Genomic DNA, 72,089 nt, shown 5'->3' with positions numbered 1-72,089 from the left:
GACCAAAGTGAAAGTGGCAAAGTTTCTTATGACCTAACCTTGTAAGTCAAGCAGCATCACTTCTTGCATTCCATCAGTTAAACTTATATACAGAGCTCACCAGGTTCAAGACCAGGTGACTAGACAGGGGTATGATTACTGAGAGGAACTGTTAACAGGGAACATAAGATGAAGTCTACCACACACTCACACTCCTCAAACTGCAATGTAGCAATGCCCCATGCTACTGAACCTGTGATCCCTGAGGTGAAGACCTCTTAGTTGTTAAATCCAACGCCTGCTTAGCACTTGCTTTGCTTGCTTTTTCTGCTGAACTGGAATCTACTGACCACTAACTCATTCATGAAATTCTCCTCCCCTGTTTTTTGTATACCACCTCTCCTTGTGTGCCTTGAATTTTTCTGGCTGTTTCTTAGTCTCCTAAAGTGACTCATTTCTTAACGGTTTTCCTTTAACTCCTGGGCCTTGTTATCAATTGTTTTCTTACTCTGTTATCTGGTTATATCATCTACACCCATGGACTCATCTATCACTTAGCCACCAGAGATTCTGCATTATACATCTCCATCCCAGCTCTCTCTCCACTAATCCAGACTTATATGTACTCAGACTGAATGTCCCACAGGTTCCTCAAACTTGGCCATGCACTCACAGGGCAGTTTCCCACCAGTTCAAACTAAAAGAACTAAATAGAAATTTTGGCTGCTACTTACTGCAGGGTTAATTGAGTATAGAATCTGAGTTCTGTCAAGTTAACTACCTGCTAAAACAAAAAAATCAATACTCTTCCGAGGGACACAATGGAATCCAGATTCTGTACAACATGTCCTCCAAGAAATTCAAATGACTGAGCATATTGGAAACAGATAAATGTGACCCATACTGAAGAAAGAAAGATAATCAGTGAAAACCAGCCCCTATAGATCTAGATGTTAGAATTAAGGCAGAGGAGTTTTTAAGCAGATATTACACATATGTCCAAGGACAAACAGATTCAAGGGATTAGATCTGATAGACAGAGTACCTGAAGAACTATGGATGGAGGTTTGTAACACTGTATAGGAGGTGGTGATCAAAACCATCCCCAAGAAAAAGAAATGCAAAAAGGCTAAATGGTTGTCAGAGGAGGCCTTTCAAATAGCTGAAAAAAGAAGTGAAAGGCAAAGGCAAAAAGAAAAGATATACACATCTGAATGCAGAATTCCAGAGAATAGCAAGGAGAGATGAGAAAGCCTTATTAAATGACAATGCAAAGAAGTACAGGAAAACAATAGAATGGAAAAGACTAGAGATCTGTTCAAGAAAATTGGAGATACCATTCATGCAAAGATGGGTACAATAAAGGACAGAAACCATATGGACCTGAATGAGGCAGAAAATATTAAGAAGACGTAGCAAGAATATATAGAAGAACTGTACAAAAACGGTCTTAGTAACCCAGATAACCACGATGGTTTGATCACTCACCTAGAGCCAGACATCCTGGAGTGTGAAGACTTAGGATGCTTTTACTATGAACAAAGCTAGTGGAGTGATGTAATTCCAGCTGAGCTATTTCAAATCCTAAAAGATGATGCTGTGAAAGTGCTGCACTCAATATGCCAGCAAATTTGGAAAACTCATGAGTGGCCACAGGACTGGAAAAGGTCAGTTTTCATTCCAACCCCAAAGAAGGGCAATGCCAAAGAATACTCAAACTACTGCATAACTGCACTCATTTCACATGCTAGCAAGGTAATGCTCAAAATCCTTCAAGCTACACTTCAGCAGTACATGAACTGAGAACTTCCAGAGTACAAGCTGGATTTAGAAAAGGCAGAAGAACCAGAGATCAAATTGCCAACATCCACTGGATCATATAAAAAGCAAGGGAATTCCATAAAAATATCTACTTCTGTATCATTGGCTATGCTAAAGCCTTTGACTTTGTGGATCACAACATACTATGGAAAATTCTTAAAGAGATGGGAATACAGACCACCTTACCTGCCTTCTGAGAAACCTGTATGGAGGACAAGAAGCAACAGTTAGAACTGGACATGGAACAACAGACTGGTTTAAAATTGGGAAATGAGTATGCCACGGCTATATACTGTCACCCTGCTTATTTAACTTCTATGCAGAGGGCATCATGCAAAATGCTGGGCTGGATGAAGCACAAGCTGGAATAAAGATTGTCGGGAGAAACATCAATAACCTCAGATATGCACATGACACCACCCTAATGGCAGAAAGTGAAGAGGAACTAAAGAGCCTCTTGATGAAGGTGGAAGAGGAGAGTAAAAAGCTGGCTTAAATCTCAACATTCAAAAAATGAAGATTATGGCATCTGGTTCCCTCATTTTATGGCAAATGGATGGGAAAAAATCAAAACAGAGACAGACTATTTTCTTCCTGGGCTCCAAAATCACTACAGATGGTGACTACAGCCATGAAATTAAAAGATGCTTGCTCCTTGGAAGAAAAGCTATGAAAAACAGACAGTGTATTAAAAAGTAGATACACGACTTTGCCGACAAGGTCTGCATTGTCAAAGCTATGGTTTTTCCAGTAGTCATGTATGGATGGAGATGGATCATAAAGAAGGCTGAGTGCTGAAGAATTTATCCTTTTGAACTGTGGTTTTAGAGGACTCTTGAGAACCCCTTGAACTGCAAGGAGATCAAACCAGTCAATCCTAAAAGAAAGCAACCCTGGATATTCATTGGAAGGACTGATGCTGAAGCTGAAGCTCCAATACTTTGGCCACCTGATGTGAAGAGCTAACTCATTGGAAAAGACTCTGATGCTGGGAAACATTGAGGGCAGGAGGAGAAGGGAACGACAGAGGATGAGACAGTTGGATGGCATCACTGATTCAATGGACATGAGTTTGCGCAAACTCTGGGAGATAGTGAAGTACAGGGAAGCCTGGCATGCTGCAGTCCATGGTGTCACAAAGAGTAGGTCACAAGTCAGCAACTGAAGAACAAAAGACATAGAGGAAAATTTTCTCATAATGAAGAGGAACATGTTACATTCCATCCAGGTCCAGTTCAGTTCAGTCGTGTCTCTTTGCAACCCCATGGACTACATACAGCATGCCAGGCTTCCCTGTCCATCACCAACCCCCAGAACTTGCTCAAACTTATGTCCAGAGTCAGTGATGCCATCCAACCAGTGGTTGGTGACACCATCCATCCAGGTAGAGATGATCAATATGCAGATATGCGCAACTGATTCAAGGTCTAGAAGAGACATGGCAAACCCAGCCAGAAGCTACAGTACCCACTGATATCACCTTAGTTCAGATTCTCATTGTTCCTCGTGTAGACTATTAAAACAGCCTCATAAATTATCTTCCTGCTTCTGGTTGCTATTTACTATGACCACCACCCCCAAATACACACACACACCTTAAGCATATCTACACTGATTCGAGAGTTAACTTTTAGAACACAGCTTTAATCAGGATTTTACTGATTGCAAGTTGACAGAAATGCAGCTTTAGCTTGAGCACAAGAGGGAATTTATCAGAAGTCTCTAAGGGCAAGATTGTAGATGGGTCTCAAGGACAAGACCAGAGACTTGAACACCAATAGGAATGCACAGTTCCTTCTGCACGCTGACTGCATTCTCTCAGACACGCTTCTTCTTTGTAGTTGTAAAAGGGCCACCAACAGTTTCTGACCACACATCTACAAGCTGTCCCACAAACACAGCATTTCCCCCCGTTTAAGTTAGTGAAGAGAAGGATTCAGATTGTTCTGATTTAGATCACATGCCTGTATATCAACCCATCAGATCAATTGTGACTAGGGAGATGATAGGGTACTTGGATTGGAAGCCCAAACTAAAACGGGCATTGCTGGACAGGAGAGGAGCAGTACTCCCCTAGAACAGAGGGTTTTGCTTCCAAGGGAGGGGAAAGACCTTGGGCAAACAAAAATATTAAAGGCCTAACAGGTTTCCTGTATTCTCTACCTCCACTGCTGGTAACCCCAATCCTCCTTGCAATCACCCATGGCAGAATTCTGGAATGTCTCTTGTAGCAGACTGCCAGTTGTCCCCAGTATCTGTTCTTTCTTTCCCTCCACCTGGCATCTTGCTGCTTACAGCAAGAACATGCTGGCTGGAGCTCTATCCTGTGCCATGGAGTCAAGTGCCACACTGTGGAGATGACTGGCCATTAAGCCTTTTAGATTTTAATTAATTTCTTTCTTTAATGAAAGAGAAATGAATTTCTATCCTGTTTGTTATTTAGTTGCTCAGTCGTGTCCAACTCTTTGCAACCCCATGGACTGTAGCCCACCAGGCTCCTCTGTCCATGAGATTTCCCAGTCAAGAATATTGGAGTATGTGCTGAAGGAAGAATCTTTCCTTCTCCAGGGGATCTTCCTGACCCAGGGATCAAACTCATGTCTCCTGTTTGGCAGGCAGATTCTTTACCACTGAGCCACCACAGAAACCCTCTACTCTGTTTAATCTGTTCTTATTTTGGATGTCTGAGAGCTCATAGCTGAATCTAATCCTAACCCCCTCACTCCTCACATCTAATCAAGGCAAAACAAAATCTAGAAGTTAAGAGTGGCATGCAGTGAAACACGTTAGAGTGGATTAGAACCAACCACCTGGACTTGAATCTAGGCTCCTCCTTTACCAGCTCTCTGACCACCTGCAAATTGTTTTCTCTCTCTACCTCAGCTTCCTCAGGCACAAAATGAGGTCAACAACATTATCTAGCCCATAGATGGGTTGTGAGAATGATGTGAGATAATTCATATAACCACTGAGAGTAGTGCCTGGCTCATAATAAGGGCTCAATGAGTGTTGGCTGCCATTTTCAGTGCCTGCCAATTTTACCTGCTAAAGATCCTATCCTACTCCTCCACAACGTCCTCTGCAGCATCCTGCCTCAGCCTGATTTTTCTGGAACACTCCAATCTGACCAGGTCACTCCTTTTTGAAACCTCTTGACTCTCCATTATCTACAGAATGAAGGCTTAACTCCATAGGTGGGTGACCAAGGCCCCTTTTGGATGAGGGACCACCTGGCCTTTGGATGCCCACCACCTGCCACTGCTTCACGACTGACCACACTCTGGCCACAGCACTGAGCTGTCTTCTGCCACCACCTCTTGACCTACCTCAAGAGTGTCAACCACTCCCACTCCCTCTCTCCTCAACGTTTTCCTCTTTTGGCTTCTGTGGCACCACACACTCTCCTGATTTTCTTCCAATCTCCCTGGCTGGTCCTTTTTCATCCTTCTTATGGGCTTCTCATTCTCCATTCCCTTGGTAAGTGGCAGAGTTCCCTCCGGAGTCCACTCCCTGCGGGTCCCCTAGCCAGTGAGGGCATCCACCATCAGGCTTTCAAGCTCTACCCTCATGCTGTGTTCCCCTGATCTTCTCTCCTGACCTCCGACCTGGGCTCTGATCTCCCACATTCTACTGAAGATCACACAGGCACAACTTAGCATCTCCAAAATGGAACTCATCTTCCACCCCAAACTCGCTTCTCCTCTTTGCTCTGAATCTATTTGTGGCACCACCATCATCAAAGCCAGAAACACTCATTCTCTACATCTAACAAATTACCAAGTACACCCAAACTCACATCCTCAGTAACTCTCCAGTCTGTCTTCTCTTCTCCATACTCACCACCATTGCTTTAGTCTGGCTCTCCAGCAAAGGTCCCTTCTCTGCCTCCAGTCTCTCATGCCTTCAATCCCAATGATGACATGTGCCACCAACCTACAGTGATAGTCTTAACATGCTGCTTCCCTGCTTGAAACTCTTCACTGGTTCCCCCTGCCCACTCTGATGAAATTATTCCTTTCCCCATAGTTGTTAAACACCTACTAGGTACCAAGGACTATGCTTGGTATTAAGAATACCATGTTGACCACAAACTGGTCCCTGCCTTCTGCCACTTATCTGGTATGAGAGAAAAAACCACACACTAATAAAATACTAAGTCTTGCGACAGATACAGTCACAGAGCATCATAGGAGCATAAGACCGAGTTCCTTGAAGCAGAGACTTGGGTGTTTCTTATCTTTGCATCCCCAACAACTGGTACCAGGTCTGATTCAATAGAGAATTGTTTTTGAATACTCAACAGATTATCTCTTAATCCTCAGTTTCCCTCTATGTAAAATGGCTCATAGCTCACATATCAAATGAATTAAATGTATGAACTCTGTTGGAATCCTGATTTGAATTAACCAAATACAGTTTTTAAAATGAGACATCTAGGTAAATTTGAACAGAAGGTATATATTTGATAATATTAGGGTATTATTTCTTGGGGGTTTTAAAAGCGTTATAATGATACTGTGATGTTTAAAAGCCCTTTTTTTAATAGAAATGTAAGAAAGCATTTTAAAATAAAATTATGCAACGAAAAATCATCTGGGATTTGCCTGAAAATAATTCAGTGGTGTTGGGTGGGGGGGTATAGCAGAAATAAGTCTGGCAGAGCCTATGTTAAAAACTGCTGAAGCAAGATAACGGACAAAATAAATGACAAAATTAATCTCTCAAGGTTCTGCTGCCAGTCAACAATGTGACTATATAACATTTCTGATATAGTGCCTGCTGTTTCAAAAAAGGGTAGCTTTGTTTCTCGCCTTACTTTTAGTTTCATCCAGGGCAGAGCAGGAGAAACAAGGCAATGGTGGGGGAGTCAGAAGTCCAAAACGCAAAGAACTGGAAATATACTCAGCATTGTCTCTCTCTTTCCTCTCGCCTGATAAAGACAGAGTAGCTTAAGCAGCAGATGGCTCCCAAGTAGCCTTGGGTTTGGACATGAGTTTGAGCAAGCTCAGGGAGTTGGGGATGGACAGGGAAGCCTGGTGCACTGCAGTCTGTGGGGTCGCAAACAATCGGACACAACTGAGTGACTGAACTGAACTGAGCCTTGGGTAGGAATGGCAGTGCTCCAAAACCAGCAGAACAAGACGGAAGAAGTCATAGCTTGAGTTTCTGTGGAGAGGAGAGAAAAACTGCGTCAGACAGAAACATGAACTCTTGGCTGGAAAGGGCTCCTCTGCTGGTTGAATGGGAGAAGGCAATGGCACCCCACTCCAGTACTCTTGCCTGGAAAATCCCATGGATGGAGGAGCCTGGTGGGCTGCAGTCAGTCCATGGGGTCGCGAAAAGTCGGACACGACTGAGCGACTTCACTTTCACTTTTCACTTTCCTGCATTGGAGAAGGAAATGGCAACCCACTCCAGTATTCTTGCCCGGAGAATCCCAGGGACGGGGGAGCCTGGCGGGCTGCCGCCTACGGGGTCGCACAGAGTCGGACAGGACTGAAGCGACTTAGCAGCAGCAGCAGCAGGTTGAATCCCTGTGTAGTAGTGCCACCTGGTGGCTCCACAGCATCGCTTTACCTAGTTCCGGGATGCAGTTGACTCTCATAGATCTGACTGCACTGAAAATTCTAGAAGGGAACAGCCCTCTCAATCAAATGTTCCCTGAACTGCTCAGAGTCAAGCATAACTTACCCTATCCCTCATGTACTGAAAAGTGCCTTGCATTTAATCTCTGTTACAGCACTTCTCGCTGTATTAGGTTCGTTTACCAGCAGGCATTCATTCACCCAACAAATTTGTTTAAGGCATGGGAGACACAAAAGTGAACAAAACTAATTCAGTATTTAAACAGTTAAATGTGTAAACAGAATTAAAAAACTCACCTTCCAGGCTTCCCTGGTGGTCCAGTGGCTAAGACTTCATGCTCCCAAGGCAGGGTTTGAGCCCTAGTCAGGGAACTAGATTCCACATGCCACAACTAAGAGTTCTCATTCCAAAACTAAAGCTCCCACATGATGCAATCAAAAGATCCTTCATGCCACAACAAAGACTGAAGATCTTGAGTACTGCAACTATTAATAAGACCTAGTACAGCCAAATAAATATTTTTTAAAATCTGCCGGCCTTAGGGATATATGTACAACATGATAAATACAATTAATACTGCTGTATGTTACATATCAAAGTTAAGAGAGTAAATCCTAAATTTTCTCATCACAAGGAAAATTGTTTTTTTATTTAGTTCTGTAACTATATGAGATGATGGATGTTCACTAAACATTGTGATAATCACTTCATGATATACATAAACCATATCATACTGTATACCTTAAAATTTATTGTAATTATATCTCAAAACTGTAAGAAAAAATATATTGCTGCCCTTTGCTGAGCAGTAAAGGCACTGTATTTTGCATTATTAATGCATTATCCCATTTAATCTTCTCACCAAACCTGTGAGGCAGGAAGGTATTCCTATGTCACAGATAAAGATAATAGGGCCAGAGAGATTAAATTGTCCAGGATCACATAGCTAATAAGCACATAAGCAGAAAGCCTGGGACTTGAACTTAAGCAGTCTAACATCAATAACTGAATTCCTAACCACTAGGACATACTGCTTCCCTCATATTTTTTTTTTTTAATCATTGCCTAGTCGCTGGCTTTCCCCCAGGGGTAAGCCTGAGGTATTTTCCTACAGTGGCTCAGTGAGCAGAATTAATTAGATATTTCAGTTGGTTGCATTAAATTTAAACTGCTTTCCTACTCACCACACATTTTTTTCAACTAACCAACATGCACCAATTCTTGCAGGATAAGATGAAACCCATGCCTCCTGCAGGAAGCCTTCCCTGATTTCTCCAGCCCACTACTCATTGATTCATTCAATAAGCATTTGTTTCTCCACCCCCATCCCCTTTAACATCATTCTCTCCCAAATTCCTTCTAAAGGAATGGTTCATGTCCAATAAACTTTCTGGAGAATATAGAGAACAGTAAAGAGGAATTAGTGGCCCATCTGTGGAGAAGTTTGGCTCAAATATACCTCCAGGTTTTCAGGTGCCTATGAGCATAGAATGAAACAACTTAGTTGGAGAAAAGACAACATTAGCTCCTCTGGCTACCCATAGTTTTCACCCACTGGCCTGCTCATGATCACAGCCCAGCCTCAGTCCAGAACAGACTTTGAGAGTTCTCAAGACACAGGAAGAGGCCATCTTCAGCATTGTCATTGTTCATCCAAATCTTGTCTACTGCTAAGAAGTTCTGATGCAAACATCCACATAAGATTGTTATTTTAGATGGAGATAGGGCTTTCCTAGGGACTCAGATGGTAAAGAATATGCCTGCAATGCAAGAGACCCAGGTTCAATCCCTGGGTCAAGAAGATCCCTTGGAGAAAGAAATGCTAACCCACTCCAGAATTCTTGCCTGGGAAATCCCATGGACAGAGGGGCCTGGTGGGCTACAGTCCATGGGTTGGCAAAGAGTCGGACATAACTGAGTGACTAACGCTTCCTTAGATGGAGATCCAATTGTAACCTAAAGAGAATAAAAATCTATGAGTAGGAGCTTTCAGAATGGCATGGTAGGAACCTCTGGAAATCCACTTTTGCAAAACAGCAATGAGAACACTTGCAAAAAGTGTTAAATGTTTTTGGAACTCTGGAAATGATTCAAAAGTTTGCAGACACCAATCTGAGGAGCATTTATTCAAGAAAACTACTGAGTCTTGTTAAGAACACTGATATCTGAGGCCTTTTAACTTGCCCTATTTCAATCCCCCTCTCTCTTGACCAGTGGTAGTCTTGAAAATCAGCAGTCTCACACCCATGGTAAAAGGCCATGAAAGCCAGTAGCCTAACAGTCACTGGTGGGGGCAAGGTGAGTGAAGTGAAGTGAAGTCGCTTAGTCATGTCAGACTCTTTGTGACCCCAAGGACTGTAACCTACCAGGCTCCTCCATCCATGGGATTTTCCAGGCAAGAATACTGCAGTGGTTTGCCATTTCCTTCTCCAGGGGATCTTCCTGACCCAGGGGTCGAACCTAGGTCTCCTGCATTGCAGGGAGATGCTTTACTGTTTCAAAACAGCCTGAAAAACTCCCAACCTCAGAGCACTATCACTATTTGATCTGTCAGCTCCCAATGAAAAAGCCTCCTTCCCATGGCTTGCAGTTATTTAACATGACTCAGCAGGACATGAGATAGTGGGAAAAGCCCCATCTATGGGGGCATTTGCCAAACAGTTTCAGTGAAAATTGTTTAACATCACAGCTGCCTAAACCATGATACCTGTTGAGATAAATGTGCTAAGTCACTTCAGTTGTGTCCGACTCTTTGCAACACTATGGACCATACTCCTCTGTCCAGGGGATTATCCAGGCAAGAACACTGGAGTGGGCTGCCATGCCCTCCTCCAGGGAATCTTCCTGACCCAGGGATTGAACCCATGTCTCTTATGCCTCCTGCATTAGCAGGCGTGTTCTTTTCACTAGCACCACCTGGTGGGAAAATAAGAGACTGATTAAAAAACTTAAGATTTGGGGAATGAGATATCCACAGAGGTCTTTGAAACGCCACAATACATTCCTAAGGATCTAAAAGTCACACATGTCAAGGGCTGTGTACCTGCCCAAGAAAGACATAGAAGGCTCCCATTTCTCACCTCTGGCTAACCTTGAGTCTGTGAAAACACGAAGTGAAAGCTAAGACAGAATTGTGAACTGCTTACCAGAGCACTGGGGGGATTCCTTGGTGGCTCAGATGGTAAAGAATCTGCCTACAAAGGAGGATAGTGAAGTCAATCAGTCGTGCCTGACTCTTTGCGACCCCATGGATAGTAGCCTGCACCAAGCTCCTCCGTCCATGGGATTTTCAAGGCAAGAAGTACTGGAGTGGGTTGCCATTTCCTTCTCCAGGGAATCTTCCCAACCCAGGGATCGAACCCAGGTCTCTCACATTGTAGACAGACACTTTACCGTCTCAGCCACCTGTGTTTAAAACCTGGGTTGGGACTATACCCTGGAGAAGGGAATAGCAACCCACTCCAATATTCTTGCCTAGAGAGTCCCATGGATAGAGGAGCCTAGTGGACTACAGTCCACAGGGTCCCAAAGAGTCAGACATGACTGAGTAATTAACACTTTCACTTTCACTTTACCAGAGCACTGAGAGTGTACCACAATACACACAGAGCTGGTCTGTAGTAAGTGGGAGGGTTATTGGTTCAAGACACTGTAGAAAAACTCGCACCAATTTTTAGCTGACAGCTAAGCTACAAGCTTAGTGATGCATCTGGGCAAGACTTCAGTGGCTACACACAACAGGAAAAGCAGAATTTACAGAATTCAGTTTAGTTCAGTTGCTCAGTTGTGTCCGACTCTTTGTGACCCCATGGACTGCAGCACACCAGGCTTCCTTGTCCATCACCAACTCCTGGAGCGTACACAAACTCCTGTCCATCAACTCAGTGATACCATCCGACCATCTCATCCTCTGTCCATCCCCTTCTCCTCCTGCCTTCTATCTTTCCCAGCATCAAGGTCTTTTCCAATGAATCAGTTCTTCGCACCAGGTGGCATTGGAGTTTCAGCTTCAGCATCAGTCATTCCAATGAATATTCTATCCTTTGGGATAGACTGGTTGGATTTCTTTGCAGTCCAAGGGACTCTCAAGAGTCTTCTCCAACACCACAGTTCAAAAGCATCAATTCTTCAGTGCTCAGCTTTCTTTATAGTCCAACTCACATCCATATATGACTACTAGAAAGACCATAGCTTTGACTAGACGGACCTTAGTCAGCAAAGTAATGTCTCTGATTTTTAATATGCTGTCTAGGTTGACCATAACTTCTCTTCCAAGCAGCAAGCATCTTTTAATTTCATCGCTGCAGTCACTATCTGCAGTGATTTTGGAGCCCCCCCCAAATAAAGTCAGCCACTGTTTCCATATCTATTTGCCATGAAGTAATGGGACCAGATGCCATGATCTTAGTTTTCTGAATGTTGAGCTTTAAGCCAACTTTTTCACTCTCCTCTTTCACTTTCATCAAGAGGCTCTTTAGTTCTTCTTCACTTTCTGCCATAAGGGTAGTGTCATCTGCATGTCTGAGGTTACTGATATTTCTCCTGGCAATCTTGATTCCAGCTTGTGCTTCTTCCAGCCCAGTGTTTCTCATGATGTACTCTGCATGTAAGTTAAATAAGCAGGGTGACAATATACAGCCTTGACGTACTCCTTTTCCTCTTTGGAACCAGTCTGTTGTTCCATGTCCAGTTCTAACTGTTGCTTCCTGACCTGCATACAGATTTCTCAAGAGGTAGGTCAGGTGGTCTGGTATTCCCATCTCTTGAGGAATTTTCCACAGTTTACTGTGATCCACACAGTCAAAGGCTTTGGCATAGTCAATAAAGCAGAAATAGATGTTTTTCTGGAACTCTCTTGCTTTTTCAATGATCCAGTGGATGTTGGCAGTTTGATCTTTGGTTCCTCTGCCCTTTCTAAATCCAGCTTGAACATCTGGAAGTTCACAGTTCACATATTCTTGAAGCCTGGATTGGAGAATTTTGAGAATTACTTTACTAGTGTGTGAGATGAGTGCAATTGTGCAGTAGTTTGAGCATTCTTTGGCATTGCCTTTCTTTGGAATTGGAATGAAAACTGACCTTTTCCAGTCCTGTGGCCACTGCTGAGTTTTCCAAATTTGCTAGCATATTGAGTGCAGCACTTTCACAGCATCATCTTTCAGGATTTGAAATAGCTCAACTGGAATTCCATCACCTCCACTAGCTTTGTTCACAGTGATGCTAAGGCCCACTTGACTTCACATTCCAGGATGTCTTGCTCTAGGTGAGTGATCACCATTGTGATTATCTGGGTCGTGAAGATCTTTTTTGTACAGTTTTTCTATGTATTCTTGCCACCTCTTCTTAATATCTTCTGCTTCTGTTTAGGTCCATACCATTCCTGTCCTTTATTGAGCCCATCTTTGCATGAAATGTTCCCTTGGTATCTCTAACTTTCTTGAAGAGATCTCTAGTCTTTCCCATTCTATTGTTTTCCTCTCTTTCTTTGCACTGATCACTGAGGAAGGCTTTATCTCTCCTTGCTGTTCTTTGGAACTCTGCATTCAAATGGGTATATCTTACCTTTTCTCCGTTGCTTTTCACTTCTCTTCCTTTTACAGCTATTTGTAAGGCCTTCTCAGACAGCCATTTTGCTTTTTTGCATTTCTTTTTCTTGGAGATGGTCTTGATCCCTGTTTCCTGTACAATGTCATGAACCTCCATCCATAATTCATCAGGCACTCTGTCTATCAGATCTAGTCCCTTAAATCTATTTGTCACTTCCCCTGTATAATCATAAGGGATTTGATTTAGGTCATACCAATAAAGAGACAAATTATTTTAAAAAGACCCAAACAGAAATTCTGGAGTTGAAATATATAATAAATATTTATTGGAGGAGTTTAACAGCAGATTTGAGCTGGCAGAAAAAAGAATCCTCAAAATTGAAGACAGGTCAATTGAGATTGACCAGAATGAGGACCAGAAAGAAAAAAGAATGAAGAAAAATTCACAGAGCTTCAGAGACCTATGAGCATACCAACATATACATAATGAGTCCCAGAAGGAGAGAAAGAGAAAGAGTAAGAGACAGAAAGTATATTTGAAGAAAACATGCCTGAAATGCTCCAAAATTGATGAAAAACATGAATCCATACATCTGTGAAGCTCAACAAATTCCAAGACAAACTCAAAGAAAATCACACCTAGACACATCATAAAACCAGAAACAAGACAAGGATTTCCATCCTTGCCACTTCTATTTCACATTGTGTTGGAGGTTCTCGCCAGGGCAATGAAGGGAGAAAAAGATGTATAAAACATCTATGTTGGAAAAGAAATATTTATAGGTGGCATGATATTTTACACATAAAATCCAAAGGAATCACAAAAATACAATTATAACTAATAAAATAAGCAAGGTTTCAGGTCAACATACAAAAATCAACTGTACTAGCAATGAACATTCCGGACAGGAAATTAATGAAACAATTCCATTTATAATAGCATAAAAATTACTTAGGAACTAATTTAACAAAGGGGCTTCCCTGGTAGTTCAGCTGGTAAAGAATCTGCCTGCAATGCAGGAGACCTCCATTTGATTCCTGGGTCGGGAAGACCTGCTGGAGAAGGGATAAGCTACCCACTTCACTATTTTTGAGCTTCCCTGGTGGCTCAGCTGGTCCATGGACTGTATCATCCATGGGGTCGCAAAGAGTTGGACATGACTGACTTTCAACTTAACAAAAGATGTGCAAGACTTGTATATGTATGAAAGTATGAAAGGGAAAGTCGCTCAGTCATGCCTGACTCTTTGTGACCCCAAATATAAAGAATCCTGTGCCCACTGATCAGAAGACTTAACATTGTTAACATGGCTGCTGCTGCTGCTAAGTCGCTTCAGTTATGTCCGACTCTGTGCGACCCCATAGATGGCAGCCCACCAGGCTACTCCCCCATCCCTGGGATTCTCAAGGCAAGAACAGTGGAGTGGGTTGCCATTGCCTTCTCCAATGCATGAAAGTGAAAAGTGAAAGTGAAGTCGCTCAGTTGTGTCCAACTCTTTGCGACCCCATGGACCACCAGGCTCCTCCATCCATGGGATTTTCCAGGCAAGAATACTGCAATACTCCATAAATTTTTCTACAGATTCACTGTAATCCCTATCAAAATTCTAGCTGTCTTGCAGAAACGGATGAGATGATCTTAAAATCACATGAAAATTCAAAGGGTCAAGAACAACCAAAGCAATCTTGGAAAAATAAAAAGAAGATGACTCACAGTTCATGATTTCAAAAAATACCCCAAAGCTATAGTAATTAAGACTGGTACTGGGGGAGGTTAAACAGAGAGACCAGAGAAATAGAACTGAGAGTCCAGAAATAAACTCAGACTTTTACAGCAATTGATTTTCAACAAGGGTGCCAAGATCACTCAAGAAAGAATAGCCTTTTCAACAGATGGTGCTGGAACAACTAGATATTAACATGTAAAAGAATGAAGTTACGCAGCCATTAAAAAGAATACATTTGAGTCAGTTCTAATGAGGTGGATGAAACTGGAGCCTATTATACAGAGTGAAGTAAGCCAGAAAGAAAAACACCAATACAGTATACTAATGCATATATATATAGAATTTAGAAAGGTGGTAACGATAACTCTGTATGCGAGACAGCAAAAGAGACACAGATGTATAGAACAGTCTTTTGGACTCTGTGGGAGAGGGAGAGGGTGGAATGATTTGGGAGAATGGCATTGAAACATGTATAATATCATATATGAAACGAATTAAAAAAAAAGAATGAAGTCAGACTCCCACTTCATGTTGTATGTAAAGAAAGTGAAAGTGAAAGAAAGTGAAGTAGCTCAGTCATGTCTGACTCTTTGCGACCCTGTGGACTGTAGCCTACCAGGCTCCTCCGTCCATGGGATTCTCCAGGCAAGAATACTGGAGTGGGTTGCCATTTCCTTCTCCAGGGGATCTTCCTGACCCAGGGATCGAACCCAGGTCTCCTGCATTGGAGGCAGATGCTTTAACCTCTGAGCCAGCAGGGAAGCCTGTATGTAAAAAGTAACTCCAAACTGATCAAAGGCCAAATGTAAGAGATTAAATTATAAAACTAGAGAAAAACACAGGTGTCAATCTTCCCAATCTTAGATTAGGCAACTGTGTCTTGAATAACTCCAAAATTACAAGCAATGGCTTGTAACAGATTTGTTTTTAGTAAAAGATTAAAACTCCTGAAAACACCCTTAGATAGAATTTCTTAATTCTTTAGGTCTGTTCAGCATTTTTGGCTTCTCTAACACCTATCTGCCTGCAATGCAGGAGACCTGGGTTCGAACCCTCCCTGAGTGGGCAAGATCCCCTGGAGAAGGAAATGGCAGCACACTCCAGTATTCTTGCCTGGAAAATCCCATGGACAGAGAAGCCTGTGGGCTACAGCCCATGGGGTCACAGAGTTGGACACGACTGAGCTACACAACACTTTCAACACTTATTTATTACATGTGGGGTGCCACTTACATCTTCCCTTAAGCTCCTGATGGCACATACAGACAAAAGTCTGTTTTAATAACTTTGATAATAATAATAATGACAGATATAACACCTAACATTGAAACAGTACTTACTGTTTAAACATGGATGAATCTATAGATTAACATACTAAGTGAAATACATCAGAAAGAGAAAGACAAATATCATATGATATCACTAATATGTGGAATCTAAAAAAATGATACAAATGAACTTATTTCAGAACAGAAACAGGGGAATTCCCTGGTGGTCTAGTGGTGAGGACTCTGTGCTTCCACTGCAGGGGGCACAGGTTTGATCCCGAGTCAGGGAACTAAGGTCCTGCATGCCACGCAGTGTGGCCAAAACAAAACAAACAAACAACTCAAAACAAAACCGAGCCACAGACTTCAAAAACATGGTTACCAGAGGAGAAAGGTTGGGGAGGGATAAATCAGGAGTTTGGCATTAACATATACACACTGCTGTATAAAATATATATAAAATAGATAATCAACAAGGACCTCCTGTATAGCACAGGGAACCCTACTCAATATTCTGTAATAAGCTATATGGAAAAAGAATCTGAAAAAGAGTGGATATATGTATATATATAACTGAATCACTTTGCTGTACACCCAAAACCAACACAACATTGCAAATCAACTATAATATTCAAAAATAAATAGCACTTACTGTTTGCCAGGCACCATCCTAAGTGCTTCACCTATATTAACTCTGCAAATCCCCCTAACACATCTCTATCTCACAGATAAGAGAACTACAGCACAGACAGGTTGAATAATTTGCCCAGAGTCACCAAAGCCTACAGAGCATGGACCCCAAACTGCAAAACAGGCAGTCTTCCCCCAGAGGGTGTGCTATTCATCTGAGCAAGCACCCTTAACTCCTCATATCGAGGGTTCTTATAAACCATGTCGCTTTGGACTAGACTGAGGCCAAACTGTGTTTCCTAGTCCCACTCCCTCTGCCCCGGATTTTAGTCACTTTAAATTTTTAATTAATTCATTTATTTGGCTGTGCTGGGTCTTAGCTGTGACACACAGGATCTTTAGTTGTGGCATGTGAACTCTTGGTTGTGGCATGTGCTATCTATTAATAGTTTCCTGACCAGGGATCAAACCCAGGCCCTCTGCATTGGGAGCATGGAGTCTTAGCCACTGGACCACCATGGAAATACCTGCCTTAGATTTTTAAATCTTAGAAACTGTACTTTCAGGTATCACAGAGAAGGAGATGATTTTCCTATATAAATTTGTACAAAATCACTTTCGCCTGGGGGTGAGAATTAAGAAGAAAGATTGGAATAGAGCTAAGGAAAAGATACCTTTTTCAGAACACAATAAGCAAAGACAAGGAGGAAGAAATCAGATTGGGAGGGGACAGCAGGTGATTTTCTTTAGTGAGATTTGAGGTAGAGTTACCAGGATGATGACCACAGGCCAGCGAGTACAGGCGACTAAAAGGTATGTGGTTTTATCCATCCTCTTTCTTGTCTTTCAGCCACAACTATGGCCTCCATTACCTGGGGTCATCTCTACTGACAGAGCAGGACCTCTTGGGCAACTCTAGACTCCAGCCACATTGTCCCATTGGGATGTCCCTAGCAAGGCCAATAAAAGGCAGCCATTAGTAATGAGCTATGTCTTTTTTTTTCTTTTAAAGAAATACTAACTTTCCCAAGAAGGTTTTTACATAAAATGAAGACATTTTGTGTCCAGTACATCATATTTTTCTTTTATCAGAACACTGATGAAAGAGCTCAGTGGGAGCTGACTGACAGTCTTTAGAACTGCTACTAGGGAAAGATAAGGTGGTACAAGAGAGCAGTGGGAAAATACCAGTGCAGGAAAAGCTGGGTTTTGGGGGCTTTCTGTTTATTCTTTCTTGCATCAGGACAACACATGAGACAGAACTTGTGATAAGTAAACAATACCTATGCCCCCTAAGGTCATTGTACATCATCCCTGTACCTGAATGCCTATTTACCCCAATCACTTATTATTTCAGTAAATATTTTTTGAGTGTGCACTACGTGCCAGGCACTGTTCTACACAGTGGGGTTGCAGCAGTGAATGAAACAGATACAAAGGTTTGTGCTCATGAAGCATACTACTTCGTCCCTCTTTTCCTCTCCCCACTTTTCCTTCTTCATCTAGTAGAGAACATCAAGCTGTAAATTAGGAAACCTGGGTTCTGGCCCTAGCTCTGCTACAAATTAGATGTATGATCTTCATTAGCATATCCAGACTCAGGTGTCCTCTCTGCAGTCCCTAAAGATGAACAAAACATCCATCTTGGAGTTGTGGGGAACTCCTAAATGAATCTAATATAGATTCTGTTTTCCAGGGGCTCACAGACTAGTAGGAAGGTCAGACACAGTTCCAGATAACTACAATGCAAAACTGAAGGTCACAGAAAAGTGAAACAGGGAAAGGTGACCAAGAGAACACGAGATCTAGGTTTCCAAACAAGTGGTACTGTCTGACTTGGGCCTTTAGTAACACAAAAGATTGGGGTATGTGTGAACAGATAGGGATCGTTTTCAAGGAAGAATGTACAGAGGGAGTAAGCAGAACAAATAGTAGTAAATGGACGATCAAGGTTCCAGTAAGGGCGTTCAGTGTCGCCGGAACACATTGAAAGAGTCAAACACCAAATTCACACGTATTTTTACAAGGAACCAAGAGATTGAGACATTCTGCTCTTGACCCATAACCATGAGGTCAGCTGATGGTTTTACTCAACATTTACAACCAATAATACCATTGAGGGCTCACCAATTACACAATTCCAACAAAATACTAGGACTTCTAACTTACAGATTAAATGACTTATGCAATGGGTATAACATATAGACAAATATGGAAGCTTTAAAAGTGAACCATATTCTGTCAGATTAAAAGAATAAAACATCTATACATGTCATTGGAAATAACACTGTGGTTTCCTTCAGCCCCATGCAGTGATACAGAGGAGATCAGCATCTCTCATCCTCTGGTTACTAAGTGGTGGTGGTTTAGTTGCTCAGTCGTGTCTGACTCTGTGTGACCCCACGGACTGAAGCCCACCAGGCTCCTCTGTCCATGGGATTTCTCAGGAAATATACTGGAGTGGGTTGCCACTTCTTTCTCGGGGATCTTCCAAACCCATGGATTGAATCCACGTCTTCTGCATTGCAGGCAGATTCTTTAGGGACTGAGCCACCAGGGACACCCCATGGTTACAAAGTACTGGTAATCAATGTTACTTGTTTCCTTAGGGAAAAAAAAAAAAAAAAAAAACTCCACATACTTGTTAGTTTTAATCAAGATGTTCAACTAAAGAAATAACTAAATAGTTCCAGATCTTATTTTAAAAGAAGATGCTGTTATCTACACAAGTTTCATTTAGAATGAAACTCTTCCATCTTTCTGTCCACTCTGGGGTCTCTGGAATCAAAGAGCCCAGCAGTAGCAGCAGCAACTGCAAAACAAAACATTTTGTCACTAGCCTGTTTTCCCTCTTACAATTACTTGCCTTCCTTGTTCCTTTCACTCCATTCCTTGGGTGTTAACCAACATTTCTACACGTTTGGGTTATTGTTGCTTTGTGATAAACCAATCCAAAATTCAGTGGTGCAAAATGACCATTTAAATTTGCTCTCAGATTCTGTTTGGGAACTCAGGATATGGCAGGGATGTCTTGCTTCTACTCCATGATGTCTGGAGTCTCAGCTGGGAAGACACAGCAGCTGGGGGACTCTAATCATCTAGAGGTGTCTTCGTTCTCCGGTCTTCTATTTGATGTCTGCTATTAGCTGGGATGTCAGCTGAGGCTGTTGACCAGAGGACCTGTAGGTAGCCTCACCATAGGCTTAGGCTTCCTCAAAACAAGGCAGCCTCAGGGAAGTCAGACTTCTTACATGGCAGCTTAGGACTCTAAAGATCAATGTCCCTGAAGATAAGTCACAAGCCATGCTGCCTCTTATGGCCTCAGAAGTCACAGAGTCTCATTTCTTCCTATTCTGTTGATTTAGATAATAGAAGTCTGTCCAGACTCAAAGCAGAGGGGACGTTAACCCTACTTTTCAATGGAAGAGTGGCAAGGTCACATTGTAGAAGAGAGCATGGGATGAGACATACTATTCTGGCCATCTCCGAAAAAGACAATGTTTTCCCTCCCATCCATTTATCTTGCTGAAGTATACTCTGATGATTTTTCTTTTTTTTAGGAAAAACACCTTAGAAGACTGCTATTTCTCACTGAAGCTCCTAAGTTCTGATAGAGGGTAACTAGATGCTTTCATCTACACCCAGCCTTCAATCTTTCCTATTCAACACATCTAACCATTTCTCTGCTATATACAGCTCCTGGCAGAAAGGAAATTTGGTCTCCTATAGGCTGCTGGACTTGGCACTAATCACTCTGAGGAGAAAAGCAGCCACTCACATATGGGAGCTGTCCTGGCCCTCAGCTACGTCTTGGTGTTCTCCTGATGAGTGTAATATAACCAATTTCACAGACCATAAACATCAAACAAGGCCACTCTGTGACAAAATCAAGACCACTGTATCCATGTCTGAAAAGAGACAGAATGCCAACTTTGATCAAACCACAAAATGGCCAAAACACCCTCCTATCCTGGCTAATAGCTTCTACTTTACCAATTAGCCTCTTTCTAGTCTATTCTCCTGTTGCTGCTGCTGCTGCTGCTGCTAGATAAGATTAATTAAGATACCCAATCATGGAATTATCCCTATGTATTGTCTGTTGCTTCCTAACAGAATGCAATTCAGAACGAAGCCTCACTTCTTTAAATTCTGCCACAAATCACCTAATACAAGTCCAAATCCTATAATAAGTCCTTTCTAACACCCTCTGAGATATTCCACCAGCTCCCTGTGGTGTGCATTTTGCCTCGACTCAGTAAGTAAGCAACCGACTTGCTCAAACACAGGTATGTTCCTGGTGGTCTTCAGTTGCAGTGCACTGGTGACTCCTCTAAGGACCTTGAAATTAGAAAACACATTTCTGGCAAGGCCATTTCTGATCTTCTGATCTCCAGCTTTCAGTAAGACTTTTACATGCAGTTTTGGAAGACAATTATATGAGTTCTTTGGATCTCTGAAAGCTATTAAAATGCTCCCATAGATACTATATGTGTGTGTGTGTGTGTGTATGAGAGTAGGTTATCAGGGTTTCTTCATCATATTACCAAGTACAGAAAAGTCATCATGATACATAGTAGCAATAACTCTCCTGTCTCCAACAAGTCACAGGATCTAAGGGCAACCTGGCTGCAGGCACATGGTTGTTCAGGCCTCTACTGTGGGAAAAGCAGTAAGTTATACACCTAGCAACTGGTTCATCAGTTGCAGATTCCAGATTCTAGAATATATTTGTGTCTCCTCTTCCTCCTGTTTTTTTTCTAACCTTATTTTTCAAAGAAACAAGGCATTAACTATGATAATTACCCTTCTCTCCTCTACTTTATAGTGCTCATTCACTTGATGTAAGAATTCTCATCCTCAGAAAAAACATTCCAAAGAAAACAATGACATCCATAGCCTTGTGGTTGAGCGCTGGATTGAAAACCTCACTCCACTTCAGGTTAGAGATACATACTGATTTAAAGTTAGGGACTTCCTGGCAGTCCAGTGGTTAAGAATCTGCCTTCCAATGTAGGGGACATGGGTTTTATCCTTGGTCAGGGAACTAAGATCCGACATGCCATAAGGCAACTAAGCCTGCATGCTGCAGCTAGAGAAACCCACGTGTTACAACGAAGAACCAATGCAGCCAAAAATAAAAAATAAAGTTGCTTAGGGAATCAGCCGTAACAAGCAGGAAGTCCAGATTAGAAGAAATCTTGTCTGAATCTGAATTCAGGGGTGATCATGTGTTTGCTGCTCTGACACACCTGGCCGCAAATTCCCTTTAGCGTCCATCGGTCTGCTCTCAGGATCCATAAGCTACTGAGTGTTCGAGTAACAAAATTAAATCATTCCTACTTAGGAATCACTTAGGACACAGTGATGCATAGTTCAAACCAACACAGGTTTCTTTTATTCCTTTTTTCCCCCTCACATTCCATTGAAAGCTATACTGTCTGTAAGACTAAGTGCGAATTAGGCAGAGATGAAGACTGGTAAGGAGGGGAGGAATCAGTGTACAACTCACCAACCATATGTGAAATTTAATTGATATTCAAGAGTCATGTGTGTGATTACTGATGGGGTTCAGAACATGCTACCCCAAAATATGGTGCCATGGCATACTGAATATTTTAAAGCTGAAGGAGTTTGAGTAAATGGCAGAAACAAGGTCACTTGACCCCTTCGCCCCTCTTCTCTCCTGAAACAGGTCATAAAATCCTCATGTGAGAGGTTCCCTCCTTATATTTAGAGAAGAGGATAATTTTTCTCTCCAAATACAAAGGGATGCAGAGAAAATCCTAACAAATAGGACTTGCTAAGTCTCCCCCAGTTTACTACACTTCCCTTATACTCCTTAATTTGTCTTATTTCTCCATGAATTCCCACTCTTTGTCAAACCTAGCATAAAATTTTGTTGTTTGTTTAGCCACTAAGTCATGTCACCTGGGAAGCCAGCGTAAAATACTGAACTCAGTTTCTCTGGGTCTTTATTTGCCTGTGACAGCTCCCATGTCATGTAAAACTTACATTAAATACATTTGTATGCTTCTCTCTTGTTAATCTGTCTTTGTCAGTTTAATTTGCAGACATAGCCAGGGACCTTGAGACAGTAGAGGAAAACTTTTTCCTACCCTTACAGTGTCCTGCTGATTCCCTTGTAATGGAAGACCTTCAGACTTCTGAAACATTCAGGTCACTCGTCATCCTAGCATCTTGCTGGTCACTGAAAAAGCTCACAATAGACCTAAGCCAGTTTATTTGGACTTTTTTGTGTGCATTTTATGTATGTCTGCATGATTGGTCTTGAGGTTTTGTTTTGCTTCATAAATGGCCTGGGGAGGATTTGGGAGCCAACACTAACAGGTCTAGAATGAGTGACATTTCTGAAAAATGTGTCCTGATCTTTTTCAGGCCCATGTAAGAGTTTGGAGGGTAGGCAGAAGAACTAGGGACTGCCATTCCCTGGTGACACAGTAGTAAAGCATCTACCTGCCAATGCAGGAGACCTGGGTTTCATCCCCAATGAGGAAGATACCCTGGAGAAGGAAATGGCAACCCACTCCAGCATTCTTACCTGAGGAATCCCATGGACAGAGGAGCCTGGTGGGCTACAGTCCACAGGGTCACAAAAGAGTCGGACATGACTTAGTGCCTAACAAAAGCAACCCTCCAGTAGGCTGTTTAGGTCAATCTATAAAAGAAGGTTTCATGTTAATCTCTGGCACAGTAAGGTTTCTGGTTCCCTTTGTGCTCTAGAGTGAATAAACTGATTATTTCTTCTGAAGAGGGAGGGATTTCATTGAGGGTGAAAAAATAAAAAATAAACTACTTATCACACTATCTCAATTCTGGCTCCTTATACAACTATTTCTGTGTTGATTAGATTGTCCCAACTGTCCTTTCATTTTTTAACTTCAAACATAATTACCAGAAGTTAGAACACCTCATTTTTTTTTTTTTTTTGGTGATGACACAAGTGTGAGTTCTATATATAACTAGCTGTGTGTGTGCCTGTATGCTAAGTAGTTTCAGTCAATGTCCGCCTCTTTGTGACTCCATGGACTGTAGCCCACCAGGCTCCTCTGTCCATGGGATTCTCCAGGCAAGAACACTGGAATGGATTGCCATGCCCTCATCCAGAGTCTTCCCGACCCAGTGTTTGAACCCATATTATGTCTCCTGCATTGGCAGGCAAGTTCTTTATCACTAGAGCCACCTGAAGAGCACAAATAACTACCTGTTTGAATATAACTCAGAAAGGAATCTGAAAAGAAAACAACTATTGTGTTTTTTATATGATTTAAGAAACTCTGATCCCCATGAGTGAAAAAAAAAAACTGATGCAAATCTTACTTTGTTTATTTCAAGAAGATTCATCTTTGCTCATCCATTTAAAACATACAAATGAACAACCAAAACACATCTGTTTTATTTCATATCTACCATGGCTTAATTCAGACTTGTTTAACCTTTAGGAATATGCTTACTTTCCCCTAGAGATGTCCTTTCTGGTTACTAATCTCAGTCCTGTTTAGACTAGTACATCTCTAAGTGTGTTCCGAGAACACCCAGAATGAGCAGTATCAGCGTCTCCTGGGAACTTGTAGGAAACGTAAATTTGGGGGCCAATGCCAGACCCACTGAATCAGCAACTCTTTGGTGGAATTCAGCAATCTGAGCTTTAGCAAGTCCTCCAGCTGATTCTGATGCACAGGAAAGTTTGAGAACCACTGACTTGGACTGCCTGCTATACTGCTGTTTCTCTGGCAAACAAAGCAGAAGGTATGAAGATTCAAAAGTTTTAAAAGATTGCTTAGAATTTCAAGTAAATCCACAATTCCCAGCTGTGAACTGAGTTTGCTAGAAAACCAAACAGCTGCCACAGAAGCGTTTCAAATGCTTAGACCAGACAGCCCTTGAGTTCTGCCATTTTAGTCCTACCCAGAGCTCAGAGAAGGCAATGGTAACCCACTCCAGTACTCTTGCCTGGAAAATCCCATGGACGGAGGAGCCTGGTAGGCTGCCGTCCATGGGGTCGCGAAGAGTCGGACACGACTGAGCGACTTCCGTTTCACTTTTCACTTTCATGCATTGGAGCAGGAAATGGCAACCTACTCCAGTGTTCTTGCCAGGAGAATCCCAGGGACAGGGGAGCCTGGTAGGCTTCCGTCTATGGGATCGCAGAGTCGGACACGGCTAAAGCGACTTAGCAGCAGCAGCAGCAGCAGAGCTTGCAGGCTATGCATGTAAAGGGAGGTCTTGCTCTCTGGTAAGACTGACTCTCCAGCAGGGGTCCTGGAAGTGCCACTGTGATGGATAAATGCTCTCACCAGGTATAAACGAGTATGGGCCTTAAGTGCTACTCAGTCACACTCCAGATAGCTGAGCTAACCAGGAAGGGAACGTGCTTGGAGAAAACTGCACAGTTTTGCCCTGTTTATTTTATCTTTAAAATATATGTCAAATCATCACATCAAAGATCATACCAGATGGCACCCTCAGGAGCGTTTGTGGCCCCCGACAGGTTTTCAAAACACTTTATCTCCTTGTATTGTAACTGCCTGTCTCAAAATGCATACTACTGACAGGCTGTAATTGTAGAGGAAAAAGGTTAATTCCTTTCCTCATACAGAGCTTCCAGTGCAGTACCCAAAACAGCGCAAGTGCTTGGTAATTTGTCAAAAGGGAGTCAACTCGTCCAAAGTAGAATCTGAAACCAGGGGCTCAATAAAATCACTCCAATAAAATCATCCCATATAGGTACAATTCGCATGTGCTGGTGCCCCGCCAACAAAATGTTTTTTCACTCTGCTGATTTTACCTTCCATTCATCTGTTCACCACCTCCCCTATCCCCAAACACTACAAAGACGATTCACACACTCATCACCTACACAATATAATTACATACCCTCTTCCGACACCCTTGTCATCACTTCTCGCCGCCGGGTCCGTCAGGCTGTCAGTTCCCCCGACTCCTCACCCCCTTTCACTTCGGTTCCCCTGTTCCAGCGCGACAGGAGGCCAGAACGTGCCTACACCTTCAGCTCAAAACATGTGTTACAAACTTCCGCCTCCTCTGCTCTGCTGGTGCCGGCCGACGGTCCCTGCTTTCCAGCCTCGGAGAGAAGCTGCACCAGCAGTGGCCAGACTCAGATAGCCGGTGGTCCTTACTTAGGATCGGTCATAATAGAAAAAAGCACTGCATAGTTCCCGGATGCCCTGGGGCGACGTACAAAGGAGCTCCCACAATCCTCTTCGCTTCCGCTTGTTCCACCTCCAAACCCCGGCATTGACCCTTTCACGTCCATGTTTGTTGGACTATCGACGACCCCTGGCACGCAGATTGCACCATGGGGAGATCCCCGACACTTACGTGGTAAATGAAGTGAAGGGTGGGACCTCCAGTTATAGGCTTCCCAGGTGGCACTAGTGGTAGAGAACCTGCCTGCTAATGCAGGAACATAAGAAGCGCAGGTTCGATCCCCAGAAATGGCAACCCACTCCCATAATCTGGCATGCTCTAGTCTATAGGGTTGCACGGAGTCCGACCCGATTTAGCACGCAAGCAGGTCCCTCAATTATAGTTATCTCGTTTTTGCAACTTGCTTGTAAATTGGCTTGTAAGCTTACCTACTCATTTATAAATAAGACCTTAATATACTTGTTGAGTTGACAACATGAACAGTTCACAATGATGCCTTTAAGTCTCTAAACCAACTGACCCTCTAAATTTGCTGTTTTTGACTGTTCACCTTGATCTTGTGCCTTTTCTACCCTCCATTTCCCATCTCCTTTTAGTTCTTGTCTATTTAACTGCATGCCTCAATGGTTAAGGGTACCGATTTTGTAAACCGGGCTTTTTGGGTTTGAATCTCCACTCTACCATTTATCCAACCATGGAATCTTGGTTAAAGGATTTAAGCACGCTGTTCCTTGACTTCCTCATCTGTAAAATGGGTATAATAGTAAGACCTACCTCTAGAGTTGTGAGAATTTTAAAAGTCACATGCAGGGAGCACCTAGAACATTGCCTAGCAAAGAAGTGGTATATTGGAACAGAAATTACAATTACTGACGTTGATGGATATGTCTTCTCAGTTAAGACCTTCTAGCTGATAAAGTGTAAATGATAATCATGGTTAACATTTGATTATCTGTGAACTAGGTACTATGTTAAGTGCTTTACATCCATTTCTGTTGTTTAATCCTCATGGTCTTTGGTAGTAGTTGTATTATCCTTCTCTCCCCTCCTTTGTTTTTCTAAGCAACTAAGAAAATTCAGAACTGTGAGATTGCAGATAACCCAGAGCTCCTAACAAATAGAGCCAAGACTTAAAACTCTGATTTGTCTTGTGTGCGTTAGTTGCTCAGTCGTGTCCGACTCTTTCTGATTCTGTGGACCATGGCCGACAAGGCTCCTCTGTCCATGGAATTCTCCAGGCAAGAATACTGGAGTGGGTCGCCATCCCCTACTCCAGGGGATCTTTCCTACCCAGGGATCGAACCCAGGTCTCCTGCATTGCAGGCAGATTCTTTACCATCTGAGCTACCAGGGAAGGCATTTTAGATACGACTTGACCCTTCTCAAATATCACTGAGAAAACTGCCATAAATTCTTTGTGAGTGCTCTTCTTTTCCATAAGAGTTCCCTCGATATCCGTGCAGGTCAGGAAGGCTAAGTTTTCTTCAAAGGCAGAAGGACAGCAGACAGTAAAGCAAGGGTCTCTCCCCTGAAGGCTGGCTGCAAAGATGACTAAAATAGCAAGTCATAATGAACTCAATTATTGTGCCCCACTGCGCCACACAGGCCCTATTACTGCCCATACTGCCTAAGACCACTGGAGATAAAAGGTCCAGGATCCCCATCTCACCTCATCATTCTCTAAAGCTTGGATATTATTAAAGATTTTGCTTGTTTTAGGATGGCACCAAGAGACTCTTTAATATACTATTCTGATTCCAGCCAAAGTGGTAGTAATTTCCACATTAGCAGCAGGTAGAATCAGGTATTTCTACCTCAGCCCAAGAGCACAGCGAAATCTCCTCTTTCCTAGTTGAAAACAAAAAAGGAATCCCCTCTTTTCCCTCAGATCCTACAGTACCAGGGTCTTGTTATTCTCACTCCACACGTACCTACTCCCACTTCCCAACTGATGCTCAGGCAGTTCACAGTGTTGTTTTTTTTCCAGGGAAAGGCTGCTGATGGTAAAGGGACTGGTAAGGAAAAAGAATGTAAGTCCCCAAGTTTGCTGAAGGTAAACCAAGTACTGCTTTGTCCCTACCCCTGTACCCATTTTGTAGCTCCCTGACCTTCTTTACTCCCTTTTGGCATTTCAGAACTCATTACCCTTGCACACCCAGGAACACCTTTGGACTTGAATTGCCAAAAAATCAACTTGTCTTTTTTTTTTCTTCACAATCCCCAACAATAGCACAGATGGCTAGTCTTGTGTGTGTGCATGTGTGTTTAATATGGACCATTTAAAAAAAGTTTTTATTGACTCTGTTACAGCATTGCTTCAGGTTTTTTTGAAATATGTATTTATTTGGCTGTATTGGGTCTTAGTTTCAGCACATAGAATCTTTAATCTTGGGCATACAGGATTTTTTTTAGCTATGGCATATAGGATCTAGTTCCCTGACCAGGGATTGAACCCAGGCCCCCTGCATTGGGAGCATGGAGTCTTAGCAGCTGGACCACCAGGGAAGTCCCTGCTTCAGTTTTATGTTTTGGTTTTTTTGGTCATGAGGCACGTGGGATCTCAGCTCCCCACTGGGAATCGAACTCGCACCCTCTGCATTGGAAGATAACGTCTTAACCACTGGACTGCCAGGTAAGTCCCTGGGCTTGGTCTTCTACTCAAAATGGCTAAGTTTATATTCTTCTCCCATATAGGCCATCACACTGACACAACATTGTGGGTCAGCTATGCCAGTATTCTTGCCTGGGAAATCCCATGGACAGAGGAGCCTGGTGGGCTAGAGTTCTTGTGGTTGAAACAAGCTGGACACAACTAAGCAACTGAGCACACAGCGCATGCTCCTATAAATTGTTTTTTTAAAGTTTGTGTGTGTGTTAGTCATTCATGTGACCCCATGGACTGTAGCCCTTCAGGTTCCTCTGTCCATGGAATTTTCCAGTGGCTAAGTTTAAAAAGATAAAGGAGAGAGAGAGAGGATGAGAAAGCTTTTATCTTAATTTCCCCCATTATTTCTAGTGTCAGGCTATTAGAAAGTGTCAGCATAGGGGTAAAGCTGAGAGAAATCCAGTTCCAGAAGTCAGGAAATCTTCCCTGGCACAAAGCATAAGTATCGACAGAAGGAAAACAAGCAGACAGGGGTGTCTCTAGGGCCAGTAGAAATAAAGCAGAGAGGTTGGGTGCAGATCTCAGACATAAACAAGAGACCCTACACTTAGAGCTCCTTTCATCCTAAACCCCATATTCCCATTCTAGAGATTTCATCTGCCTCAAATTCTTAGCAATTTGGTTCTTTGACTTCTGGGCAACTTGCCCTGATCACAGAAGCCACCACCAGCTGCTTATTGCTTTGAAAAAAGAGTAGGTAAGGGGAGAGGATATGCCTTATTCCTAAACCCAATTTTAGAAAGGGAGATGTGTTTCCAGTATCTCATCCCAGATGTTCTCATAACATAATTTTCGAAACTGTCATATGTAGTTTGTGTTCAAGTTCTTCTGTGCTTTTTGTGGTATTTTTCAGTTATGTGTTTTTAAGGGCTCATCTGGGGTTCTAATACACATATGACAATGTTTCTATACTGTAGGGTACACACACTGCTGGTGACCAGTTCAGGCTCCCTTTACAAGGCAGATGGACCAGTTCCCCCAGCAGCTGTGGGTGTTAGCAGCTAACTACAGCTGCTTCCTTTTCTGGGTAATTTCACTCTGTAGAATAAAAGCTTCAGTACTGTTACAAGACTTATACTCCCCACACACCCCTGCAACCTAAAAAAAGAAAATGAGGCCCAGCCTATTCCTAGCTTCTCTTGTCTTGCTGATATCAACAGACCACATTCTCTCAAATTAGATAGTAAATTCATTCATGCTTCATTGTAGTTCTTTTTCACTACAGACTATGGGGGGGAAACTTATAATTGTTAGAAAAAGCTATTTGAGACTTGTTGAAATTTTGGTTAGATTATAATTATTTTGTGATAGATAGTCCTGCTCTAATAGCATGAATTGTAGATTGATCAGTTGTTGGCTATTTCATTTCTGTTGACTGTAAGCTGTTACTGAAGATGGCCAAGAACAAGCCCAAGGTTGTGTATCTGATAAGGATACTCTGATTAATCTAGAAATGTTAAGAAAAACAGACAAGACTACCAATTTGCAAATAATAAAAATATATCCTAAAATAATTCTGGTATAATTCAGAAGATATATTGGGATCATTATTATAAACCTTGATCATAATATTGTAGAAGTGTGTAGGTATTGGTTGAATAAGGTTCAGGTTGAAAAAGTGTTCAGGTTAAAAATGATCAGATTTTTGAATTTACGTTTGCAGACATACAAAATACTAAACTTCTGGCATCACATTCAGTTTCTTCCCCCAACACATAAATCCTATTATAGAGCCTTTGTAAAACCACCATACCAAAACAGCTGGCTAAATCCACTCTTGTGGCTTAAAAGAGCCAAGGTGATTTTTTTCACTGGGATTATACCCTTAATTAACTTCCATCTAAATTAAGACCCAAACATATCTGAAAACTTATTTCTCTGTGTATTTTAATATCTTGCTTTTAGTGTGACCTCTGATCATTAATTCCCTTTCATTTATTATTTACATGTATTTATTTGTATATTTTATGTTGTTATTTATTATTTTGGGCTTCCCTGTGGCTCAGCTGGTAAAGAATCCACCTGCAATGCAGGAGACCTGGGCTCGATCCCTTTCAATTCCTTTTTACTTGTTACTTTGCTAAATATATTTATTTTATCCTCCGTTGAAAAAAATCAGATTATGGAAGGTCTTTTAAGTGGTGGTTTTTGATTTGGTAACTGAAACAAACATTTCCTATTTCATAAGAGGAGAATATCATTATTTAAAAATTTATACTGATCTGAAAACTATTGGTTGTTTCTGAAAAGTCCTTTCTACATTGGTCAAATAAATCTCAGTATTTATAGAGCTTGTTCACTATTTTAGTTCTGTACAAGATTTTCAGTATAGCATAGGAAAGAATGCTCTATTAACTTGCTTAACGCAGGTATACTGAAGAGAAGAAATGACTTTCCTAACTTATCTGTAATCATTGTTAAGTGAAGTCTTGGTAAGAACAATTAAAGAATGGTGAGTTACTCATTAAAATTTTTGAAGTACTAAAGCATTGGAATGGATAGAATTATACAGGAGAATAATACAACTTATTTTCAGAAATAATAAGAAAATTGTATGAGGGTAGATATGTAAATTTTATTATAATAGTACCCTCTGTTGGTATTTCTCAAAAATTTTCTGCCTAAACCCTTAAAGGTTTCTAAGATTGTAAATGATTAATTATCACATTATCCATTTCTAATAAAAACATTTTCTAAGTCCTTCATCTGTCTTTCATCATTTACCAGTTTTACCATAGAAATGATATGGAATTTCAGTGTCACTCTTGATACACAATGCCCATCTTTTCCGGCCTAGTTGACAGATACACATATTCTAAAATCCGAAGCCAAATGTCACTGCCTCTGTGAAGACCTTCCCAGTCTCCTTTTTCCTAGGCAGAATTCATCCTTTTCTTAAATGTGCACTCATAGGTCTTTATACACACCTCTTTTAGACCTTGCATCTCACTGTATTATAATTATATGTTGTATAAGTTAACAACTGTTTTTTCATGTCATTAAGAAACCCATTATTTTTCTATTATATAAAAAATCCAAAAGTAGGCAGTTCAATATTGTTACAGCTTCTCCTTTCATCTTTATGCTTTATTTTTCAGCCTCAAGCTCTGCCTTCCTAGCTCAGTTTCCTCAATGTAACAATATAGTTGCTGTAGCTCCAGCCATCACACCCATGTCCTAGGCAAGAATGAGTTAAAAGGTAATGCAATATGGCCTCCCAGCTTAACAACTTCATAAACACCCTCACTCCTCCTCCCCTACCCCAGTGCATGTATGTGCACATACACATACACACGGACAAAATTTTAAACCTTTCTAGGAGGCCCCACCCAAAAACTTCCACCTACATACCACTGACCTATGTTTAGTCACATGAGCACCCCTATTTGAAAGAAAGGGTGAGAAATTACATTTTTTCCTATTTGGGTACATAGCCACACCCCCACCCAAGAAAATCAGGTTTTATCACTTAGAAATAATGGGGAGAAAGGGATAAACAACTACCAATCTCTGTCACATTCTTTCACTTAAAAAAAAATCATACTTGTTTCCTTACCTAGGCTATAAAATCTTGGACGGTTTGCTGCTGCTACTGCTGCTAAGTTGCTTCAGTCTGACTCTGTGCGACCCCATAGATGGCAGCCCACCAGGCTCCCCCGTCCCTCGGATTCTCCAGGCAAGAACACTGGAGTGGGTTGCCATTTCCTTCTCCAATGTATGAAAGTGAAAAGCGAAAGTGAAGTCGCTCAGTCGTGTCCGACTCTTTGCAACCCCATGGACTGCAGCCTACCAGGCTCCTCCATCCATAGGATTTTCCAGGCAAGAGTACTGGAGTGGGGTGCCATCGCCTTCTCTGTTGGACGGTTTAGAGTATGTCATATTTATTTTGTATTTCAAGGGCCTAGCGTAGTACATGACACTATTTATTGTTTATTTTCTTCACCTACAATGTGAAGGGTTATTTTATGTAATCTTCCAAATAAAAAAGATTTCATGTTTTACCAGAATAATTTCTGTGCTTTGTGTTGACTTTAATCATGTCCTTGATTATTTAAGAAAACAAAGCTTCCTCACTTATGAAGGAGCTAAGGTTCTTGAGAGTCATGTTACCTTCTGTGTTTATTTTTAAATGCTGTATTGTTCCCTTCATATGAATAGCCAAATACTGTTTCTTTTCACCAACTATCCTATTTTAAGTATTCAAATTTCTTGACTCTTCATTTTGTTTTCTTCCTAAGGTTGAATCCTAAATGTAAAATGAAATAAAATAACTTTCAGGATATAGTTTGTACCTAAAGGTATATTTGATATTTTCCAAAGGGCCCTCGATCAGTCAAAGATTTGTTCTTTCTTTTACCTTAGAAAAAGTTGCTAGAAACTATTGTGTTTATTTAGTGTTACTGTTCGGAGAAGGCAATGGCACCCCACTCCAGTACTCTCGCCTGGAAAATCCCATGGATGGAGGAGCCTGGTAGGCTGCAGTCCATGGGGTCGCTAAAAGTTGGACACGACTGAGTGACTTCACTTTCACTTTTCACTTTCATGTATTGGAGAAGGAAATGGCAACCCACTCCAGTGTTCTTGCCAGGAGAATCCCAGGGACGGGGGAGCCTGGTGGGCTGCCGTCTATGGGGTCGCACAGAGTCGGACACGACTGAAGCGACTTAGCAGCAGCAGCAGCAGCAGCAGCAGTGTTACTGTTGATGACATGCATAGGGAGAGTTGTCTAATTAGAAGAGATGCTCACTTTCCCCTAAGTTACATTTGTATGGGCAAAATATTACTAACATAAAAATGTCAGAAATTGTATCCTAAATGGAAAGTATCTAGAGATTTCTCAAGGCTCTTGGTCTCCATGATATTTCTATTTATCAGAGTTCTCGTGGTACTTTGCCTGAGAATATTAGGCAAAAGCAGTTTAGCATTATCGTTTATAATTTTAGTTATTAATGTAAACCTTTTCTTGGCCACAAACTTACTTCTTATTAATTTGAATCTAGGCCTGTGGCTTTTAAGTGAAGATGTGTATCAGACTTAACCTATGGAGTTCCATTAAAATATAGGTTTTGTTGTACCTGCTCCAGATTTACTGAATTTCTTTAGTTGGTATTCTTTTATTTATTGGAGGATAATTTCTGTACAATGTTGTGTTGGTCTCTGCCATACAACAATGTGAATCAGTCATATATATATATATATATGATATATATATATATATATCATATATATATATATATGATATATATCCCTTCCCACTTGAGCGCCCTCCCCCCAATTCTACTCTTCTAGGTTGTCACAGAGCACCAGGCCGGGCTCCTTGTGTTATGCAGCAGCTTCCCACTACTTGTGTATTTTACACGTGATAGTGTATATATGTTAGTGCTACTTTCTCAATTTGCCCTAACCTCCCTTTCCCCCGCTGTGCCCACAAGTCTGTTATCTACATCTGTGTCTCCATTTCTTCTCTGTAAATTGTTTCAACAGTACTATTTTTCTGGATTACATATGCATGCGTTAATATATGGTATTTGTTTTTCTCTTTCTGACTTCTTCACTCTGTGTAACAGAATCTAGGTTCATCAACCTTACTCCAACTGACTCAAGTAATATCATTCTCAACAGTGAAAACCTGAAAGCATTTCCTCTAAGATCAGGAACCAGTTACTATTCTTGATATTCTGTAAATGTATGTTCTTCCTGTATGTTTAGTATATTCATGGTATAGAATGTACGTCATATCTCTATTATTATTTATCTTTCAGTTTTTTCCGCTATAAAAATTGGTTCTATCTTTTTGTAAATTGGATGTAACATTTACTGTTTCTGATGAAGGTAGACTGAATCGTTATAGATATTTTGTCTAAAACTTTGGCATTATCAGAATTGGCTCTGATAGACATTCTGCCCTATTAGTTTGTCTTCTAGGAAAAAGGATAAACAGATAATTCAAAAAAGAAAAAAAGGAGAGGTCTCCAATTAGAGGACTGAAACCCTAACTACTTTTTGGGAATTCTGGATTTCTTTTTCTTTTTCTCAGGCCTCTTAATTTCATGCTTTATAAAAGGCACAGAAAGTAGAGCAAACCCTACATGCTGTGGTTCAGAGAATATCAAGCGATTTAGACAATGCCACTGCAGTGGGCTGAATGGTAGACCCTGAAAGATATTTCTACCTTCTAATCTCTGAAATCTGTGAATATTGCAGTATATATTAAGCCAAACATATTCATAAAGATTTTGAGAGGAGAACTTATCCTGGATTATCTGGGTAGGCCCTAAGTCCGAAGAAAAGTGTTCTTAAAAAAGTGAGACAAGGACTTCCCTGGTTGTCCAGCAGCTAAGATTCCGAGCTCCCAATGCAGGGAGCCTGGGTTAGATCTCTAGTCAGGGAACTAGATCCCACGTGCCACAACTAAATATCCTGCATACTGAAACTAAGACCCAGCACAGCCAAATAAATAAATTTTTTTTTTAAAAGTGATGCAGAGGAAGATTTGAGAGACACACAAAGGAGGCAGTGTGATGAAGGCAGATGTTGAAGAAATGAGTCTACAAGTCCATGGAATGCAAGGGCAGCTACAAGAAGCTGAAAGAAACAAGGGACCACTTCTCCTTTAGGGTCTCTGGAGTGAGTGTGGTCCTGCCACATTTCAGATTTCTAGGCTTCAGAACTGTGCAAGAATAAAGCCACCAAGTTTGTGGCAATTTGTCATAGCAGCCTTATGAAACTAATACAACCACTTAAAATGATAGAACTTTTTGCCCCAGAAGTTCATGCAGTTGAATGGGTCATGGTTCAGAATTGAACTGCCTTAGATATAGGATTGGCTTCTTGAGGGAGAACATGAGCTAATTTAACAGTAGGATGTTGTGCCTACATCCCTACAGTCCTCTCCAAGATTTATTTATTTATTTATTTATTTTTGGCTGCATTGGGTCTTGATTGCTGCATGTAGGCTTTCTCTAGTTGTGGCTTGCAGGCTCTAGAGTTCAGGGCACATGGGCTTAGTTGCACTGTGGCATGAGGAATCTTCCTGGACCAGGGATTGAACCTGTGTCCCCTGCATTGGCAGGTGGATTGGTAACCAATGGACCATGAGGGAAGTCCTCTGAGATCTTTGATACTACTAAAAATTCAGGAAGTAAACCAAGAAATCTAAATTTGGGTAATTTGGAGAACAACCCCATAGCTGGTTTGGCAGGCTCTTCAGATCAGGGATGGGATATATTCCCTTGGTTTAATATAGGCACTCATGGCTCCTGGCTGAGAAGTGGACCATGAATTCTGATCATAATCAAACATATAAACTCTGATCATGATACTTTTTAGTATTGTTTTTCAGTTTCAGATCTATGATCTCTATCACAGCTATTATTATGACAATCTAGCAAATGGCTATATAGCAGGAAGAGCAGAAAAGCCTGATACAGAGATAAAAACAACCACTGTGGGAAACTTGGGGACCAGAACAACTATAGACAGAAACTTGACATGTGATTGTGATACCCCAAACAACAATGAAAATCCAGAATGGTCACACCTTAGATATTAATAGTGTATTTAAGGAAAAACTGAAAGCCCAAACTGCCTATCCCCACACTCAGCCTGGACTCTGAGAACTAAAACTATGCTTAATGTCTATATTAGTATAACGTTGCTGTTCCTCTGTCTTCATGAGCATCTCTTTATTTTCAGGACTGTCCTGCCTAGGCAAACAGGTTGATTGCTCATCCCAAGAACTTCCTCAGGAAACAAGGTTAATATTCAAAAGTGTCACTTTCCTATATACTTGCAATGATCAAGTGGCATTTGAAATGAAAAACACAATACTATTTACATTAGCACTCCCAGTGATCTATAGATTCAGTGCAATCCCAATCATAATCCCAACAAATTATTTTGTGGATATCGACAGGCTGATCCTAAGTTTATATGGGAAGTCAAAAGACCTAGAATAGCCAACACATGTTGAAGAACAAAGTCAGAGAACTGACACTACCCAACTTGAAAACCTACTATAAAAGCTACAGTAGTCAAAACAGTGTGGTATTGGCACAAGAAGAGACAAATAGATCAGTGGAACAACACAGAGTCCAACAAAAAATAATCTTTGACAAAGGAGAAAAGATATCTTTTCAACAAATGGTGCTGGAACAACTGGTCATCCACATGCAAAAAAATTAATGTAGACACAGACCCAATAGGGCTTCTCTGATGGCTCAGTGGTAAAGAATCAATCTGCAATGCAGGAGACATGGGTTCGATCCCTGAGTTGGGAAGACCCCCTTGAGGAGGAAATGGCAACCCACTCCAGTATTCTTGCCTGAAAAATGGCATGGGCAGTGGAGCCTGGTGGGCTACAGTCCAAAGCACTGCAAAAGTTGGACACAACTGAGTGACTGAGCACACACTGAATACCCTTCATAAGAATTTCCCAAAAGACCCACCAACTCTTCAATGGAAAGCATTGAAAAAATTTGCACCCTAAGATTCTCTGAATTTCTTACCTCAATTCTTGCCTTGCTGCTTCCACCACTCTTGGACTGTTGTATCATGAGTCTTACTCAATCCTAGTCAAGTCTCCACACTGAAATCTCTACTTTTAAAACAAACACCCTATTTTAATCAATTCTATCTTTACCTTTTTCCCTCTGAGACACTGCCAAATCTTAATGGAATAGATGGTCTCCCTTGCTGTGATAAGAAATATACTCAAGCTTTGTTTTTTAAGTTGTGGTGGTAATACTTGGGGAGCAGATTTTATATATATATATATATATATATATGTATATATATATATATATAGTCTAATATATCTGGGGCTTCCCTGGTAGCTCAGCTGATAAAGAATCTACCTGCAATGCAGGAGACCCTGGTTGGATTCCTGGGTCAGGAAGATACCTTGGAGAAGGGATAGGCTGCCCACTTCAGTATTCTTGTGCTTCCCTGGTGCCTCAGATGGTAAAGAATCCACCTGCAATGTGGGAGACCTGGGTTCAGTCCTTGGGTTGGGAAGATCCCCTGGTGGAGGGCATGGCGACCCACTCTGATATTCTTGCCTGGAGAATCCCCATGGACAGAAGAGCCTGGCGGGCTACAGTCACAAAGAATTGGACATGACTGAGCAACTAAGCACAGCACAGCACAGCACATCTAATATATCTAGGCATAGACATAGATATATACACGCTTATAAGTTGCATCCATCTGTCACATGAAAAAATTATAAAGATTAGATCACAGATCATTGTGTCAAATTCAATCTATTTCTATCCAATAGTAACCAAAATGATAAAGATTGTTTGGTAATTCTCGATCCTGTCAGCCTCTTCACAGCCCTCTTACAGTCCATCATCTCGCTGGGTACTAAGTTATGCACCTGAGGAAGGTAGATCACTCCAGGGTTGCCTTCCAGGCCCAGACCCTCAAAGAATGTAGGGAACTAATATATACATATCAGAATTATTCCATTTCATTATAATGGTAGGGAAGGATGAATTGGGTAAATGCTTTCAGACTAGGTACCCCCAAGAAATTAATCAAGAAAATTGAAGTGAAGCAAGAAGGAAGGATGCATAACAGTCATCAACTCCTAGATCATATATTTAAGTAAACATTATACATATAGTACACATTCTCTATGTGTGGCTGTCATTATTTCTATCACTGCTTCTCCACTGAAAAATATATTTAAGGGAACTCTTAAAAACTTTCTCAGACCCAATCATTTATGTTAATTTTTATACTACTATTTCCTAAATATAAACAAAACTAAATATGAACTCTCCTGTTCATAAAGCTCTTATACAAATTCAATTTACCAATTCTGCACAAATTTTAAATGTGTTCATTTAATGTGGTACATGATGTTTGCTGAAACAAAACTGCCCTTAGAAACCTAAGCATACTACCGACTGGCCTGTGCACTCTTGATTTTCAGCATGCTTGTATGTGCATCTTGTGAGGACTCTCCTTTCCCATCACTTTCCACTTTCAAATAACAAAAATTTTCAGTTGTAATCCTTGAAGGAGGAGGGTCACTTCATATCTTTTCTCACTAGTTCATGACAAAGCAGTATTACTTTGTGCCAACTTGGTTTTAAAAACAGACTCAAATACATGTCCTAATTATGTGGCAGCTGTTGCCATTCAGTCACCCAGATACTCCAGAATATGCCTAAAACTGAATGTAAAACGTACTTGTAGAAAAATTCAGACTCTGTCATTGGATTCCAGTTTGAAAAACACTGTCCTATTATAGTATGTGTAAATAAATATATGTTTAAATGAGACTATTTTGTTAGATTCTTACTAATACTTTCTGGTGCTATTACCTGAGTACCTGCATTATAATGCAGCACTTGACTCCTGCTTCATTTGGACAATCAAGTCTCTTGTTGGTGAGCACTAAGGTATGGGCCATTCTGTCTCACTAGTCCAGGCCCCTGAAAATGGGTGCATTGGAGACCATAGGTCTCCATCATAGATCATCACTGTTCTTTGATCTCTAAATTGAGTGAAAGAAGATATACTCAACAATAGGGTAGCCAAATAACTGAAGCAAGACATTAAATTTTAAGGAGCGGTTGAGGAGTTGCTGGACAAGACACTGTTTGGGGCTCATGTGGCAACTCCCCACTTCTCCCAACCCCCTTTCTCCTTTCCGTCCTCCTGCATTCTTTCACTGTTCCTCTCCTTTCCATCTACTTCTACGCTTCCCTCAAGGATCATTGTGATGTTTTTCCATAAAATATATTAAATGTTTTTTTAATTGAGAGATTATGGCCTTATCGTTTTATATTAAAATGTACTTCCTTTTGTAAAATAGTAGTAGGTAGTTTTAAAAATTGTCTTTGGTAAAGTAAGTAATCGGTAACCTTGTGTTTTCCTCCGACTATTTTTAAAAATTTTACACGCCCAAGATCGGGAACTACTGTCTAGAAATGAGAGACGAGAAAGAGGTAGGAAGAAAGAAAAGCATGTGACACCTAATAAGTTGATTTATCAAGTTCAAGACGTTTAGCACCTTAATGTATTATATCTTCTACAGGAGTAGGAATGCCTAAGTCTCATTTGGAGTCAGGGAAGGCTTCACAGAGGAGGTAACGTTTGAGCTGGGGCTTTAAGGATTACCAGTGGAGAAAAAGCAGGGCTTTCCAAGCAGAATGCATAATGCGAGCAAGAGCACAGAGCACAAAAGAGCATTACGTGCCCAGCAACTCTAAGAAGCCCGCCGGCTGTTGCGAAGAGTTCTCGGGGTTAGGCGATCAAGAGAGAAGCAGGGACTATTTTTTTTCCCACTTGGCCCTCTTGCCCTGCAGCCCATTGCACAGTGCTGGGCACACACACTGCAGGAGTTCAATAAATACTTGTTGAATTGGGACAGGGTGATCGAGTGTGCTGGGAACCAAAGCCTCCGGATTCTTTCTCACGCACCCGTAGTGTGACCTTGGCCAAGTCCCTTTTCTTGGGACTGCGGCTTGCGGTTTAGTAATCCGCCGAGGGTGAGAAAGTGGACGAGGAGGTTGGCCTGAAGCGTCGGGCTCTTACTGCTCCTGGAGTCCCTGATTCGACGCGCGAAGGGCGGGGCGGGCCGGGGCGGAGCCGGCGGCGCGGGCTGCGGCGGGCGGAGATTCAGTTCCTCCTCCGCGCCAGCAGGGGGCACAGGGAGCGGCTTCCCGCCGCCCTTCCCCTCCCTGCGGGCGCCTGGCAGACTGCTGCAGTCGCGAGTGGCGAGCGCGGTGGGCGGGCCGGGTGGCGGCGGCGGCGGCGGCGCTACGCTGGGCTAGGTCGGGCAGCCGCGACGACAGCTGAGGTGGCTGCAGAGGCCCCTGAGGCGCTGATTGGGAGGCCTGGAGCAGCCCCTGCGAGCCGCCAGGCGCTCCCGGGCAGCAGTGGGCCGCGGACAGGTGAGAGTGGGGGCAGGGGCCGGCGCGGGAGCAGCCCCGGGCCGGAGTGGGAGTCCGAGCCAGGCCATCTCCAGCTATGTCCGACGAGGCGTCAGCCACCACTTCGTACGAGAAGTTTCTAACTCCCGAGGAGCCCTTCCCGCTTCTGGGACCCCCTCGTGGGGTGGGCACCTGCCCGAGCGAGGAGCCGGGCTGCCTGGACATCAGCGACTTCGGCTGCCAGCTCTCGTCTTGCCATCGCACGGACCCGCTCCACCGCTTCCACACCAACAGGTACAATCCTCTGCTGAGGGCAGAGCAAATTTACCACACCCCTGACTGCGGTCGCACAACGCCGGCTCCCCCCGATCCTGGCCCTCAGCCTAGGGGCTGCGCGTCCAGTTGCCCCCTCCCCCACCTTTCTCCACCCAGCGCTCATTCCCGGGCTCCTTCTCTCTCCCCCGCCCTATTGCACCCCTTCCCTCCGATTTTCCTTTTGGCCGGCATTTTACTCTCTCCCCCCACCCCATTCATCTTCTGACCCAGCTACGCTTCCCTTCCCCCTCCTGCCCCATCTGTACCCTGCGAATCCCAAACCCCCACCCTTGATTTTTAGATGCTTCCCTGTTTCCATTCACCCGCAAAAGTTTAACCCCTTCCAATTCCGGTATGCTATAGAGAGGATTTCGGAAGGCTCAAAATCAAAATCAGTCGACGTTTTGAAAGGTGGCACTTTAAAAGCTAGAATCTAAAATCCTTTCTCTATTTTTTAAACGTCTTATAGCGCTGTTTCCAACCTCCAGCCCGCCTCCCATTTTTTAGTGAAGCTCTAGAAAACCAGATGATTCTCTTTTTTCCTTTCTCTATGAACTCTTTGCCCTAGCGCTTTAGGCCCTGCCGAAATGTATAAGCTTAAATCTGGAAGATTCTTTCCTGAAACACATCCTTCGCTTTGCTCCGCCAGTGGAGGGATGGAGCGAAGCGTAGGATGAGCTTGCTTATACAAATTTCTTCAGAGGATGCATCCTCTAACTAGTTTTATTAGAAGGTGGAGTGTTCTGGAGAATTCTATCATGCAGACATTTGTGTTATATCAAATGTGGGGAATTTGAAGATGTTTTACACACAGCCCCAACCTATAACATAGGTGCATATTATATGTATTAGTGTATGTGCATGCTCAATCGCTCATGTCACTCTTCGCTACTCCGTGGACCATAGCCCACCAGGCTCCTCTATCTATGGGTTTCTCCAGGCAAGAATACTGGAGTGGGTCGCCATGGCCTCCTCCAGGGAATCTTTCCGACCCAGGGATCGAACCCCAGCCTCTTTAAGTCTCTGCATTGGCAGGCATGTTCTTTACTGCTGAGCCACCAGGGAAGCCTGTATAGGGGCGCACAAACAGGCTGGGGAAGGTGTGTGGAGCAAAAGGGGGGAGGAGGGAAGGAGAGAGGGATTCAGCTATGGAAAATACTGGAGCTGAATTAACGCGAAGGCGTCTAGTTCTGATTTCTGGTCCATTTTACAATATGAGCACAAACAAATCCTTCCACATTCTAATACCTTTTGCATGCTCCCCCCACCAATCCCTTAAATCAATCTACAGAGTTGCTGAGCTTCTGCTGAGTACTAGGAATGTATAAAATATATTTGTTACCTAAAGGAAAGTTATAGTCTGGAAACAAGGTGTTACGGTTAAATAAAGATATAGTTCATCACTGTAACACATTTGAAAAGGAAGTCATGGTAAGTTGGTTTTAACTGTTCCAAATCCTGATTACAAAAAATGAAGAAACTGGGGCCCAGAGAGAAAAGATTTTATTCAAGGTCATAAAACCGAGTTTGGCAAAGCCAGGATTACTCCTTTGGAGCCAGTGATGAAACTTGGAACAGAGCTAATGGCTGCAGTGTTATAAATGGTTGTTACAGTTTTTTAGACTAACTCACAGAAGCCCAGGATGTGACTATAGCATGAATGTAACATTTATGAAATCAAGTGTGCTTAGAATTGTTTGCATTGGAAAATAAAAATACTTGTGCACATATCTGATATTAAAGTTTTGCAGCATTGGAGTAAATCATATACACAGGAAAGTTAAATGATCTCAGGATTAGCCTGCTCTAATGATGAGGGCAGGGGAGTGGGGATAGGGGTTAAGTGCTCCCAAAATGTGTGGAGGTGTTGGGGAGTGAAGAACAGTGAATAATACATTTCTTACAGATTGTTCTGTTCTGTTCTCTCTCCTCCTCCCCATTTTCTCCTTGTTTTTCTCCCCCTTGTCTATCAGACCTTGGTAAGGTCAAGGTTGTTTTCCAGAATGAGGTGATGAAGATAGAGGGGGAGGTTCTTGTTCAACCCCAGTTTTTCCAAGTCAAGCATTATTTTTTTCTAGTTACTGCCTGTTTTTCAAGACCCCCTCTCCTACCCTGGGCTTCCCTGGTGGCTCAGCAGTAAAGAACCCAACCTGCCAATGCCAGGAGACAAGGGTTCAATCTCTGGGTCGGGAAGATCCCCTGGAGGAGGAAATGGCAACCAGCTCCAGTATTCCTGCCTGGGAACTCCAGTGGACAGAGGAGTCTGGCAGTCTACAGTCCAGGGGGTCATGAAGAGTCTGACAGGACTTAGCCACTAAACAACAACTCCTTTTCATAGGGCTTGGAATGGTAGCAGCAGGTCTAGTGTATCTTACTCTGTACTCCTCTCAGCTGAGTTTAGGGAAAGTAGAGTTAGCAATTCTTAGAGCAGCTGATGTTTCTGCCCCAGGCTACCTTGCTTTTTAAATCTTTTTTCCTTCTGGAATGTTCTGCCTTCTTATCCCCTCCTCAGGGTGGCATTTGAGAGGACCATAAGCTTCCAGTCATTTCTTTTTAGAGAGAAGCAAACAGCTAAATCATATATGTGGGCAAAGTTTAGTTTAAGGAGTTCTTTTATTTCAGAATCATGTGGGTCACTTTTTTTCTTCACAGCACATTATTCATCAATTCAAGGAACAATCCAACACTCAGATTTGAATAGTTGAGTACTGATATTGTGTCTTGGGTTTGCTGTGTGCTTAGTTGCTCAGTCATGTCCAACTGTCTGAGACTCCATGGACCATAACCTGCCAGGGTCCTCTGTCCATGGGCATTCTCCAGCCAAGAATATTGGAGTGAGTTGCCATGCCCTCCTCCAGGGGATCTTCCCAACCTAGGGATCAAACCTAGATCTCCCATATCGCAGGTGGAGGCTTTACTGTCTGAGCCACCAGGGAAGCCGTGTTTTGGGTTTAATCATTATAAAATAAGTCCCATTGAAAACAGAAAGCTTGTCAGTGGGTAGATAATTGATTTACCTTTATTTTGCTTCTTCATTCTTACCTGATAACAAAACTGTGGAGGTTGTTTAGATAGTGCTATTGATAAGGGCCTTGTGATGATGACAATTTTGTGCCCGCTCATTTACTGGACTCTGGGGTATCTATGCAGTCTTCATTAACCAAGAGGGTCAAGGCACTATTACTTATGATCCCTAAGTTTGAATGTTGTGCTTAGAGTCACCTGTGACTTATATTGGTGTGTCACTGGTCTAGGTTCACTGGAAAATAACTTAACATGAACATAGCCAACTTTCTGAGAATTCACTTTCCTAGGAGTATCTTTTAGGATTTTATGACCAAGTTGGATTTGTCTGGAATTTGGGGAGAATAAAATAAATTTCAGTAAGTGCAAAAACATTTTTTTAAATTAAAATGTCAGTATGAAATATATATGTATATAGTTTTTAAGGCTTTTTTTTTTTGGTTTGGAGGATAGGATTTTTCTGATGTAACTGTGGATTTTCTTTCAGCCTTTGTCCACTGTAACTTCCGTTGTCATCAAATGAAGGATATCCTTTAGCAAATTGAAAAAATTACAGCGATATTGGTAGATCCTATAATTGTGAGATGAAGGAGGTTAATATGAACTACTCAGTGTGTTTTTCTCTTCCTCTTTCAGGAGTACATCAGTACTTTGACATTGAATAATTGTGAAAAGCATGTGGGAGGACAGTGTCTCACTTTGCTGCACCGTATTGGCAGGATACAAAATGAACTACGTATTGTATACAGCAGTTAGTTACTCAGTTCTGTGATTTCAGAGCCCCATTTCTAGCCTCATTAACTAGAAAAAGCCCAAGACTATGGGTGCCTTTTGTTCCACCCACAGTTTTCCTGTCTTGTTAGAAAATTGGAGTTGCAGAAGAGCTGTGAGTTATAGGTGGGAGAACCACATTTCACGAAGTGAGCTATGTTACAGAGGCAGGAAGAATTTTATTTAGGGATTTGTTGCAACAAATTGAGGATGGGGATAAGGCTTTGGAGAAGTACCCAGGTTAGAAATGTAGATTGGGGAGTAATCAGAACAGCAATTTCAGTAGTGCAATAGGAGTGGAACTGGGGGTTACAAAGGTTGAGAGAATAGAAGAAACTTTTCAATAAATTTAACAGGGAAAGGAAAGGGAGATGTGATGAGAATTTGGAAAAAAAGGGAAAGTTTCTTTGTTTTTTGCCTTGTCTAGTGTTTATTTTCGAAGAATAGTTATGTTAGCTCCTTAGAAGAAGCCCATAGGAAAAGAAGAAATCAAAAATACTAGAGCAGGTGGGATGACAAGGAGATGGATGGGATTAACTCAGAAGGCTAAATGGAAGAATTAGCCTTAGAAATATCATGGAATGTTGTTTACTTCCCAAACTATAGAGGGGGTAAGAGGGATGGGTAAGGATCTCAAGACAATTGAAGTTGCTGGGATGAAAGTTGGAAATTTGAATGAGCCGAGTAGGGGGTTGTGTCATCTGTTCTAACTTGGGACCCTGATGGCCTTTTGGGCTCCAGAGAGTAGCAGAGGTCAAGGTGGTTGTATGGGAATTCTAGCAGGGCGCCAGTGATGAATACAAGTGATGATAGGGGATTGTTAACTGAGAAAGGATGGCTTTGGAATGACTTTTCATCATTGACAGTAGGACTTGATTCCACAGTGCTCATTGGATTCTCATTCTCAGAGGTAATGGTTAGGTCTTCCTGAAAAAGGCTTCAGAAGAATGTATATGATGCACGTGCTTTTCTTAATTTTACAAAAATGCCATTGAAAGCCCTTCATCTGTATATTATTGCTGAAATGCCTTGCGGATAAGTGTTCTTGGCTTTTTTTTTTTTTTTAATTAAAATTTTGGCAGTAAGCCTAGTTACTGAGTTAAACCCCATTTCATGGATTCTTTTCAACATTTTTCTTTTGAGATATGGAGAGAGTCTCCCTTGTGAATAATTGCATGGTTATGGCTAGGATCTTAGTGTTAGGTAGTTTTCTCTTAGTGAAATAAGATTTAAGGGCTTTGTAAGTTTGAAGAGTTCAGTGCTGAGCACACGTACCTGGTGCTCTTGCGTTACATATTTGAAGCCAACAGAACTGTCTGAAAGCATCACTTGAATTTCTGTTATAAAAGCTCATTAGAAAAAATTGTGGGCATATATACAAAACCGTAAAGACTACTTATAATCCTTTTCACAACAGATAACAGGTGTCAACATTTTGATGATGTTACCTTTTTTGGCTGTACCATGAGGCTTGCAGGATCTTAGTTCCCTGACCAGAGATTGAACCTGGGCCCCTGGAATGGGAGCACCAAGTCCTAACCACTGGACTACCAGAGAATTCCCTGTTGTTACTTTTAATGTTATTATTTTTTTGTACACATATAATTTTCAAAACCAGGATCGAGCTATATATATAATTTGTAACCAGGCTATTCACACTTTTATTTTCTTTTCCAATAAATGGTCTGAAAATATGATTTTAATGATTATACTCATTTAGTTTTGGGAGCATTTGTCTCCCCCCCTTTTTTATTTGCTATTATAATACTTGGACAAGTTTATATATACATCTTCTTTTCCAAATTTCTATTTGGGAAAAGGGATAGATTCTTAGCAAAGCAATTACTGAGTCCAAAGGAATGAGCCTTTTTAAAGCTCTTTAAATATACACTACCAAATTGCTTTATACACATATCTACCAAATCTATATATACAGATTATGTCAGTGCCAATATAACACTCCCACTGGCAGTGGATGAAAGTACTTCCTACTTGGTTTTTAATCTACATTGTTTTAAAACAACAATAATAGTATTTGCATATTAGAAGATAAGAGAATTTTTTGAAAACTCAGAAGTGCTGTTTTTCCGGTTTGTAAATGACTGTTTCAAGTATGAGATCAGTTTCCTTGTTGTTAATTAAAAAAAGAAAAGAACAAGGAGCCAAGGCTTCTAAGAATACCCAGAACTTTGTAATATCTATTAAAAGTTACAGATCTGAAAAACTGAGGAACATCCTGATTTTGCCATAAGGTAAGAGCACAAAATCAAACAAATTCCAGACTCCCTTGTCAGTGACCCAATGTTTCAATTATTAAGTATGGCATAGTTTTTTTTTAAAAGAGAGTCATTATTATTCATAGAAAAAAAAACATATCTGCTAAATTTTTGAAGCTGAGAAGAAATTCTTATTAAAACAATTACCTAACAGTTTTTCCTAGTACATGACACAGTGCTTGGCACTTTGAAGATACTGACTGACTAAATGTCTGTTGAGTGTGTGAAAGGACAGAACTTGTAATTGCCATTCAAGGCTTTTTATTGCCCTGTTGCATGACTGAAGCAATTAGGTTAATTCTACCTAATTCAACCAGGTTTGTTGATCTTTTTTAAAAAATGCGTATACTGTTTACCTAGCAAGCGTGTGATAAAGCTGCTGCTGCTGCTGCTAAGCCGCTTCAGTCGTGTCTGACTCAGTGTGACCCCATGGACTGCAGCACACCAGGCTCCTCTGTCCCTGGGACTCTCTAGGCAAGAACACAGGAGTGGGTTGCCATTTCCTTCTCCAACGCATGAAAGTGAAAAGTGAAAGTGAAGTCACTCAGTCATGTCCGACTCTTAGCAGCCCCATGGACTGCAGCCCACCAGGCTTCTCCGTCCATGGGATTTTCCAGGCAAGAGCACTGGAGTGAGGTGCCATTGTCTTCTCCGGTGTGATAAAGCTAGGTAATATTAAAAGGTATTCTAGGATTCTTAGATGAATTTTGAGTTTTTGCCTATTAATAAAAGTTTTTTGACATCTGCTTTTATATTATGGAACTATACTAGGTTAACCTGTGTGTTTCAGTGTTTTATGTTGTGTGTGTTTCAGTGCTTTAAAATACTCTACCTTTATCACAAAGGAAAAGGTGCCATAAAATTGTCAGATTGCCCAAATTTTGTAAATCAAGAACTTTGGGATTAAGATTAACTATATAAAATAAGAGGGGAAATTAAAAAATAAATACATAATTCAAGGAAAAAAAAACTGGATTTAATGAAGGATGAGAAACAACCTAATAATAGGTAAGTAATAGGCTATTCTTCAGGAAGTCATTATTTCAGTACCTTATTAGTATCAGATATACTAACTCATGTCTTAAGGATTAATTTCCTAGGCTACTGCCAAAGCAATGAAGATTATCTCAATAATATAAAGCTAGTGGAAATTTATAAAAGAAAACAGATTTGTAGGTTTCAAGACCAAAAAGAAAAATGCATAACCCTGCAACAGATAATACACAGTCAGTGATGCCATCCAGCTATCTAGTCCTCTGTCATCCCCTTCTTCTCCTGACTTCTATCTTTCTCAGCATTAGGGTCTTTTCTAATGAATCTACGTATCAGGTGGCCAGAGTATTGGAGTTTCAGCTTCAGCATCAGTCCTTCTAATGAATATTCAGGATTGATTTCCTTTAGGACTGACTGGCTTGATCTCTTGGCAGTCCAAGGGACTCTCAAGTCTTCTCCAACACCACAATTCAAACGCGTCAAATCTTTGGTTAGCTTTCTTTATCCAACTCTCACATCCCTACAGGACTACTGGAAAAAGCATAGCTTTGACTATATGGACCCTGGTTGGTCATGTCTCTGCTTTTTACTACACTGTCTAGGTTGGTCATAGCTTTTCTTCCAAGGAGCAAGCATCTTTTTATTTCATGGCTTCAGTCACCAACTGCAGTGATTTTGGAGCCCCCCAAAATAAAGTCTGTCACTGTTTCCATTGTTTCCCCATCTATTTGCCATGAAGTGATGGGACGAAACGCCATGATCTTACTTTTTCGAATGTTGAGTTTTAAGCCAGCTTTTTCACTCTCTTCTTTCACTTTCATCAAGAGGCTCTTTAGTTCCTCTTCGCTTTCTGCCATAAAGGTGGTGTCATCTGCATATCTGAGGTTATTGATGTTTCCCCCAGCAGTCCTGGTTCCAGCTTGTGCTTCATCCAGCCCAGCATTTCGCATGATGTACTTTGCATGTAAGTTAAATAAGCAGGGTGACAGGATACAGCCTTGACGTACTCCTTTCCCAATTTGGAACCAGTCCATTTTTCCATGTCCAGTTCTAACTGTTGCTTCTTGACCTGCATACAAATAATACAAAATATTAATATCCCTACTGTATAAAGAACTCTTAACAAAATCAGCAAGAAAAGTACTAACACATTGTAAAATGCTGTAGTATAATGGCAAATAAATATTTTTAATTTTGCTCTTGACGGTAGTCAAAGAAATAAAAATTGATATTAAAAAGTTTTTCTCCTATCAACCAGGTAAAATTTTAAAAACGAAAAATTTCAGTGCTATTAAGGTTGTGAAATGAACACTTTTATAGACTGCTTTAGGTAGTGTAATGGAGAAGGCAATGGCACCCCACTCCAGTACTCTTGCCTGGAAAATCCCATGCACAGAGGGGCCTGGTAGGCTGCAGTCCATGGGGTTCCTAAGAGTTGGACACAACTGAGCATCTTCACTTTCACTTTCATGCATTGGAGAAGGAAATGGCAACCCACTCCTGTGTTCTTGCCTTGAGAATCCCAGGGACGGAGGAGCTTGATGGGCTGCCGTCTATGGGGTCACACAGAGTTGGGACACTACTGAAGCGACTTAGCAGCAGCAAGGAGTGTAAATTTATGCATCGTTTCAGAAAGGTACTTGGCTAAGTATACTATGACCCTTAGGAGTGTTCATATTGTTTGATTTAGTAATTTCCTTTCAAGTTACTTATCCTGAGAGATTATATGTTTGGATAAATAATTATAAATAAAAAGGTTTCATTTCAGTATTATTTGTAATACCAAAAAATGGAATTTTAAACAGCTAAGTACCTGTTATTGAAGGATAATGTTTAATAAATTATGTTTAATCAATGGACTATTTATATAGGCATTAAAATGTTTTCAAGTAATATAGCTGGGTAAATGTTCAGTATATAATGTTAAGTGAAAATAAATAGGGTACTAATATCTATACACACACACAATAGTGATTCTGTAAGAATATACATATGCATGTAGAAAAAAGTACCAAAATATTATGGATCAGTTATTGCTAATTAGTGGGATTATTGGTCATTTTAATCTTATTCATGACTCCTTTCTTATTCTAACATATTTGCAATGATTTGTAAAAGTTACTTAAATATAAGAAACACTTTGAGCTTCTGCCTGTATACTGTGTTGATACTTTTGTCTGCCCTGCACTGACTGCCCTCTTTAATAATAATAGCTGTGGATTTTTCTGGTCGGCCACAGTGGTTAAGAATCCACCTGCCACAGAGCAACTAAGCCTGTGCACCACAACTATTCAGCCTGCACCCTAGAGCCTATATTCCACAATAAGAGAAGCCGCCACAATGAGAAACCCATGCACCGTGACTAGAGAAGTAGCCCCCACTTGCAGCAACTAGAGGATACATGGGCACAGCAACAAAGATCCAGCGCAACCTAAAACCAATAATTAAAAAAATAATAATAATAGCTGCCATGTATTGAGCACATTTTATATCCACTGAGTGCTCTGTATGCCTTCTCATATAATGTTCATAGTAACTGCATTTTAAATATGATGACCCAGGCTTGGCGAAGATTTGTTTTGTTTCAGATCAAACAGCAGGCAAATGACAGAGCAAGAATTTGAATTCATTCTGGCTCCAGTCAGATATGAAAGTAGAGAATAGTGTAATGAACCCCATATGCCCATCATGCAGCTTCAGTAATTACATATGGCAGCATACTTTATCTATGCCCCTATCCGTGGCGCTAGTGGTAAAGAACCCACCTACCAATGCAGAAGACCTAAGACATGCAAGTTCTATCCCTGGGTCAGGAAGGTCTCCTGGAGGAGGGCATGGCAACCCACTCCAGTATTCTTGCCTGGAGAATCCCATGGACAGAGGAGCCTGGCGGACTACAGTCCATAAGGTTGCACAGAGTCAGACGACTGAAGCAACTGAACGTGTACTCATTCCTCAATCCCTTGCATATAATTTTGAGATAGGTTCCAGGCATACTCATTCATAAATATTTTACTATATATCTTTAAAAGATAGAGCTCTTTTGAAAATAATTATCATATTGTATCTAAAAATATGCTCATATTCCTCATAAATGTAATAAATACATCTGTTTGTAGCTCTGGGAGTTGGTGATGGACAGGGAAGCCTGGCATGCTACAGTCCATGGGGTCGCAAAGAGTCAGACACGACTGAGTGACTGAACTGAACTGTTTGTATCTTAAAAAATTGTATGGATTCTGTAGTTTCTGTTGTGATTGATTTTGTGTCGTTTTTAAGGTGGAACTTAACTTCCTGTGGAACAAGTGTGGCCAGCTCAGAATGCAGTGAAGAACTGTTTTCATCCGTTTCTGTTGGAGACCAAGATGATTGCTATTCCCTATTAGATGATCAAGAGTTCACATCTTTTGATTTATTTCCTGAAGGGAGTGTCTGCAGTGATGTCTCTTCTTCTATTAGCACATACTGGGATTGGTCAGATAGCGAATTTGAATGGCAGGTAGGTTTTTTTTTTATATTACCTTTATTACTCCATAAGTAGAAGTATGAATTTCTGTTTCAGTATTTTCATTTCTACCTCAAAGTAAATTTCTCCCAATTTTTGTTCAGTCCTAGAGATTCTCTGACAGCATTAAGAATTAGAAATATGTATCCTTTATTTTTACTAATGTACCTTTTAGGCTTCTCATGCTGCAGGTAACCTTTTGTACATTTTCATGTAATTTAGTACTTGTATAATGTTCCTGTTAATATACATATCATCAGTACCTTTCTATGCATTAATCCAAGCAAATTTTCTCTTTAGTAATAAATGGCCTTCATGTCCTTATAGATATAATAACTTTACACCAGGGTCATATTATATATAAGATCACAGACCACTCCATAATACATAATTTTTCATTGTTGTCAGGAATATAATTTCTCATTTTGTATTCTCTTCATATGTAGAGATGTTTTCCACCTAACAGTGTTTTTTCTTCTGTGGCACATTATAACACAGAAAATGGCTTTGTAGCAAATTGCTGTCATTATGAGGCAGCATTTCCAAACAATCCTTCAGAAAATGTAGATCATGTTATTGCAACATCCATTTTCTGATTGTAAAAGAGAATAACAACAGCAACAAAAAAGACAATAACATTTGAAGAAGCTTTCCTTGCATACAGCAACTGTTATATTCATTGTATGCTTGAATATCGCCTTCTAGATACGTGAAATTGTTCTACAAAAGAGGAATCAAACATTTTATTTCAAAAAATTTTTATTAAAATGTAAAATAATACCGAATGGCATAAAATTAAAAAGAAGTCTCCAAGTCCAACTCTGCTGTGGTTACCACCATTAAGAGCTTATACAGATACAGTATGTTTGCACAGTGTTAAAAAGGCACATAAAGGGACTTCCCTAGCAGTGCAGCTGTTAAGACTCTGTGCTTCCACTGCAGGGGGCACAGGTTTGATCCCTGGTCACCTCTGCTGTTTCAACTGCTTTATCTCATTCTTTTCAATAACTGAAGCATAATTTAATCACTTCCTTAATAATGAATATTTAGGTTTATTTCAGTTTTTCCTAGTTATAAACAATACTATGCTGAGAAATAAGAGGTTTTAAAGAGGAAGAAATAATCTACAACCTCTTTATTTTTGTATTTTATTTTATTTCAAATGCTTCTATTTCATATGTAGTTATAAATATGATATGGATAAAAAATGTTAAAAATTGAGATAAAAGGTACCATTTTAATAATTCTATAATTCATAAATTTTAATATATTCACAATGTTGTGCAACCACCACCATATTTAAGTCCAGGATATTTACATCACTCCAAAAGAAACCCATACCTGTTAGTGGATAGTCCTAATTTCCCCCTGTCACCTGGCAACCACTCTTCTACTTTCTCTATGGATTTACCTATCTGGACATTTAATATAAATGTACTCGTGGAAAATCCCATGGACGGAGGAGCCTGGTGGGCTGCAGTCCATGGGGTCGCTAAGAGTCGGACACGACTAAGCAACTTCACTTTCACTTTTCACTTTCATGCATTGGAGAAAGAAATGGCAACCCACTCCTGTGTTCTTGCCTGGAGAATCCCAGCGATGGGGGAGCCTCGTGGGCTGCCGTCTATGGGGTCGCACAGAGTCGGACATGACTGAAGTGACTTAGCAGCAGCAGCAGCGGCAGCATGTAATATGTGGCCTTTTGTGTCTGTGGTCTTTCACTGTTTTCAAAGTTCATCCGTGTTATAGCACATAAGAGTATTTCATTCCTGTGTTAAGTCAGCTCGGGCTCCTGTAACAAATATCATTGACTGGGTTAAAAAACAAACACATGGTTCTGGAATCTGAAAGTCCAAGATCACAGTGCCATCATGGACAGGTTCTGGTGCGCACGCTCTTCTTGGCTTGCAGATGCTGTCTTCTGCAGTATCCTCTTTTGGTTCTCTTACAAGGTCACCAATCCCATCACAAGGGCTCCACCCTCATGACTTCTTCTAAGCTTAATTACCTTCCAAAGCCCCACCTTCAAATATCATATTGAGGATTAGGGCTTCAAGATACAGATTTAGGGGGTGACAAGCATCTAGTCCATAGCAGTTTCTTTCTATGACTGAATATTCCATTTTATGGATACACCACTTTTTGTTTAATTCATCATCAACTGAGGGATTATTTCCACTTTGGAGCTATTATGAATAATATTACTATGAACATTCAGGTATAAGTTTTCATATGGATTTTTATTTTTAACTCTCTTGAAGATACATTGGGAGTTGCTGGGTCATATGATAACTTTATGTTCACTTTTTTGGGAAACTGCCAAAATGTTTCCCAAAGTGGCTGTACCATTTTACATTTCTACTAGCAATACATGAAAATTCCAGTTTCTCCACTTCCTTTCCAACACTTTATATTGTCTGTCTTTTTTATTACAGCCATCCTACTGTGTGTAAGGTTGGTATGTCATTGTGATTTTGATTTTCATTTCCCTAATTACTAATGATGTTGAGCATCTTTTCTTATCTTATTGACTATTTGTATATCTTCTTTGGGAAAATGTCTTTTCAAATCCTTTGCCCATTTTTAAGTTGTGTTGTCTTTTATTAGTGAATTGTAAGAATACTTTATACATGATGACTACTAGACCCTTATCATATACATGATTTGCAAAAATATTTCCCATTCTGTGTGTTGTCTTTTCACTTGATTTTGTCTGTTCGCTTGATATAATGTCCTTTAATACACAAAAAATTTAATTTTAAAGAATTCCAATTTATATTTTCTTGAGTTCTGTGCTTATCATGTCATATTTTTAAAACCATCCTTTAATCCAAGATCATGCAAATTTTTTCATCTGTTTCCTTCTTAGAATTTTATAGCTTTAATTAGTTCCTACATTTTAGGTCTTTGGTCCTTTTGAGTTACTTTTTGTATATGGTATAAGGTAGGAGTTTCAGATTCATTCTTTTGAATGTAGATATCCAGTTGTCCCAGCACCACTTGTTGACAAGACTGTATTTTTTCCTTATCTAATGGTCTTGGTGCCTTTGTGGAAATGAATTGGTCATAGACATATATAGGTTTAGTTCTGGACTCTTGATTCTGTTCCACTGATTCATATATCTATCTATGGCAAGATATTCTTATCCTTATGATTTGATGACTCTAGCTTTGTAACAAGATTTGAAATCAGAAAGTATGATTTCTGCAACTTTGTTCTTTTTTATCAAAGTTTAGGATCAGGTTGTCACTTCTTCAAAAAGGGAAGTTCGAAGTTTGATAGAGATTTCACTGAATCTGTAGATCAATTTGGGGAATGTTGCTATCTTAATAGTATTATTAAATATTCCAGTCCATAAACATGGGCCAGAATGTATTTAGGCCTTCTTTAACTTCTTTCAGTGATTTTTAAAATAGTTTTCTATGCTTAATTAGGTTGTTAAGTTCCTTGGTTCAGTTTATTCCTAAACATTTTGTTATTTCAATATAGTTGTAAATGGAGTTGTTTTCTTAATTTCACTTTTTGGATTATTCACTGCTAGTGTATAGAAATACAGTTGTGTTTCATGTATTGATTTTGTATCCTGAAACTTTGCTGAACTCATTTTTAATAATTTTTTGTGTATAGATTCTTTAGGGTTTTCTGTATTTAAGATCATGTCATCTATGAATATATAGTTCTGTTTTTCCCTTTCCAATCTGGATACTTTTTTCCCTTGCTTAATTGCCCTGATGAGATCTCTAGTACAATGTTGAAATAGAGAAGATCTAGATACCCCTGGCAAAAGCAGGCATCCTTGTTTTTTTCCTTATCTTAGGTGAGAAGCTTTGTCCTTCACTATTGAGTAGTTAGCTGTAGGTTTTTCACAGATGTTCTTTATTGTCATATTGAGGCATTTCTCTTTTATTCCAAGTTCTATGTTTTTAATCTGAAAAGGTGTTAGATTTTTGTCACATGCTTTTTCTGCATGCCTGTTGAGATGATCATGCAGTTTCTTCTCTTCATTCTGTTAGTGTTATGTAGTATATTGATTTCTAATAATGATTCACCCTTGCATTCCTGGGATTAATCGTAATTGCTCATGGTATATAATCCTTTTAAATTGCTGCTGGATTTGACTTGCTGCTATTTTGTTGAAGATTTTTGCATCAGTAGTCATAAGAGTTATTGGTCTGTAGTTTTCCTTTCTTGTGATGCCTTTGTATCACTTTGCCTCACAGAATGAATTGGGCAGTGTTCGCTTTTCTTCTGGATAAGATGCAGTAACAAAAAATTTTCATTTAATGTATAAACTTTTTTGTGATATTTAAATTATTCATTTGATGACTACATAATATTCCTGTATTAGATATTCCAGAACTTATGAAACCTTATTCCTCTATTCATATCTGTTTCAGTTTTTTTCTATTATAAATAACGTAGTATGCATTTTTGTTTAGATATTACACCTTTTTATTCTTCAGTGCCTCATTTAAAAAAATTTTATTGAAGTATAGTTGATTACAATATTGTATTAACTTCTTCCATACAGCAAAGTGACTCTGTTATACACATACACACTCCCATATATGTATATATTCTTTTCCATTATGGTTTATCACAGGCTATTGAATATAGTTTCCTGTGCTGTACAGTAGGACCTTGTTACTTATCCATCCTATATATAATAGTTTGCCTCTGCAAATCACAAATTCTCATTCTTTGCTCCTCTACTTCCCACTGTCTCATTTTTTTGAAGTGCACACTTTGTATTTAATATCCAACTACAAGGATTTTTAATAAAGTGTAAGCAGATGGAGTTCTGATAATTCTGAGAAATTATTATTACTTTTTGGCTTATTTCATGTGACTTATTTAGAGTTCTTATCATCCATAATGTTGCAAAATGGCAGGCGTTTTAAAATCTTAATTGCTGACTGCTTCATTCATTTTATGAGTGGAGTAGAAAACTATTCCCAACCACTCACCATTAATGCACACGACTGACTACAACGTTGAAACAAACTAAGGCCTGCCTTAGTAATGTGTTTTCCCACTTCTGAAATTGGAGTGTAGGTACTCTGTTACCATGGATATTTGCTGTTTAAATATGCTGAAAGGTTTAAAAAGCTCTCTTGTCTTTGTGAGATCTCATAGAGATGAATAGTAAATTACCCTAGAAGATAATTACAAATTATGTGTTAGGATTAATATAGGCTAAAAATCATTGACTGTAGTTAAAAAATTCATATTACCTCTGTTGTGATTAAAATCTACATATGTTTAAATCTTTCTTCTAAACAGATGTTTCAGTTACTACTAAAATAAATATAAATGATTCATAGATTCTCTCGGAAGAGAAATGCTAACTACCTGATAAGGCAGGATTTTAACCTTAGAATGAAAAGCATCTTAGCATTTGAAGTTGCATCAAAGCATTTTGCCTTGCACATAGTTTTCTTTGCTTGCAGTCCTTTTATTGTTAAAGATATATTTGACTAGTCTTAGAGCTTGAGAAATTATTTTATTATTGAGCAGGAAAGCATTGAAAATTTAGCAAGTGAGTAATAGAGCTGTCATGCTTGAAACATAGAGGTGTGGTTTGAAATTGCACATCAGCTGTTACAGAAATGAGCTTACTCATAAAATTTTGCTACATGCTACAGAAAACGTGGCAGAGGTTTGATTTAATTCTCCTTGTCACAATTACTGATTCTAATATAAATATACAAAATATTGTTGTCCATGAAAAATATGAGAATTATTAACCATTTTGACTCTGAAATATATTCAGTTATAAAATGGAAAATTGCTGCTCTAATAAATACACAGGAATCCATACAGTTAATTCTTCTGTACATCTGCAGCTGTAATCCCATATCTCCAATTGGCTACTTGACATCTCCGCTTGAGTGACCTTATTATTTAATGCTAACCCATTATCTGATGCTGAATCCTTAATCAGTAATGCAACTTCCAGTTACTGTTGTTTCCATGGAGGGAAAAAAAGACTCTGCTTTGTGACATGTCTTATATTGTATTGAAAAATGGTTATTGTAATTTCAAAGAACATTTGTACTTGGTTTTCTCATTATCACTGCAAACTTACCATACCCCAAATTTCTTCTCTCATTCCCAACTACTGGCAAGGCAAGACAGCCTGATATAGTTGAAAGTTCTGGACTTGTGTCCTGATTTGGATGCTGCCACTAACCATATAACCCTTCCTGGATATCATTTTTCCCTTACTTATAAAATGAGGTGTTGGACTAGAAGATCTATATAACATTACTTCAGGTCTCTTGCCATAAAAAAAATGAGGTCTTTAAGGGCTGTGTGTTAACCTGGATGGGTTGTATGACTGTGAAGTGTTGCCAATTTTCTTCTGGTCACATATGGTCATTTGACTATTGTGTGCCGTGTGCTTAGTCGTGTTTGACTCTCTGCAACTGCATGGACTATGGCCCACCAGGCTCCTCCGTCCGTGGAATTTTCCAGGCAAGAATACTGGAGCAGGTTGCCATTTTCTACGCCAAGGGATCTTCCTGACCCAGGGATCGAACCGGCATCCCTTGCTTTGGCAAGTGGATTCTTTACTGCTGCATCACCTGGGTAGCCCCAGTTGACTATTATCCTTACCTATTCAGTTATGAAATAGTCTTGTAAATTGTATTTCTGTTCCCATTTTTCTTTCTGTTTTTCCTTACCTTAGTCCAGGTCCAAATCACAACAGTTCAGTTCAGTTCAGTCGCTCAGTTGTGTCTGACTCTTTTCGACCCCATGAATCGCAGCACGCCAGGCCTCCCTGTCCATCACCAACTCCCGGAGTTCACTCAGACTCCCGTTCATCGAGTCAGTGATGCCATCCAGCCATCTCATCCTCTGCTGTCGCCTTCTCCTCCTGCCCCCAATCCCTCCCAGCATCAGAGTCTTTTCCAGTGAGTCAACTCTTCGCATGAGGTGGCCAAAGTACTGGAGTTTCAGCTTTAGCATCATTCCTTCCAAAGAAATCCCAGGGCTGATCTCCTTCAGAATGGACTGGTTGGATCTCCTTGCGGTCCAAGGGACTCTCAAGAGTCTTCTCCAACACCACAGTTCAAAAGCATCAATTCTTCAGTGCTCAGCTTTCTTCACAGTCCAACTCTCACATCCATACATGACCACAGGAAAAACCATAGCCTTGACTAGACGGACCTTAGTCGGCAAAGTAATGTCTCTGCTTTTGAATATGCTATCTAGGTTGGTCATAACTTTTCTTCCAAGGAGTAAGTGTCTTTTAATTTCATGGCTGCAGTCACCATCTGCAGTGATTTTGAAGCCCAAGAAAATAAAGTCTGACACTGTTTCCACTGTTTCTCCATCTATTTCCCATGGAGTGAGGGGACCGGATGCCATTATCTTCGTTTTCTGAATGTTGAGCTTTAAGCCAACTTTTTCACTCTCCTCTTTCACTTTCATCAAGAGGCTTTTTAGTTCCTCTTCACTTTCTGCCATAAGAGTGGTGTCATCTGCATATCTGAGGTTATTGATATTTCTCCTGGCAATCTTGATTCCAGCTTGTGTTTCTTCCAGTCCTGTGTTTCTCATGATGTACTCTGCATATAAGTTAAATAAGCAGGGTGACAATATATAGCCTTGATGTACTCCTTTTCCTATTTGGAACCAGTCTGTTGTTCCATGTCCAGTTCTAACTGTTGCTTCCTGACCTGCATACAGATTTCTCAAGAGGCAGGTCAGGTGGTCTGGTATTCCCATCTCTTTCGGAATTTTCCACAGTTTCTCGTGATCCACACAGTCAAAGGCTTTGGCATAGTCAATAAAGCAGAAAGAGATGCTTTTCTGGAACTCTCTTGCTTTTTTGATGATCCAGCGGATGTTTGCAATTTGATCTCTGGTTCCTCTGCCTTTTCTAAAACCAGCTTGACCATCAGGGAGTTCACGGTTCATGTACTGCTGAAGCCTGGCTTGGAGAATTTTGAGCATTACTTTACTAGCATGTGAGATGAATGCAATTGTGTGGTAGTTTGAGCATTCTTTGGCATTGCCTTTCTTTGGGATTGGAATGAACACGGACCTTTTCCAGTCCTGTGGCCACTGCAGAGTTTTCCAAACTTGCTGGCATATTGAGTGCAGCACTTTCACAGGACCATCTTTCAGGATTTGAAATAGCTCAACTGGAATTCCATCACCTCCACTAACTTTGTTCGTAGTGATGCTTTCTAAGGCCCACTTGACTTCACATTCCAGGATGTCTGGCTCTAGATGAGTGATCACACCATTGTGATTATCCAGGTCGTGAAGATCTTTTTTGTACCGTTCTTCTGTGTATTCTTGCCACCTCTTCTTAATATCTTCTGCTTCTGTTAGGTCCATACCATTTTTGTCCTTTATTGTGCCCATCTTTGCATGAAATGTTCCCTTGATATCTCTAATTTTCTTGAAGAGATCTCTAGTCTTTCCCATTCTGTAATTTTCCTCTATTTCTTTGCATTGATCGCTGAAGAAGGCTTTCTTATCTCTCCTTGCTATTCTTTGGAACTCTGCATTCAAATGGGTATATCTTTCCTTTTCTCCTTGGCTTTTCGCTTCTCTCCTTTTCACGGCTATTTGTAAGGCTTCCCCAGACAGCCATTTTGCCTTTTTGCATTTCTTTTGCGTGGGGATGGTCTTGATCCCTGTCTCCTGTACAATGTCACGAACCTCATTCCATAGTTCATCAGGCACTCTATCAGATCTAGGCCCAAATCATAACAAGAGCTTCCTAATTCCAGTCTTTCCTCTATTTTGTTCCCATACTATATTTTATTAAAATATTTATTTGCTTATTTATTTTTGGCTGCATTAGGTCTTCATTGCTGGGCGTGGGCTTTCTCTAGGTGCAACGAGCAGGAGCAACTCTGTTAAGGTGTGCAGGTTTCTCATTGCACTGGCTTCCCTTCTTGCAGAGCACAGGCTCTCCAGTGCGAGGGCTTCAGTAGTTGTGGTTTTCAGGCTCTAGAACACAGGTTCAGTAGTTGTGGCGCACAGCTTTAGTTGCTCCAAGGCATGTGGGATCTTCCCAGACCAGGGACTGAACCCATGTCCCCTGCATTGGCAGGAGGATTATTAACCACTGAACCACCAGGGAAGCCCCCATACTGCTTTTTAACTCATCTTCCTTCAAGACCAATTTCATTATTACTTCTATTTAGAAATGTTATTGGCCTACTTCTTTATATCATATAACAGCTCTGGTTCATTTGTAAAGCTTTCAAATCCCTAGCACTGATTTTCTGTTTTAATTATATAGGTCTTCTTAATCTCGTCCTGTGTTGGTTTTTTTTTTTTTTCCCCTTCTACCTATGGCTTTATTATTCTTTGTGTGAATGCTTCTTCCTTTTCCCCATGCTGCCATTCTTAGAGACTAACATGCGAAACTTAACCCAGCCACTTAAGCAACATGAAGTATTCTCAGAGTTTATGTTCTTTTCTTTTTAAAACCATGGCAAGGTACAGAAAAAAGGACACACTTCAATTTATTGAGTATCACCTATGTGCCAGGCATGTTACCTCATATAATCTCTCAACAGTCCTTTGAGATGGATGATAGTAACCATAACTTACTGAAGACTCTCATTCTCAAAGAAGGAAACTAACCTCTACAAGATAACACAGCTAGTAAGCAGTGGGGCTGGGATTTGAACTCTGGGATCTTTTACTTCTCCCCAGAAAAAGAAAATGGCCAAAGGACCATTAATTGCCTGTTTTTTACCACCCACCCCCCAACAACTATATAAACAGAATTAAAGGGACAAATTAAAATGCTTAGCATGTAGTCTGGCACTTAACAGATATTTGCTAAAGATTTAGATGAATTTTTTTCTTATGTTTTGAGAGTATAGCTATTTTGAAAGTTCCTTTCTCTACCTAGTTAATCAATTGTTTTAAGTAGGGGAGCCCTTTCATCTGATAAGGAGCACCTCATTTTGTTTTAGGAACCCCAGGAAGATCTTTAACATAGTAATTTTGTGATTTGAAGTTTTTCAAAGGGGAAATAGCAAAATGTTTTATTGATGTTAAAAACGGACAAAGATGGTCTTTGTGCGTGCATTCAGCAATCATTCTTAATACTGGCTATTACACTGACATTTGGGCTAAGGGTGAACCATTCAAGCAGTGTCAGTTAATGAGATTTTGAAGGAAGTCATAGATTGTTGGATGTCACTTATGTACTTGGATTCATCAATGACTATCAAAGTAAAAATGTAGTTTTTAAGGGGGAATAGCTCATTTAGATTACTTCATTGTAAACATGATCACCTTGCAGAGTGATTCACCCCCTTTTTGTGGCTTCATACATCTCTTCTATGCAATTGACTCCCCAGTGCCTGTCCCCTAGTAGTTCTCTAAGCTTTAATCTTGCAGCTTCAATTTGTTGCTAGGTATTTCCATTGATGGCTTGTCATCTCAAACATGCATTTGTTGTTTGTTATGTTATATAATTATATGTTTGTGCTACTGTGTTATCTTTCCAAGTAGAATATAAAGTTCTTGTGTAAGGACCATGACTTAGACTCCTTTAGATTCCATGTACCTGTTACAGTGCCATGGATACATATTAACAACATATTTTAAATTATTTTAGTTGTCTTGAGGTTATTAATACAGTCATGAGGACAAGGGCTATGATTTATTTGTCTTTGTTTTGGCAGTATGTCTACCACAGTGTTTGGCAAAGAGCCAGATAGTGGCAGATGACTCAGGTTTCTTGAGATAGAGACTAGTGCTCCTTATTCATTATGCTGTTTGGGCCCTAGCCTGCATTCACATGAATTTAAAACCTTAATGATGAGTGATTCTTAAGTTAGCATTTTAATAAGCTTCAATTGTGATTTTAAGCTTTTGGAAAATACTGCTCATTGAATAACTGACTGCATATACAAAGAGTATGTTGATGTTGCTGCTTTGTCTAAAATAAGAGTGGATCAGAGTTAATGTCTCCTGATTCAGTATTTGTCATTAGTCTTTTATTAAAGTAATTTTTAGTCAATATGAAACATGGCATTTAAACTCTTGCTTTTAATTTTTCTTTTCCTGCCTTCTCCTTATTTTTATAAAGTTACCTGGCAGTGACATTGCCAGCGGGAGTGATGTACTTTCTGATGTCATACCCAGTATTCCAAGTTCACCTTGCCTGCTTCCTAAAAAGAAAAACAAGCACCGGAATTTAGATGAACTTCCTTGGAGTGCAATGACAAACGATGAACAGGTAGAGATCTTGACATTCTTAATTAAAAGTGTATATGTGGAGAATATGTGAAGTTTCATTTATTGTCTAACTTAAAGCTACTGGATTAATGTGGATTGCTTAGTAAATATTAATTTGAGCTCTAATTGTTTTGTGGGGGAAAATAAGTGTTTCTGATACTTAAACATATTATAAGTTGCACACTAAAAGATCAGAGGTTTTGGCATTCATCTTATTTATTATAATTTTTCATCATATAGGTGGAATATATTGAGTATCTGAGTCGTAAAGTCAGTACTGAGATGGGTCTTCGGGAACAACTTGATATTATTAAAATAATTGATCCTTCTGCTCAAATCTCCCCTACTGACAGTGAGTTTATTATTGAACTTAACTGTCTCACAGATGAAAAACTGAAGCAGGTATGTAAAGAAAATACAGATTCTACAGCTATTAAAAATACCATTGTTTTATAACATGTATACTTGAAGCAGTTTAGTTCAGTAGCTCAGCTGTGTCCGACTCTTTGCGACCCCATGGACTGCAGCACACCAGGCTCCCTGTCCACTGCCAGCTCCCGGAGTTTACTCAAACTCATGTCCATTGAGTTGGTGATGCCAACCAACCATCTCATCCTCTGTTCTCCCCTTCTCTTCCTGCCTTCAATCTTGCCCAGCATCAAGGTCTTTTCGAATGAGTCAGTTCTTCGCATCAGGTGGCCAAAGTATTGGAGCTTCAGCATCAGTCCTTCCAATGAATATTCAGGACTGATTTCCTTTAGGGTGGACTGGTTTGATCTCCTTGCAGTCCAAGGGACTCTCAAGAGTCTTCTCCAACACCACAGTTCAAAAGCATCAGTTCTTCGGTGCTCAGCTTTCTTTATAGTCCAACTCTCACATCCATACATGACTACTGGAAAAACCATAGCTTTGACGAGATGGACCTTTGTAGACAAAGTAATGTCTCTGCTTTTTATACTTGAATCGTCATATATGACTTGAATAGTCGTATATAAATATATAGATAATTAAGGTCAAAATCACTGCTGTGAAATGTAATACTAGAACATGTGGTTTTAAGAGGTTTTATGTACATTTCATGTGACCATACCTTTCTGGGATCATTTGGATCTAGAACCTACTTTCTAGTTATATAGGTTTTGAAATTTGACTTCACAATTTAAGGAGTTGTTATGCTAAGGTATAGATTTATTCTAACTCATCTTACAAACGACCAGTGGACAGAATCAAAATATTATTGAGAGCTATACTTGAGTGAACATTTTAATTTTTTGTATTTGTCATCATTTATGAAAAATTTCTCTCTGTTTCTCTCAACAGACAGACTATATAATTTTTTACATTCCAGCCCATTTTTTACTAGTATGGTAAATTGATGCCTTGCGTTTGAAGACAGGTATTATGGGCCCCTACCTAAGATCTAGGAAACACTCTAATATAATCAGCAGCATAGTTAAGTGGCAACCTTTTAAAAAATGCCTACTCTTATTTATTTTATTGTTAGTTTCTGTTTCTAGTGTTATTTTCTTACACTCCTAAATTCTGGAAGCTAGTAGCTTATCATTTACTGATTATATTTTATATACTTAAAAAAATATAGCTTTATGACATTTATTCTAGAATTTTGAACACCAGAATTTTCCTGGTACTTGTTTCTACATTTAGAGATTTCTTTTGTCTTTCTGGTCTACCTATGTGCATCTGTAGCACTTTTGACAATCTTTAAGTACAATATTCTTCTTTTCTCCATTATTTTGAGGGCAGAACATCAAGGTACAATACTAACCAGTTTTTGTCTGTCTGTTCCAAGGTCAGAAACTATATCAAGGAGCATAGCCCTCGCCTACGGCCCACAAGAGAGGCCTGGAAGAGAAGCAATTTTAGTTGTGCAAGCACCAGTGGAGTGAGCGGCGCCAGTGCCAGTGCCAGCAGCAGCAGTGCCAGCATGGTCAGTTCTGCAAGCAGCAGTGGGTCCAGTGTTGGAAACTCTGCTTCAAACTCCAGTGCCAACATGAGTCGAGCACACAGTGACAGCAACTTGTCTGCAAGTGCAGCAGAACGGATTCGGGATTCAAAAGTAAAACGTCTAATCAATACAAAACTTTACCTTTCAATATTAACATTAGTATTCCTTCATATACAGTTCTTGAAGAGTTAAAATTATGCTGCTCTATAGATGCCTGTGGGTTTTGATTTTAATTGAGCAAGCAGGATTCTCTGCTGTTGAACAAAGCCCTCTACACTGAGTGCTTTGAAATGCTGTTTTGACCCACAGCCATATTACCTTCAATTTTATCTGATTTTTGTGTCTGTTTTACGTAAGATAAATTGATGGAAATAATGAGTGAGTCTCAATATTGCAATACTGACTGCAACTTACTATTAAGCAGATCTCACTAGGTTGCTGATGTTGCTGTCTATTAGCTCCTAAAAATGTCCCGTATGTCGTGTGTGTGTTAAATGTTTTCTTAAAGTTTTAACCATGAATGTTTCTTTGTAGCTCTTTTTAAAATGTAATAATGCTTTCTCTAATTTCTGACAACTTTTCACAGTTGAAAAAACTCTGTATAGTATTTTTGGACGCATAAAAAATAGAAAGTTTAAATGTATATAGAATAGTTCTGTGATGCTTAGTGGGAAAGTTGGGTTCCTTGCAGTGGTGATAGTGTGGAGCCAACTTACAGATGATAAGGGTATCTCTATAACTCTTGGGAACCCAGTGGTGACTTTTCCTGGAAAGTGATTCTTTACTTGGTTCTGAACCAAAGTAGCAGAAACATAGCCAGCTTTGTTGGTTGCCAAGGGTTTCCTCTGTGTATGTGGTCATTCTTTTTTGGCATCAGTTCACCAGTGGCAAGAAATAGAGTACCCACTGGGTTTCTAATGGGCTTAAAAGATGGCATTTGCTTAATATGAAAAAGACATGGTTCTTTCCCAGCCATTGTAAAATTGCTAATGCTTTTGGATGAAAGGCACCTTCAAAGAATAAGCATTAGAGATTTTGACAGTGTTCTCTACATTTGTATTCATTATTGTTCACTGCATGTTTCCTCTGCACTGACACCAGTGTACATTAATTTAATATAAAAAAGCCTTATAAATGATTGGTTATCCATAACTAGTCAAATGATCAAGTTTCAAACCTTCCTAATCAGAAGATTTCCTAGTCAAATACCATAAATATAGAATCTTGAAAAATTGTTTTCATGTCTAAGCTAATGGCTCACTTACTAGAACCAGGATTGTACTGCAGAGGAATTTGAACATCTCTATTCAGAAAATATCGAATTTGATCCATACAGTACTTTGGGGTGGGTACGCCAGAACTGAATCTCACTGATTTAGAAATTTTTATTTTGACAGAAGCGATCCAAACAGCGGAAGTTACAACAGAAGGCCTTACGCAAGAGGCAGCTGAAAGAGCAGAGGCAGGCTCGGAAGGAGAGGCTCAGTGGGCTCTTCCTTAATGAAGAAGTGCTGTCCTTGAAAGTGACTGAGGAAGACCATGAAGCAGATGTAGATGTTTTGATGTAATAAGGGTGAATTTATCGGCATTGTTTCTAAGCATTATTCTATCCTTATTTGTTTACATGCATCTTGACCAAACTTTTGGTTAGGGCTGTGCTGACGTACCGTTCATAATTTAGGTCTGTGGTTCTCAGCAGATGGTCCTCGGAGCAGTAGCTTCAGCATCACCTGAGAAGTTATTAGAAATGCATACTCTTGGGTCCCACCCCAGACCTAGTGAATCAGAAATGCTGCGGGAGGGGCATAGCATTTTGTTTCAACAGGTACTAGGTTATTCTGCCACACAGTCTAGTTTTAAGAACCACTGATTTAGTAAATGTTTTGACTATTTAAACTTCAGAGTGGTTAAGTGGGCTTTTTCAGACTAGTACTTTAACAGTTTAGGAGATTTCAAGGTACTGCTGACAGATAATTTATTATGTCAGTATAGAATGTGTAGAGATCATAATTCATTTTCTTCTTAATGTTATGATTTCTTAGTTTTTCTAAAGGGCCATAGCATAATTCTCAATTCCTAGTGGACGTCTTTTTTTTGAGGTTGTAGAATGTGGATTGCTGTTTACAATAGTGCCTTCATTAGGTTTATTTGTTTTCATTCATTTTAACTCAAATGTGTAAAAATAGGCCCTAACATCTTTTGTTAGGTTTGTTTTTGTTTTTCAGTTTATGTATATTCAGAATCCTTTCTGCAAGTGATGACTACTGAGAAAATAATGTTACTAGTAGCTGAATTTTAGACTTAATGCTACAGTGATTAATATTCAAATAGAAAAATCCAGCAAGCAAAACAACCAATTCTACTTTTCACTGCTTTTTGAAATTTTAGGCTGTGACACTGTCTTAAAGGCAAGAAACATCTCTGTCAAGTTCTTTTGGTAGGTTTTTTTTATTTTCAGCACAGCTCTAATTTTTAAATATTTGGTGTAACAGCTTTATGGCATGTGAACAAGTTAATGTTCAAAATTAACTCAAGAAAACCCTTACAGTTCTGCTAAACTCTGTAAATTGCTAGAAATACACTGAGCAGTGAGATATTAAAAAACCTTTGCTTCTTGGCTACTAATAGTACTCTAATTTTAAATGTGAAATCATTGAGTCTCTAAATGTTTTCGTGAAGAGTTTGTTATCATGAACATTATAAGTAGTGTGATTCCTTTTATTTTCCCACACATCTTTAAACATTCACACGGGTTAAAGAAAATGGAAACTGATACTACTGACAATCAAGCTGCTTTCTGACTTTCATGATTTTCTTTTTACTGTGGAAACTTGGGAGGTAATCATGATTTTGTAGGATGAGTTGTCAATATTTTTTTAAGTCTAGAGTCAGAGGTTGATAGATTCCTACTTTTTTTGCACTGTATCATATCAAGTAATCCATTAAAAAGATTAACAACGTAGATCCTTAATTCTCAGCTGCGAATTCTTAATTCTCAGCTGCGAATTCTTAATTCTCAGCATAACCTTTGCTTACAATCATATGTTTTGAAATTTTTACTTTATTTTGGTTCCTCAAAAGTTAAAGAATTGAAACTAAGGGAAAAAATTGATATATCGCAGCTTTACTGAGGTCTGTGATATGGTTGTAACATTTTGAAGACTACTAAATTCATACTTTAAAATTTTACTGAAAAAAAAATAAAAAATAAAATAAAATTTTACTGAAATAACGGTATATATGTGTATATGGTTGTCAGTTGGAGTACCCCCTCTGACTTTCCTCTTACCCCCTCTTTAGTGCTTCTGACTAGCTTAGAGGGCCCAAAGAGAACTTGGGGATAAATCCCAGAATACTCTTGAGGAAGATTGAAAGGGTCCACCTTGTTGTGTTTTCCCTTCTAAATACAGAAAGAGTAAATAGAAGAGCAAATAAAGCTGAATTCTCTACCTGCTCTTAGCAAAAGCAAAATTCCAGGGAATGACTGCCTGTTCTCTTTAGTTACTCTTCAAGGAAAACAGGCCCCTTTTGGAGACCGTAGAGCAGCATGTATCTGTTAAATACTTGGAAACAATTTACTTGACAGTGACCAGTAAAAGAAGATCCTAATAAGACCAATTCCTCTACTCTCCCAATAATCACAGTCTTATTACCATAGATTTAACTTAAGTCACTGTTAAGCAAGTTTACCAAAGTGCCACAAAGCCAATTTTTAAAGTTTATAAAGGTTTGAGTGTTTATAGTAAAGTACACCATGAAATGTGCAAATCTGGATGCACAGTCTTTATGGTATCATAAATTAGAGATAGCTCAGTAAGGAGATTGAAATAAAGAACAGAAAAAAAATTTAAGCAATTTGTGTTTGCTTATGATTAAAGAGGGAGATTACAAAGTCTTTCTCTACCTACCCCCCCCCCCAAATAAAACAGCAGAAAAAGACAAAAAATTCTTGTCTTTGTTAATGTGCTATACTTTTTTTTTGGTCTTAATGCCTCATGTAGATAATTCAGGTTTGAATTATTTCTTTCTTAGAATAAATAATAAATTTAGTCTGATCCCTTTCTAAGTTCAATTTAAAACAAATCCAGCTCAATTTTTTTCTTTAAAAGTATAAACCTCGACTAACCAATTAATAAAAATGTGAGACTTATTTGCTCCATTGTCAGTTCTCAACTGTAGAGAATTGACATTAGAGCAAATAAGTCTTTCCCTTTAAAAATAAGCCTTGTTACATGAGGGCATGATTAAAAAATAAGACTTCTTAATTAAGGGCATAATGAAGTCACATCACATTTATCCAGAACATTTTATTAGGGATCTTGTGTGTATGTCAATTATATTTCAACAAAACTGGGGAAAAGAGACCTTGTAGAAGTCTGTCAGTCCCTACCACAGGTTTAAAAGTAGAAACCTTGAGTTTAAACAAAATGACGTATTTTTTTCTACATTTTTGCAACTGAGTTTAAGTGAGGCAATGTAGTATAATGTGTAGTGAAGTACAAAGGACTTTATACTGTTCTTCTGTCCCAAGAAGAACTTAGAGTAAAATAACTTTATTTTTTGAGACTTGTCTCATTTTTAGTTAAGTGGTGGCTGTTTTGTCCATTTTGTCAGTCCTTTGGGTTAACTAGATATTGCTGAATTAATGCCAGAAACTGATTTGAAATTTGATGACTCCGTGGATTGGATAGACATCTCATGTTATGTAGCTCTTAGAAGTGCTAAAACCCCTCATAAAGGAAAAATTTTAAGAAACTACTATATAAAGGTATCCAGATTCTGATGAGCTTTAAAAATTGTGAAATTTAGCAAATGTCTTCATATTTAAGCCAAAAATGTTAGTTCATGACAAATAGAAAAGTCTTGTTCCCAGGATTCTCTAGCATAGAGTCTTTTGTTTGTGGCTTACTCTTTATAGCTTCCTGTGCCTTAAAGGTGAACTGTATACTTTTCGTCAACATTAGGCTTTTCCAAATTCAAAAGTAATCTAAATGTTGTAATTCATTTTATAAAATGCCCATGCTCTTGGATATCAGTAAGCAAAGGCATTATATCGAACTAATCAATGATAATAGAGTACATAACGAAAACCTTCAGATCTTAAGTTTCACCTATATAACTTGATTTTTGGCCCAGCTAGGTCATAGAACATTGAAGTCATCTAAAGTATAGTTTAATGTATTTGTTTATTTTTTTCCCCTGATAAAACTCATAAAGCAGAATATTTTTTATTTTACTTATTTTATTTTTTGGCCTCACTGTGCAGCTTGCAGGATCTTAGTTCCCTGACCAGGGATTGAAACTAGGCCCTTGGCAGTGAAAGCATGGAGTTACAACCACTGGGCTTCCAGGGAATTCCCAAGAATATTTTTTAAAATTGAGTTAACTCTGAAAAGATAATTTTCAAGGCAAAAGTACTTCAAAAGCAGAGATTATATAGCAAATTTATTTGTTAACTTTAGTGATTCTTGTATTCATTTATGTAATAGCATAACATTCCTCTTCCTTTTAACTTAACAGTTCTGTTTACAAGAAAAAATGTTTGCTCTAAACTGGGAAGGGGTTACTTAAAATCAGTTTATAGTTTGAGATGGTTGATAGGAAAATTTCCAGTTACAGTCAAATGATATTATTGATGTTGTGCACACTGACATTCAATATGTCTAAACTTAGAGGTAAGTTTAATCCTTAAAAGGACTATTAGGTAGAAAATAAATATTTGTATACACATGTACTGTGATAACTTTGGATTCATTTTAAGTCTGACAAAGTAAGATAAGTTTTATCTTTACAATTAAATTATGCTAAGTGGTAGGAGGTATCTGAGAGAGATTTAGACCTAGGCATCCTTATCAGTGTAGTATCTGGAACATAGCTCCTTAGAAATGCTTAATTCTTATTTCTTTGGAAAATTCCAGAAGATTAGAAGGAACTCTACAAATTCTAAGTAACTGGCTATTATTAATAAGAGTAAGAAATCTACTATACTTCAATAAAATATTTTAAGACAAAAAAATAGGAAGTTGCATGGTATAGCCGAGTTGACTCACTAAAATTTTATTTACATATTTTTTTCTAATATGAAAATTACTTGTTTTCAGCCCCCTTCACAATTGTATTTTAAATTAAGGTTATTAATGTTTTAACCTAGATCACATAATGGTAAATTAATTTTTTTCATTTGATATCCATACTGAACTTGGAAAAACTGATTTGGTCTTCTCTGATTTCAATAGGTATCGTTAGATTTCTTTGGTACATCTTTTGTGGTCAATGGAACCTGTGGAAATCTGTGTTCTTTTTTTTGTGGTGAGGGATGGGGGTAGAAAAGAAGAGAGTAGTCTAATTATACATATGCATTTTGACTATATAAAGGTAGTTGTAGAATTAATATGTATAAATGACAAGTTAACACTTACCTATTGTGAATTGTTCTAAGGAACAGTGGCCTGAAGCCATGGCTTGTTTTGTGGAGCTGCTTGCTCTTTAATAGTAGCTGACCAATTGGATTTAATTTGAGACTTTGAGGTTAGGTTACCAAGCTGAGGCTTTTAGGAATGGAGCAGACCGTGTCTGTTCCTGTAGTGGATCAATTTAATTTCCTCTTTGAATACTCTAATTTAGATATATGTATTATCCATTCTAAATCTTTGTGTTGGGAGTTTTATAGAACTGTTTTCAAAAGCTATGAAGAATAAACACAAGTATATGTAAAACATTTCACAGATGGTTAAAAATTTCAATTTTTTTGTTTTAGTTTCAAAGGTTAGTTATGTAGCATCAATATCATAACCAAAGCAAGTAGGAAGTTGACTGGTTTGGAGAATCTTCAAGTAGTCTTAAATACTGTAATGTATCAGATTGTTAACCAGGATTTTTTTCCTGTATTTCTGCTAAATGTATTACTGTATTAATGCACTTTTGTATATATATATATCTGTCTTCTGTACATTCTGTACTTACTTCAGTGTATATAAAAGCTGTTTTTCCTGAAGCTGTTAGGGAAAAACAATAGCTGTAACACAAGTCACTTCTATTTTAAGTTTCCTCTTGTACTTGAAAGTAGTCATTCAGTAGTTAAATCTATATAGTATGTATGGTTGTAATTAAAATGGCAATGTGGCAGAGCTGTCTTTTGAAACTGATTATAAGAATGAAAAGTGTTTTGGTTATGAAAAACTTGTAATATTTTAAATTGTCTCTTTTGATGTACCATGGATTTTTACAAACCCACTGCTGCTTACTACTTTATACTTCTGAATCTGCTCCTTTTCATGTCCCATCCTAGAACATTTATCAACAGAGAAAAATCTCTCTCTTCTTTTGCTCAGTTTGGTTAAGGCTCCATAGCTTTTGTTTTGCGTAAGTCCCAATTCCCCAGATGTCACTGGCAAATCTCTTTTCTCCTGGAAAGATCAGATTTCTAGAGACATTAGAATTCATAGTAAGTGAAGATTAGGTCTAACATTGTTTACACAAACCAGATCTATTTTCCTTCTAGACTTTTCTTAAGTTATATAAAAGTAATGTCTGTGAGCAGTTTTATGTATTGGTACAGAAGCAGTTCAGCTTTTCAGCAGCAACTTTATCTCTTGCCACTAGAGGGAGATCTGTGGTTGCTCTCTCCTTTGGAAAATGTCTTGGCTGCTTTTCATTTGTTTTTAACTTCAGAGGTTGGAATTGACCTCATGCTCAAAATTCCTTTTGTGATAT

The 72,089-nt window shown here is 39.7% G+C and overlaps 1 protein-coding gene and 1 long non-coding RNA gene across 2 annotated transcripts; both read left to right on the top strand.

The window, feature by feature from the left end:
• Positions 1-25,835: 25,835 nt before the first annotated feature.
• LOC128070484 (uncharacterized) lies at positions 25,836-32,320 on the top strand. The gene is made up of 5 exons (XR_008201613.1): positions 25,836-25,920; positions 27,734-27,776; positions 28,295-28,378; positions 31,510-31,610; positions 31,972-32,320. It is a non-coding gene; the product is annotated as an uncharacterized LOC128070484 (long non-coding RNA).
• An 8,076-nt stretch (positions 32,321-40,396) lies between these two features.
• Positions 40,397-65,944, top strand: FAM199X (family with sequence similarity 199, X-linked). Its single transcript, XM_052663769.1, has 6 exons — positions 40,397-40,593; positions 50,958-51,177; positions 62,262-62,411; positions 62,651-62,812; positions 64,221-64,487; positions 65,774-65,944. Exons 1-6 carry the CDS (start codon positions 40,397-40,399, stop codon positions 65,942-65,944), a joined length of 1,167 nt encoding a protein of 388 aa, XP_052519729.1.
• The last annotated feature ends 6,145 nt before the right edge of the window (positions 65,945-72,089 follow it).

This window comes from Budorcas taxicolor, chromosome X (genome assembly GCF_023091745.1).
Source record: "Budorcas taxicolor isolate Tak-1 chromosome X, Takin1.1, whole genome shotgun sequence".
NCBI lineage: Eukaryota > Metazoa > Chordata > Mammalia > Artiodactyla > Bovidae > Budorcas > Budorcas taxicolor.
This window is presented reverse-complemented; position numbering and strand designations above follow the sequence as displayed.

Excerpts from the sequence above, each read along its gene's own strand:
- FAM199X (XM_052663769.1), top strand. The coding sequence starts at position 40,397 with ATGTCCGACGAGGCGTCAGCCACCACTTCGTACGAGAAGTTTCTAACT. Across the intron at positions 62,412-62,650 it reads CAATGACAAACGATGAACAG|GTGGAATATATTGAGTATCT; the intron begins GTAGAGATCTTG and ends TTCATCATATAG. Across the intron at positions 64,488-65,773 it reads AACGGATTCGGGATTCAAAA|AAGCGATCCAAACAGCGGAA; the intron begins GTAAAACGTCTA and ends TTATTTTGACAG.